This window comes from Chiloscyllium punctatum, chromosome 28, assembly GCF_047496795.1.
Source record: "Chiloscyllium punctatum isolate Juve2018m chromosome 28, sChiPun1.3, whole genome shotgun sequence".
In the NCBI taxonomy this organism is placed as follows: Eukaryota; Metazoa; Chordata; class Chondrichthyes; order Orectolobiformes; family Hemiscylliidae; genus Chiloscyllium; species Chiloscyllium punctatum.
In genome coordinates this window covers 79,583,885-79,655,973 of record NC_092766.1, presented here as the reverse complement: position 1 = coordinate 79,655,973, position 72,089 = coordinate 79,583,885, and the positions used below count along the sequence as shown (strand labels likewise).

Genomic DNA, 72,089 nt, shown 5'->3' with positions numbered 1-72,089 from the left:
TTGTTTAAACACAAAGTGCTGAATTGAACTAGACTTTTTAAATTGCCGTTGCCACGGAGATAATCCTTACAACCAGCCTCCATTCAAAGCCACAAAGCACGTTCACATGGACTTGGCTGTGTGTCAGTACTTTTCCAGTCACACTGAGATTTGAAATATTCACCCACGGACAGAATGCACACCTTTCCTTCCAGATGAAAAGGCCAATGATATTCAGATCGGCTCGGATCAAGTAAATATCAGATCTGAACATGAAGTTCAATTTGAATTTCTCATCTGCAAATCCACCCTTTCCGTACCCTATAACAGAAAAAAACAAGTCAGCATTGTTAATACAGGATGGAACTTTATAAGACAATGATAGTATTAAATTGTAGTTCCCTTGTTCCCCCAAAGCTTTAAATCTCAGTCGCACAATTTCTCTCTCTTGATAACTGAAATCCAAACCAATCTCGTCCCTCCTTTCCTCCACACCCAGTTCTCACAATCTCTCTCCTCGCCTTGAATTCAGTTTCCGAGCTGCTGTCTGCAGACTAAGAACCAAATCAATGAGTTTGACTTGGAGCCTCCAGGGTGTTGGTGAATCCTCCCCCCATCTCCAAGAACCCCCATTCTCTGATGAGAACCATTCTGCACACAATGGCCAAATCATATCTGGTTGAACTAAAATTAACCAAATTAGAACTCTAATTGTAGGCCCATCCTTGTCATTTTCCATAACAATTCTGACTATTCATAAGAGTTCTGACAACGTGCTGCAAAATGATCCCCCATAGATTCTTTGACCATTCGTCAGGACACCAGGCAAAGGGCTATACCCCTGGGTCGGGTTCTCAGAGGAAAGAAGGAAGGGAGTTGAAAATGACAGATTATTCCCACAGCCTCCCTCCCTGGCACTGACCTGCCCTGCACATACGCCAACAACTGGCCAGCACTGCACCCGTGCACCGATCTCCCTTCCTACGGAACATGCTGTCGATCACAAAGGAGCCTGGAGGATTGATATCAGCTGCTGCCCAATAGAGTGGAGGGGGTGGGGCTGGAGGACGGGAAATAATGGGATTGTAAACAATGAATGAATGTGGAGGACACTGGGGGATGGACAGGTCAGTGAGGGACGGGATCAGTGCAGCAGAAGGAGGGGATACTGGACAAACTGAGTAATGGGAGAGTCTGACAGGAGAGAAACCACAGGAAGGTTCTGTTTGGAGACTCAGGCAGGGACTGTTGGGAGACAGTATGGCCTGGTGGCTTGGGCAGGTTTTCTAATCATCCTCTTCAAAGCCGCTGTTACCAAACCCTGAACCCTATCCTCTTGGTCCAGAGGAAAGGACACTACCACCATTTCATGGTGGGCTAGTGGAAAGAAGGGAAGATTTGCTCATCCTCAAAAACATGGAAATTCCATGAGCTCCTCATACTTCCTGTCTACGGTGGGGATGGAGGAGACAGAGCAGGTGGGAGGGGGTAGGGATATAGGGACTGCCTTTCAAAAGGAACTCACCTGTGTTGGTGTTATTAACAAGACTCAATACACAGTCACCAACACAAAGCTGCTGTACGTGAACGTTATCCAGAATATTAACTCCTATAACTGGGCGACACAGACCCCAATGTACAGAGTTAAGTCCTGGATATCAATAACAGCCTTGTGTGTGGGAAATCATGTCTCATCAACAGGACTGAGTTTACTGAAGAAGTAACAAAGCGGATTGATGAGGGCAGAGCGGTGAACATGATCTTCATGGACTTCAGTAAGGTGTTCGACAAGGTTCCTCATGGGAGATTGGTTCGCAAGGTTAGGTCTCATGGAATACTGGGAGACCTAACCAATTGAATATAGAACTGGTTCAAAGGTCGAAGACATAGAGTGGTGGTGGAGTGATGCTTTTTAGGCTGGAGGCCTGTGACCAATGGAATGTCACAAAGATCGGTGCTGAATCCACTACTGTTTGCCATTTATATCAATGTGAACATAAGATGTATTGTTAGCATGTTTGCAGATGACACCAAAATTGGCAGTGTAGTGGACAGTGAAAAAGATTACCTCAGAGTACAACGGGATCTGGATCAGATGGGCGAATGGGCTGAGGCGTTCAGTTTACAAAAATGTGAGATGCTGCATTTTAGGAAAGCAAACCTTAGCAGGACTTTTGCAGTTAATAGTAAGTTCTTGGGGAGTGTTGTGAAACAAAGAGACCTTGGAGTGCAGGTTCATAGTTCCTCGAAAGTAGAGTCACAGGTGGATAGGATAGTGAAGAAGGCAGTTGGTATGCTTTCCTTTATTGGTCAGAGAATGTAGTATAGGTGTTGGGATGTCATATTGTGGCTGTACAGGACATTGATTAGGCAAGTTTTGAAATATTCCAGCAATTCTGGTCTCCTTCCTATCGGAAGGATGTTCTCAAACTTGAAAGGGGTCAGAAATGAATTACAAGGATGTTGCCAGCGTTGGATAGGGTGTTTTCCCTGCAGCGTCGGAGGCTGAGGGATGACCTGATAGAGATTTATAAAATCAGCCGGTCATGTGTAGGGCAAATAGACAAGGTCCTTTCCCTGTGGTTGGAGTATACAAAACTAAGTGAGAGGGAAGGGAGAGTAGGCAGAGAGGGTGAGCTGAGGGTGGGGGGAAAGAGAGGATGTGGGGATTGAGAGTGGTCACACAGGTGAGGACAGGGATGGGGCAGGAGAGGACAGGCAGAGGCAGGGGAGAATCAGAGAACGGGGAGTGGAACAGAGGGGGAGGGAAACAGAGAGGGGGGAACAGAGAGTTATTTTATAGATCTACAACTCAACCCTGTTCCTGTTTTCTCCTCCTCACTTTCAATCCCTCTGAAGAGCTCAGAACTGCATAGTTCCTGGAAAGTCGAGTTTCAGGGAGACTGGGTGCTGAAGGCTGCATTTGGGACGCTGACCTTTATTGGTCTGTGCACTCATCAATAAAGGGACCTGGGTTCGATTCCACTCTGTGCCGTGTTTGCACATTCTCCCTCTGTGTGTTTGCACGGGCATCCTCTGGGCGCTCTGGAATCCAAAGAGGTGCAGGTTAGGTGGATTAACTGTGGGTAATGCTGGGTCACATGGTTCAGGTGGGATGCTATTCCGATGGTCGGTAAGGTCTCATGGGCTGAATGGGCTGCTTCCACACCGTATGGATTCTGTCACTGAGTATAAGAGTTAGGAGGTCACGTTGTGGCTGTACAGGGCATTGGTGAGGCCAGTTTTAGAATACTACATTCAATTCTAGTCTCCCTGATTTCAGGAAGATAAGACTCAGCGCCATAATAACAAGTTCCTGGGAAGTATTGACGAACAAATACACTGTGCAGAGTGGTTTGATAGTTCATTGAAAGTGGCGCTGAAGGTAGACAGGTCCGTGAAGGTGGTGTTTGCTATGCTAGCTGTTATTGGGCAGTGCATTGAGTATAGGAGTTGGGAGATCATGGTTCGGTTGTACAGTTTATCGGCTCAGCCACTTTTGGAATGCCCAGACTGCTTTACATTCTAGTATCCCTGCTATAGGAAAGATGTTGGGAACCCTGAAAAAGTCCAGAAAAGATTTATAAGGGTGCTGCCAGTATTGAAACATGTGAACCATAAGGAGGGGCTGAGGATATTTTGCCTGGAGTCGTGAACGTTGTGGGATGGCATTATACAAGGTCTTCAAAACCGCAATGTTTCCTGCAACTGTCACCATTTCAGATGCTGCCAGACCTGCTGAGGATCTCCAGCAATTATTTTTTTGTTTTTATTGCAGATTTCCACGATTTTGCTGAGGCACGTAGAGTAATAGACATTTGAAAGACTTCATATTTTGTTGACTCTCACCCCTGGGATGGCAGGACTGATGGATGAAGAGGACTCAATCCTCGTTTAATTCTCCTTTCCTTTGTCTTTCTGAGCTGTTGCCTGCATCACGAATACTCTATCTCCCATTCCCTGACCTGAATCTGGCCCATCTAAGCCACTCTTTAGCTCCCAACCCCCTGCCAGACTAGTGACAATCTCACCAATGGAACTAGCAATCACCCCACCAAGAGATTTCTCCCAGACCTGCCCAGGGGTAACCAGTCAGGCTGGTACAAGTCTCACCTCGCCCAGAAACGGTCGCAGTGCCTGGGAAATCTAAACCCTTCTCTAGTACACCATTTCTCCAGCCACACATCCAGCTGATCTATCCTCTTATTCCTGCTCTCACTAGCACATGGCACTGGGTGTAAGTCTGACATTATTACTTTTCACTTTAATATATCTCTGATTTTCCTTTATACATATTTCAGGCCCTCATCCCTTTGTTTCGCGATGTCGTTGGTATCTGTGTGTTCCATAACCATTGGTTATTTACCCTCCAGCTGCAGAACTCACTGTAGCCACTCCATGCTATTACAGATCCTAGCACCAGGGAGGGAACATGCCATCCTTGATTCATGTCTGTGGCCACAGAAGTACCTGCCCTAACTCTCACCATTGATCCCATGTCACGATAGCCCTGCAACTATCTTACCTCCTGTTCTGTGCAGCAGAGCTATCTGTGGTGTCATGACCCTGGTTGTTGCAGATTTCCCCGAGAGGCCACCCCACCCATTCACCCCGAACAGAATTCGAACCAGTATACAATATCTGTTTGAGAAGGGGATGATCACTGGGGATTCCTGCACTGCCTTCCTGAGCCTTTTATTTAGTTTGATGGTCACCCATTCCCTTTGCGCCTGTGTAACCCTCACCTGCAGTGTGACGAACTCACTAAACGTGCTGTCCATAATATTCTCAGTATCATAGATGGTCCACAGTGAGTCCACTCACAGCTCCAGGTCAGAAAAGCAATTTCCCAGTAGCGCAGATGGACACACTTCCTACACAAATAGCTGTCAGGGACACTGGAAACGTCCCTTATTTCCCACATTGTACAAGAGGAGTCCGCCACGGGTCTGAGGGTTCCTGTCTCAATGTCTCTCTAGATTCAGCTGTTTTCTCCCATGAAGAATATTTAAAAGAGCTTTCAACCTTTCTTCACTTCAAACATGTCCATTATAATCAATAGCCCCAATCTTTACTTAAGCTGATATATTATACTTTAAAAAACTGTTAACAAATAGGCTGTTCTCATTGGGACCATGCGAAATTCTGAATGGCCTGAACGAAAACTGAGTTCCAGCTTCACCTTCTCCCCGTCTCACCTCACTATTTACACCCAACTCCAAAACACTCTCATTGAGCCAAGCAGCCCTCACAGTGCAGCCCTTTCATTTTCAATGCCTTCTCACACCTACACTGCCCTCAGCCTCCTGTCCTGTTCCAATGCATCTCAATGGGAGCTCAGGGACAGCATCTCATCTCTCAATTCAGCCATTTGTAACTCCAGCGTCAACATGGCCTTCAGCAATTTCTGGATGAACAGATAATTGTCAGAATCTGGAACATTTCACCTAAAAAGGTATTGGAATTTGAGTCCATAAGAAATTTTAATGGGAAATTTACAGGGAATTGAAAATAAGGAGTTCACAGGTTAAAGTCATGCAGTGGTTGACTGGGTCTAAACATGACAGTTCCTGCAAAGAGTCGAGGTGTAGTTTGGATAAATCAATGTTCCCTCTCAGACCAATATCTCCTTCCCGGGCTGCACGGCCCAGAACAGAGCACATACCCCAAGGGTGATCCAACCATGAATTTGTACATATTTCTGCTATTCGCTTGACAAAAATATGAGAGTCTGGAATAGGGTGGTTCTGGAAAAGCACAGCAGTTCAGGCAGCATCCGAGGAGCAGTAAAATCGACGTTTCGGGCAAAAGCCTTTCATCAGGAATACAGACAGGGTGCCTGCAGGGTGGAGAGATAAATGAGAGGAGGGTGGGGGTGGGGAGAACGTAGGAAAGAGTACAATAGGTGAGTGGGGTGATGATGAAGTTGATGGGTCAGAGAGGAGGGTGGAGTGGATCGGTGGAAAGGAAGACAGGCAGGTAGGACAAGTCATGGGGACAGTGCTGAGCTGAAAGTTTGGAACTGGGGTGAGGTGGGGGAAGGGGAAATGAGGAAACTGGTGAAGTCTACATTGATGCCCTGGGGTTGAAGTGTTCAAAGGCGGAAGATGAGGCGTTCTTCCTCCAGGCGTCGGGTGGTGAGGGAGCGGCGGTGAAGGAGGCCCAGGACCTCCATGTCCTCGACAGAGTGGGAGGGGAGTTGAAATGTTGGGCCACAGGATAATGTTTTTACCTAAAAATATGAGCTACTTTTCGACAGACAGAACAGACAAACCTTTCTCGTTCCACAGTTAAATGCCAATGATATTCAGATCCTGATGACTCCGCTGACTGTAGAAACATGCTTTTGAGATCCCGGTCTCAATTATTCTCAATTAATATCGGATAAAAAAATTCACAAGACAAAGCTCACAGTCAGTGCAAGATGAATATTAAAGACAAATATTTCCTTGGTATGTGTTTGATGTGTAAATGCTCCTCTTCAAATCTCCCCGCCCCCACCCAGGAAGAGGACATGTCCATGCGCCTCGCTGTACCTTGCCCCCAATAAAGATGGTGGCCATAACCCAGGACCTATCATTGCCTGAGGGCCACAGACATTTTCCCATTTGCTGCAAACGTGGGAGCAGGAGTTTCTAATTCAGGACTAGCGACCTGTACAAAGTGTAATTAAACCCCTCCTAGTCTAAACTGATACATTTAATTTGGTTTCCGCTGCCACTCCCCCTTTCCCGTTTCCACCTCCTTCACACACCAAGGGTCATTCCGGTACCTGTGACCCTTCCTTAGATCCGATTGTAGGAATTCTAAATTTTCCCAGCCACCGTGTGGAAACAGGGCCATCGGCCCAACAAGCCTACACCCACCCTCCGATGATTATCCCACCCAAACCCATTCTCCGACCCTATTACTCTATATTTCCCCTGACTAATGCACCAAACTATGCATCCCAGAACACTACGGGAAATGTAGCTTGGCCAATTTAACGAACCTGCATATCTTTGGACTGCAGGAGATAGGGGATAAAGAGTAAATAATAGGTTGAGATGGAGTGCAAAGAGAAACAGAAACATTTGGAAAGACAAAGGAGTGGAGAATGACCTTGCTGGGAGGGTGCATCGCTGTTAACGCAGGGGACAGGAACCTGTGTCTGGCAGCATCTCACTGGCGGTGGTGGAAATGGTGGCTGATGATCTACGTTCTGCTGCAAAAAAGACCCTGAGCTTCCAGTTGCCTGCTCTTTAACACACAAGACTGTTCCCTGGCCACCATCTCTGTTTCAAGCTTACTGCAGTGTTCCAGTGAAACTTGATGCAAGCTGTCAGAACCCTCCAGAACATACCAAATTGCCTCCTCTTTCAAGGACTCACAATTTCCCCTCCCATGTGGTCAACAATGCCCTCGTGTATCTCCTCCACTTCCTGCACCTCTACTCTTGAACCCCACACCTCCAACCGCAACAAGGATAGAACCGCCCAGTCCTCACCTTCCACCCAGATACAACACATCATCCTCTGCCAGTTCCACCACCTTCGATCAGACCGCACCATCAAAGATATATTTCCCTTCCCACCCCTTTCAGCATTCCACAGACCATTTCCTCTGCGACTCCTTCGTTAGATCCATGCTCCCCACGAACCCACCCTCCACTCCAGCTCCTTTGCTTGCCAATTCAAGAGGTGTAAAACCTGTGCCCACACCTTCCCCTCACGTCAATCACGGCACCAAAGGATCCTCCCACATCCAGCAGAGATTTCCCTGCACGTCCAGATACCTCACCTGTTTTATCCTTTGCTCTTGATGTGGTCTCCTCTACACTGGGGAGTCAGGACGCCAACTTGATTCAGAGAACATTTCTGGAACACATGCACCAAACAACTCCACCACCCTGTGGCCGACCACTTCAACGTCCTCTCCCACTCCACCCAGGATATGCAGGTTCTGGGCTGCCTCCATCGCCAAATCCCAGCCACCCGACGCCTGGAGGAATAACACCTTATCTTCCACCTTGGGACCCTTCAACCACACGGCATCAAGGTTTGCTCATCTCTCCTCCCCCACCTTAACTCAGATCCAACCCTCCAACTCGACACTGCCCTCTTGAACTGTCCCACCTGTCCATCTTCCTTCCCAATTATCCACTCCAACCTTTCATCATTACCTCCCATCTACATCTACCTATTGCCTTCCGAGTTCCCATCCCACCAACCCCACACACCCCTCTTATTTACCTCTCAGCCCTCTTACCTTTGGAGAGCTGATGAGTTAAGCAGCCTCCTTTCAGCATTAACAATTCTGTGAACATTTTATTCTGAGCCCACGAAGGAAATATCAGGGCAGGGTTTGTAAAGAGGTCAGATTGAATGAGGGTCTCGGTGAACAAAAGTGAGACACAGATACAGAGAGGTTTTGGGATGGATTGAATCAAATGTTATCAATTTGCACAGCTGCCAAGATTACAGCAGTTACAAATGGGAGTGATCAAGAGAGTGGAATTAGAGCAGCAAATAAATCTTAAACATTTATGCAGCTAAAGGGGATGCTGGGTAAAGATACCACAGTTAGTGCTTATTTCATTCCAGACACACCAGCCAGGGCACACATCCTTGCTGTGTCCACCATATTGATCTCTTTAAGATTTTTGTTCATTTGAAGTGTTTCATGTTTAGATAGTCCAGAGAAGACAGCTTAATTCTCCTCAATCTCTTCTGCCAAGGCAATGTTGCTGTTAGAATTAGGTCACGATGGCGTGTTACTGGCTGCTTCAAGGACATGGAACTGGCAATAGAGACTGAAAGGCAACTGTATAAAATATCTGCAATTGTATCGCCAGATTGCCAGACACATGAGGGGTTTAAGAAACAGAACTTAAATGTTGAGCACTGAGTGTCAGAGTGCCTACTGTTGTGGGGACATTCTGTTCAGATCCAATCTATTGGTAATTGTTAGAATTGACTTATCCTGGCTCCAGAGAAGTGGGCAGAGCGTTATAACGGTCATCGAAGATGGCAACAAATTTCCCAGAGGTTACAAATCGTAAATGACAGAGTAGGCATGAGTTCTGCTGGTAAAGTGTATAAATTTATTCAAAATGGCTCCAATTTACTTTCAGAAACAATTGAGAGGAAAGCACATCACTGAGGTCTTTGCATTAGTCCAAATTTAGAAATTCAGGAGAACTGAAGGGAGAGCTGGTGTTGGGAGTTGTAGTAATGATAGGGAAAAACTTGTTTCACAGAGAGAGAGAGTTTACAGATGGAAAACTCAGCTTTAACATCACATCAACTGCAGAGTCGTCCAATTCTGCAGGTCCTGATCCTTATCAGTAATATAAAAGGGGAAAGCAGCATTCCTAGCTCAGAGAAATCATTCCCATGTTAGGCAGCTGGTCGAATATTTAACCAGTCATGTGATCTGGGAAGACACCAATGTAACGGGACCAGGGCGAAGCTGTGTAAATGTAAAGAAATTTACTTACCCCTCCGAGTGGGACACTCACTGACACAGTCACAATGGGGAGAGGCTGTTCACCTGCCTCACGTATGGGAAGGGATTTACTCGATCTTACAATCTGCTGAGGCACCAGAGGGGGCACAATGGATTTAGATCCTTCACCTGCTCCATGTGTGGGAAAGGATTCACTCAGTCCTCTGATCTGCTGAAACACCAGCGAGCTCACTCTGGAGAATGACCATTCACTCGCTCCCAATGTGGGGAGAGATTCACTCAAATGCACCACCTGCTGAGACCCCAGTGAGCCCACACAGGGGGGGAGAGGCCAATCAGATGGTCAGGGTGGGAGAGGGGATTCAGTGATTCATCCTGACCCCCTGAGATCCCAGTGAGCCCACACAGGGGAGAGGACATTCAGATGGTCAGGGTGGGAGAGGGGATTCAGTGATTCATCCTGCCCCACTGAGACCCCAGTGAGCCCACACAGGGGGAGAGCTCATTCAGATGGTTAGTGTGTGAGAGGGGATTCAATGATTCATCCTGACCCCCTGAGACCCCAGTGAGCCCACACAGGGGGAGAGGCCATTCAGATGGTCAGGGTGTGAGAGGGGATTCAGTGATTCATCCTGACCCCCAAGACCCCAGCGTGTTCACACTGGGTAGGAGCTGTTTCCCTCTCTGTGGGACAAGGGATTTTCTGAGACTTCAACACGACTGAGAGCCCAGTGAGTGCACACAGGGAAGTGGTCATCCCCCTGCTCAGTGTGGTGTAGAGTTCACACATCACTGCAGGACTCTGATTCTGCAGTTACTGTCCATCAGAGTCAGGAGTGGACCGTGTTCATGATGACACTGCTGGAGTATTGATGTTGTTGTTGTTAACCACATTAACTGGGCTGGAGTTGGCTGAATTTATATTGCCACTTTCTGAACCTTAGGATGCCTCTCTGGGCAGTAGGTCACCACAAACAGCAATGTGACAAGGAGCAGGGTTCATCTGTATTGATTTAAATTGTGATCATAGCACTGCTTTCTCACAGCACCAGGTAAAATGTTAGAGTCCAGCCTTGGTCAACGGCCTATGTGGGGTATCCACATTCTCCCCATAATAGTGTGGTACCCTCCATGTGCGCTGGTTTTCTCCCACAAATCAAAGATATGCAGGTTAGGTGGATCGGTCGTCATAAATTGTCCACAGTGTTCAGAATTTGCAGACTAAGTGGATCAGCCATGGGAAATGCAGTGTTACAGGGATGGAGTGCTCTGGGCGGGATGTTCTTCAGATGGTTGGTGGGATTTGATGGACCAACGCTCTCCTTCCACACTGTAGGGATTATATTCTATGATTGAGGATAAAGAATATTCTCAGGGTCTCCTTGGAGGAGGAGCATGTGGTGTGTATCAATGCTCTCTATGGCATTAGATAGAGGTGGGCACCGCAGGGGATACAGTGCATTATCTCCACCGCCACCGCCACCCCCTCATCCCCAACTCTACTTTGATTTAGTCCCTTCCCACTCTTTCACTTGTAATGGTTTGCTTTGCCCATAATGGGCTTTGTTTGTAAATGTTCAACTGATGACACTGGTGTGCTACTGCTGGCGATTATACGTTAGCAAAAAGCAAAATAATGGAATAATGATGTTGTTGCTGGGAAGGTTGCTCAGCTGTGAGAGATAACACTTCTGGGTAAGAGGAATTGGAGAAAAATGCTTCACAGCTCACAGAACGAGAACTGAAAGTAGTTAAATCAAACCAAAGGTTCAGAGAGGGAAGGAATATTTCCCTGGAGTTTGAGTAACTGAAAAGTGATGGGGTCCGGGAGTAGACAGGATTTTGTTTAAGGGGCATTGGAAATTTTAAAAACTGTTATATGCAGATAGTTTCGATTATTTAAGTTTTATTTATTGTGGAATAAACTTGTACTTTATATAACAAAAATTCACAAACCTTGCATTAAAGACAAATGTTAAATAAAATCCATCAAACCATCCCTCACTGAAAACTGAGGTGGAAGTCCACTCTCCTGCAGAATCCCTGCCCTGACTACTTCTTCCTGCCCGGGCTCCATGGATATATATAATATTTATATATACCTGGGAGATAGCAGCAGGAGAAGGCTATTCGGCCTTTGAATCTACCTCCACCATTCAATGAGAAACAGCTGACCATCCAGCTCAGTCTCCTGTTCCTGCTGTGGTCCAATCCGCTTTCATGACTTTACCTTGAAGAACTATATTTCAGTCCTCCTTGGGCTTCACTGCCTTTTGTACCAGTGATGTTGCTGTGTTATTGCGTGGGTGTAGGCAGGGGTAATGTGATGGTGCTCTTCCTGGAGGACACACTCAGCGTCCCTCATCATCCTGCAGTAACATCAACGGGGTTTCAGTAAATAAAGAAAGAAACCGTTTCCAGGATATGGGCATCACTGGCTCAGCCAGCATTTATACCCCATCACTAGGTACCATTGAGAAGATGGTCGTGAGCTGCTGTCTTGAACCATTCACAGTCCATTTGGTGCAGATAGACCGACAATGCTGGGAGGGAGAGTGTTACAGGATTTTGGCCCAGTGATTCTCCATCTTTGGTTCTTCAAACGCTGGTTAATTTAATCACAATCTGCACATGATTTTGAGATTTCAGACTGCAAATCTTCACCATCTAGCACCCTGTATAAAGGAATATGCACAGATTAGAAGTTCAGAACAGACTATTCTAGTTTCTCTGGAATATCTTTTTCCCCTTTCTTCCCCCAAAGCTGTAACCCTCCAGCCCACTTACTCTCTCCTACCATTCTGACTCTGCTGCCTCGAATGTACACCCTCCTCATTCTCATGGAGTTACTGATAAACAGATCCAAGCCACCACTTCCCATCCCTGGTTTGACTCTGCACCCTTTCTGGGTTTACTTCCTTTCCCTTCAGTTGCTGTAAGTCAATCCTGTAACAGCAGAATGAAACAAAAGGAAGCAGAATGGGAGGTGGCAGATCCTGGACAGAAGAGAAACCTTTAATCTGGGAGAATGGATCAGATTCTTCCTTGTTTCCCATTAGTTTATTCCCAGCGTTACAATGAACTGGGGATGTAGAGTGTTCCCACGAGGGTGTAGTGACACTTTGACCCCCCCAACTGATCAATACTACAAGCAGACACGTTCCTCCTCTAGCCAATCACAGTGTGAAATACTTTCCCCTAATTACCCCAAAACATGTGCTCCAAAACCCACCCACATTCTGCACATATGCAGCGCCGGGTTTCCCAATACACCTGTGGTCCCTGCCTTAGGAATTATGGAAGTTACAGTCCCCATGAAGTCACTGGAGCCCTGTCTCTGGAAAGAGAATGAAACGTGTGGGATGGCAGGGTGTTGTGTATAGGATCCCCATTCAGACAGACAGGACATTTGGCTTGTCACTGGGTTTTACTGAGACATCTGGTTAGACAACCCAATTTCTGAAGTAAGGAATATAGATTCAGTCAATTGCGGGGTGGAGGGGTCAATAAGTGGAAGCAGTTTTAGGCAGAGGTGGCTCAGTGGCTAGCACCTCTGCCTCACAGCTTCAGAGACCATGGTTTGATTCAAGCCTTAGGTGACCATGTGGAGTTTACACGTTCTCCAAGTGGCTGTACGGTTTTGATCGGTGTTCCAGTTTCTTCCCAAAGTCCAACGATGTTCGGGTTAGGTGGATTCGCCATGCTAAACCAAAGTGTCCATGCATGTGCAGGTTAAGCCACTAACCATGGGAAATACTGGGAATGGGTGAGTCTGAATTATAGGATTGGTGTGGACTCGATGGATGAATACCCTGCTTCTGCACTCTAGGGATTCTATTCTATTCTCATGAAGAAGAATGCACCTATCTCGATATGTTATGAATCTGTGGAATTCCCTATTCAAAACGCAGTGGATGCCAAGACAATGAGCAAATTTAATGGACAGATACAGATTTTCAATTTGCAATGAGCTGAAGGGTGAGAGAGAGAGAGAGAGAGCAGGCAGGAAAATCCAGCTGAGACCGAGGCGAGCTCAATCATCATAGTATTAAATGGTGGAGCTGGTTCGAAGGGCTGCATTGCCTCTCCTGTGCCCATTGCTTATCTTCTTAAGGTAATAACTGGAAAGCTGAATCCAAAACTCACCACCTTCACCAAAGGAGATTTTCGGAAAATGTAGGATAGTCAAGTGGAATAGTATTCAATACTGAGATAGTGAGGAAGTGTGTCGAAGATAATGATTTTGCAATTTTAAACTGAGGGGTAACAGTGATTTATGATTATAGATTGTGTCGTACATTCACACTGTCCAGAATACTCTGTTGTGAATATCTATTCTGTAATTTATTACAAAGCCAAGGTCAGTGATAATGAAAACCAAAACACCCAGGAAACATCGCCTTACTTCCTAATCTAACAAAAGACGCGTGATAAATCTGGTTGAATTTAGAACACAGATGGAAAGCGGGGAGATTAAATCCAGTCCGAAGATCCTGTGCTTAAACAAAGGAGACTACAATAGGATGAGGCAGGAGTTGGTAATGTAGACTGGGAGCAAAGACTTTACGGTGGGATAGTTTACAGACAGTGGAGGAATATCAAAGCAATTTTTCGAAGTGCTCAGCAGAAGTATACATCAGTGAAAAGGAAGGACTGTCGGAAAAGGGGTAAGCTGCCATGGGTGTCTAAGGAAATAAGGGAGTCTATCAAATTGAAATAGAAGGCATACAAATTGGTAAAGACCTAGGAGAAACTAGGAGATTAGAAAAACATCAAAGGTCAACTGAAAGCTTGATGGGATTGGGTATAAATAGTGATGAGTAGCTATGCCCAGGGACAGAATAGCAGTTTACACTGCTAGAGGGAAACCTATTGTTTGGGGAACATATGGCCTCTGTAATTGTTGAAGCATTTAACAGTTACCGGAGAGATAATCCTGATCAAGTTAAAAATCACAGCACACTCCAAAAGCTTGTACTTCCAAATAAACCTGTCGGACTATAACCTGGTGTTGTGTGGTTTTTAACTTTGTCCACCCCACCCCAACTCCGGCTCCTCCACATCAGAATCCTGATAGAGAGCTCCACGGAAACTGAAGCACCTGTAAGGTACTTGAGGGAGCCACGGGGGTGTGGGGGGAGGGGTGTGTGGTTTAACCACAGAGTTGAACTGAACTAGACTTTTTTTAACTGTTCTTGCCATGGAGATAATCCTGAGAGACAGTCTCTATGCAAAGTCACAAATCACAAAGGTAGAAGAATGGGAGCCGTACATCGGACCTGATGCTGCCTAAAGGCGTTTTGCACGTAAAATACCCAGGTAACTACCATGTCTCATCAATAAAGACTCAAAGAAGACCTCTCAGAGTTCTGTGCCTTGTAATTCCCATCCAGCAGGGTTCAGGAAGATGAGTACACAGATTAGTCTTCACAATGGAGGATACGAAGAACATGCCAGTAATTGATAAGGAGACTGAGGAAGTTGAGGACCTGGATAATAACCATTATCGTGAAAGAGTTAGAGCTGGGCAAGCTAATGGAGTTAAAGGTACACAAGTCTCATTGCCCTGATGGAATACATCCCAGGATACCAACAGAGTTCGTGGGAGAAATAGCAAAGACACTTAGTTATAGCATCCTACAGCAGAGACAGGCCCTTTGGCCCAAAATGGCCCATGCCGATCAGAATGTCCATCCATGCTAACCCTATTTCCCTGCACTTGGCCCATCTGCTTCTGAAACTTTGCTATCCATGTATTTGTCTAAATGCCTTTTACATGTTTTTAGTGTACCCGCCTCAACCACTTCCACTGGCAGCTCATTCCATATACATACCACCCTCTGTGTAAAACAGTTGCCCCTCAGCTTCCCTTTTATTCCTTCTGCTCTAAATCATAAACTGATGCCCTCCAGTCCTTGGTTCCCTGGGAAAAAGACGGAGTGCATTCACCTTACCCATGCATCTCATCGTCTTATACACCTCTATAAAATATTCCCCCGCAGTTTCCTCTGCTCTAAACAAAAAAGCCCTCGCTTGTCCAACCTCTCCCTATAACGCAGACCCCTGAGCCCTGGCATCATCCTTGTAAATTTCTTCAGCACCTTTCCCAGTTTAATAACTGAAACCTACACTGCATTCATCACATTTCCAGTGTTTCCCCACGGCACTGGAACTGACGGTACAACGCCAATGGATTACAATAAATGATCGATCATTTACTCCGTTACAACAATCCCATTTTCATAGCTTCGTCCATGATGCAGGAATCCTTTTGTCTTTCTGGTTTCATGGTTAATTGCCCTCAAACAAAACCAGTGGCTTAATTGTTCCTGGGAAACGTGCCATGATTGTTTAGACTTTCAAAAACCAATGAAATCTCTCTCCACAGACCCCACGCTAACATGGACTTCACTGTCTCAGTACTTTTTTCCCAATCACACTGAGATTTGAAATATTCGTCCACGGGCAGAATGCACACCTTTCCATCCAGATGAAAAGGCCAATGATATTCAGATCGGCACGGATCAAGTAACTATCACATCTGAACATGAAGTTCAATTTGAATTTCTCAACTGCAAATCCCCCCTTTCAGTACTCTACAGCAGAGAAAACAGAAAGTGCTGGAAATCCTCAGCAGGTCTGGCAGCATCTGAAACGCTGACAGATGCAGGAAACATTGCAGCCTTGAAGAAGTGTTCAGATGATCACACCAGGCACGTGCGCTTGATGGCCAGGATGTAGAAGATGGGGGCATTGTGTTCAACAGTTTTATGCCGGAGACTCTGATCTCATTTGATTCCATGTTTCCCTGCGATTCCCTCTTTTTCGGAAGCAGGCAGGAGTGGGAAGCAGTGGAGAATGTAAATGATGGGTGACCTTTCTAGTGAGGGGATTCGTGTACAGTAGCAGGGATCCCTTTCTGGAAGGGCCTTGGTGAGACCACACCTGAAGTACTGTGTATACCTTTGTTCCCCTTTCCCAAGGAAGGCTCTCCTGATTGTTGAGAGAGTAAAGGAGGGTCACCAGCCTGAGTCCTGGGATGTGGAGATAGTCATGGACTGCAGATGCTGGAAGTCAGAGTCCATCCAATGTGGATCTGGGGAAGTGCAGCAGGTCAGGCTGCATTACAGGAGCAGGAAGGTTGATGTTTTAGGTCGGAACCCTTTGTCAGCCCTGATGAATAGTCCTGACCCGAAATGTCACCTTTCCAGCCCCATCGTATTCATGCTGGTCATCAAGCACCTGTTAATTCTAGTCCCACGTTCTGGCACTCAGCGTGTAACCGATATTGTAGTACCTGGTGTGACCATCAGAACACTTCTTCAAGGCTGCAATGTTTCCTGCATCTGTCAGCGTTTCAGATGCTGGCCGACCAGCTGAGGATCTCCAGCACTTTTTGTTTTTATTGTGGATTTCCCCCATTTTGCTCAAGCACTTAGAGTCAGAGAGCTGTACAGCTCCATATTTTGCTGACTATAATTCCTGGGATGGCAGGACTGATGGATGAAGAGAGATTCAATCGTCATTTCATCATCCTTTCCTTTAGCTTTCTGAGCGGCTGACTACATCATTAATATTCTACCTCCCATTCCCTGTCCTGAATCTGACCAATCTAAGCCTGCACTTTTGTTCCCATCCCCCTGTTAGACTAGTTAAAATGACACCAATGGGACTGGCAAAAGCCTCCACCAGGAGATTTCTCCCAGCTCTGCCCAGGGGTAACTGGTCAGGCTGGTACAAGACCCACCCAGAAACGGTCCCAGTGCCTGAAGAATCTAAACCCTTCTCTGGTACACCATTTCGCCAGTAACACGTCCAGCTGATCTATCCTCTTATTCCTGCTCTCACTAGCACATGGCACTGCGAGTCAGTCTGACATTATTTTATTTCAGGAGCTACATTTTAATGTATCCCTGATCTCCCTATATACAGCTTTCAGGACCTCATCCCTTTGTTTAGTGATGTCATTGGTATCGGTGTGTTCCACAACCACTGGCTTTACCCTCCAGCTCCAGAATGTCCTGCAGCTGCTCCATGATAATCGCGGATCCTGGCACCAGGGAGGTAACATACCATCCTGGATTCATGTCTGTGGTCACAGAAGTGCCTGCCTGTACCCCTGACCATTGAATCCCCTGTCACTATAGCCCTGCCACTGTCTTTCCTCCGTTTCTGTACAGCAGAGCTATCTGTGGTATCATGAACCTGGCTGTTGCTGATTTCCCGAGAAGCCACTCCACCGCATTCACCCCAACAGAATTCCAAGCAGGATTCAGTATCTTTTTGAGAAGTGGATGATCACTGGGGATTCCTGCACTGCCTTCCTGAGCCTTTTATTTGGTTTGATGGTCACCCATTCCCTTTCTGCCTTGCAGTGTGACGAACTCATTAAATGTGCTGTCCATAACATTCTCATATGCTCCACAGTGAGTCCACTCATAACTCCAGGTCTGAAAAGCAGTTTCCCAGTAGCTGTTGGTGGGCCCACTTCCTGCACACATAGCCGTCAGGGACACTGAAAGTATCCCTTATTTCCCACATTGTACAAGAGGAGCACACCACGGGTCTGAGGGCTCCTGTCACAACGTCTCTCTGGATTCAGCTAATTGCTCCCATTAAGAGAATTTAAAAGAACGTTCAACTTTCCTCCACTTCAAACATTTCCATTATATGTCAAAAACCCCAATCTTTACTTAAGCTGATACGTTATATTTTAAAAACTTAACAAATACTCTGCAGGTATCACTTATAAATTGGCTGTTCCCATTGGTACCATGTGAACACTCAGTGCAGCCCTGTCATTTTCATTGTCTGGTCACACCTACACTGCCCTCAGCCTCCTGTCCTGTTCCAATGCATCACAATGGGAGCTCAGGGACAGCACCTCATCTTTCAGCTCAGCCCTTTGTAACCCCAGAGTCAACATGGACCTCAGCTGTTTCTGGATGAACAGACAGTTGTCAGAACCTGGAACATTCCACCTGAAAATGTGCTGGAATTTGAGTTCACAAAGAATTTTAATGAGAATTTTGCAGGGAGTTGAAAATTAGGAGTTTACAGGTTAACATCATGAAGTGAGTGATTGGGACTAAATCTGACAGTTCCTGCAAAGAGACGAGGTATAATCTGGATAAATCTGTGCTCCCACTCAGGCCAAATCGCCCATGGGCGATTCAACCACAAATTTGAACATCTTTCTGCATGTTGCTTCACAAAAGTATTGGAGAAATTTTCCCAGAGACAGAACAGACAGCCCTTTCTCCTTCCACAGTAAAATGCTAATGATATCCAGATCCTGATGACTCCGTTGAGTGCAGAAATCTGCTTTTTTGAGATCCTGTCCTCAATTATTCTCATTTAATATCCCATAGAAAGAATTCACAAAACAAATCTCAGCCAGCGCAGGATGAATTGGAAAGAAAAATATTTCTCTGGCATGTGTCTAGTGTTTAAGCGCTCCTCTTTAAATCACCCCTCCCCCACCCAGGAAGAGGACATGTCCATGCACCTTGCTGTACCATGCCCCCAGTAAAAATGGCGGCCATAACCCAGGACCTATCACTGACTGAGGCCCACAGCCGTTTTCCCATTTGCTGTAAACATGGGACCAAGAGTTTCTAATTCAGGACTAACACCCTGTACAGATGGGTAAATAAAACCTCCCAGTCTAAACTGAATCATTTTCTCCCAGTTTCCGCTGCCTCTCCCCCTTCCCAGTTTCCGGCCCCTGCACAAACCAAGGGCCATTCCGGGTCCAGTGACCCTTCCTCAGAACCGATGGCAGCTGGGAAAATTAGACTCCCTACAGTGTGGAAACAGGCCATTCGGTCCAACAAGTCCACAGTGACCCTCCGAAGAGTATCCTATCCAGACCCATTCCGCTACTCTGTTACTCTAAATTTCTCCTGAACAACACACCTCACCTGAACACATCCCTGAACACGACGGGAAATTTAGCTTGGCCAATTCACCTAACCTACACATCTTTGGACTGCAGGAGATAGGGGAAAAGAGTAAATAATAGGTGGGATGGAGCGACCCTTCAACAACATGGCAACATTTACTCATCTCCTCTCCCCGACCTTATCTCAGATCCAACCCTCCAACACAGCACCGCCCTCTAACTGTCCCATCTGTCCATCTTCCTTCCCAATTATCCACTCCACCCTCTCACCATTACCCCCACCTGCATTTTCCTATCGCCTTCCCAACTACCGTCCCACCAGCCCTACACACCCATCCTATTATCTGTCCTCTTCCCCACCCTCACATTCCTGAAGAAGTGCTTAGGCCCAATATGTCAATTCGCCTGCTCCCTGCATACTGCCTGACCTGCTGTGCACATCCAGCGCCACACTTTAACACAAGCTGGAAGAACATCACCTCATCTTCTACCTGGGGACCCTTCAGCCCTCTGGCCTCAATATTGGATTCCATAATTTTAGGTCCTAAGTCTCCTATGTACTAGTGTCCTAGCCACCATCCCATAGACCAGGCCCTGTTATTACATCGCCTGCAATTATACACTACCTATGGTTAGTCACTGACAGTCTCCATAAACAGCTATTCACCCTCCCCCAGCCAGATCGTTATACATTCCTTTGTCCAACTGCTCCCATCGTGTTCTTTGGAACCTATCACCACCTATCATTTACTCCTTAACCCCTACCTTCTGCATATAAACCAACATTGTTTCTCAGGAACAGCAGTTCTGACGAAGGGTCATTGGATCAGAAATGTTAACTTTGACTTCTCTTCACAGATGCTGCCAGACCTGCTGAGCATTTTCAGGATCTTCTGGTTATTGTTTCTGATTTACAGCATCCGCAATTCCTTTTGTTTTCATTTACTGGGTGTTTGCAATTCAGGTCCAGCAGCCAACAGCGTGTGTTTATCAACCCACCCAGTACACAAACTCAATTTCTCTCCCACTCTCTTCACACTCACTGGGTCCCCCCTCACAGTGACATTGCACCTGCACAGCTCATCGTCACGTGTTGGCCTGCTGGTCACACCCCTCATTCACTCCCATTGGCGGGAGGATTACACCAACTCCCCTATTGGTCTGAAGCTGCCATTAATCAGCCAGGTCCCATTGTGACTTGAGTGGTAGGAGGCTGAGGGGTGACCTCAGAGGTTTATAAAATCATGAGGGGCGTGGATGGGATACAGAGGCAAGGTCTTTTCCCTGGGGTTAGGAAGTCCAGAACGAGGGGGCATAGGTTTAAGGTGAGAGGAGAATGATATAAAAGAGACCCAAGGGGCAACATTCTTCATGTGCGTGTATGGAATCTACTGTCAGGGAAGTAGTGTAACTATACAAGCTGTCACCATTTGAAAGGCAGCTGGATGGGTATATGAATAGGAAGGGCGTAGAGTGATATGGGCCAACGTCTGTCATATAGGACTAGATTAGGTTGGGATATCTGGTCGGTGTGGACGAGTTTGACTAAAAGGTCTGTTTCCTTGCTGTACATGACTGTGGCTCTGCCCTGGGATGAGCTTCATCATTCAGTGAATGGGGCAGTATCACAGAGCACAGGGTCTGGGGGTTATTAAGCCCATTGGGGCTGTACTTTCTTCCTCTGGAGATGCTGCCAATCTGCCCTTACTCCACTCCCATTTACCAGTAGCCCTCCACATTTATCCTCAAATAGTTAAATTCCAAATCTGTTTTGACAATAACAAAAGCTGCATCCAGCTGTGATTGAAACTGTTCCAGATGCTCAGAACCTACTGAGTTTTTAACCTGCATTATTTGCCAATTACCTGAAGGTAGTTACCAAAAATTGTGACAATAATTTCTCTCAGTGTCTCTGTAAATTAAATATCCTGGAAACAAATCTGTTTCTGGTTGAAATCACTGCTTAAGCTTCTCAGCTCCAAGGAGACTTGTCAGGTCTTTTGCTAACTTTCCATAAAAGAGAAATGTATCTTAATTTGAATTTATTAGTGTCATAGAGATGCACAGCACAGAAACAGACACTTCGGTCCAACTCGTCAATGCCGCCCAGATATCCTAAATTAATCTCGTCCCATTTGCCAACACTTGGCCCATATCCTTCTAAAAGTTTCCTGAACACGTACCCAATCAGATGCCTTTTAAATGTAATCCTACCAGCCTCCACACTTCCTCTGGCAGCTCATTCCATACACGTACCATATTCAGCTTGAAAACATTGCTCTTTCGATCACATTTAAATCTTTTCCCTCACACCTCACGTCTGTGCTGTCTGGTTTTGGACTCCCCTAACCTGGGAATAAGACCCTGGCTGTTCACCCTAACCATGTCCTTCACGATTTATCAACCTCGAAGGTCACCTCTCAGCATCCGATGCTCCAGTGAAAACAGCCCGAGCCTATTCAGCCTCTCTGTATGGGTCAAACCCTCAACCCTGGAAACATCTTTGCACATCTTTTCTGAATCCTTTCAAGATTTATAATATCATTCCGATAGCAGGGAGACCAGGACTGAAAGCAGAATTCCAGAAATGGCTGAATCAATGTCCTGTACAGCTGCAAAATAATGTCGCAACTCCTATACATAATGCACAGACCAATAAAGGCAAGTGCACCAAACACCTTCTTCACCACCCTGTTTATTCCACTTACAAAGAACTATGAACCTGCACCTCAACGTCTCTTTGTTCAGCAACACTCCCCAGGCCCTTCCCATTAAATGTACAAGTCCTGCCCTGATTTGTTTTTCCAAAATGCAGGACCTCACATTTATTTGAATTCCACTCCATCTGCCACTCCTCAGCCCAGTTGATTGAAGTCTCATTGTATTCTGAGGTAACTTTCTTCCCTGTCCACTGCATCTCCAATTTTGGTGTCTATGTAAAATCACTAACCATAGCTCCTATATTCACATAGAAATGATTTATATAAATGATGAAAAGCAGTGGACCCAACACCAATCCTTACACCATATTGCTCATCACAGGCTTCCAGTCCGAAAAGCAACCCTTCACCACTATCCTCTGTCTCCAATTTTCCAGCCAATTTTGTATAATTTGTTAACCAGTCTGTTATGTTGAACCTGTTGAACATCTTTCTGAAGACCAAGTTAGTGATTTCCATGCACAAATCCATGCTGACTATCCCTAATTATTTCTTGCCTTTCCAATTACGTGCAAATCCTGTCCCTGAGAAGCCCTTCCAACAACTTGCCTGACTTCAGGCTCACCGGTGTATTGTTCCCTGGACTTTCCTCACCACTTTTCTCAAATAATGGCGCCCGTCTTACAGCACCTCACCTGTGGCTATTGGCGATACAAATATCTCAGCGAGGGGCCCGGCAATCACTTCCCTAACTTCCCACAAAGTTCTGGGACACACCTGATCAGGTCCCAGGGATTTATTCAGCTTTATGTATTATAAGATATCCAGTACCTCATTCTCTGTAATATGGACACTTGTCAAGTTATCACTATTTATTTTTCCAAACTGTCTCACTTCCACATCCTCTTTACGTAAAAGCTGACATGTAATCCTCCCACCTCCGATGGTTCCACAGACAGCTTTGCTGATCTTTGAGGGACCCTATTCTCTGCCTGGTTACTCTTTTATCCTAGGTGTATTTGTCGAATCTCTTTGGGTTCTCCGTTAAACCTATTTCCCAAAGCTATCTCATGTCCACTTTTAGCCCTCGTGGTTTCCCCCGACTATACTCCTACTGCCCTTTTACACCTGGACGGATTCACGCAAACCCAGCTGTGTGTACCTGCCATATCCCTCCTTCATTTTCTTGACCAGGCCCTCAATTTCTCTCGACAGGCAGCATTCCTTACACCTACCAGCCTTGGCCTTAACAGTAACATTCTGTCTGTGTACTCTCGTTGTTGCAGGCCTATGGGCGCAATGGCAGATGAGGACAGAGAAGCAATCATTCTCAGTAAAGAGGTGGTGTTGGGAAAGATAACAGCCTAAAGGTAGATGGGTTGACTGGCTGTGATGGAGTGCATCCCAGGGGACTATAACAGATGGCAGAGGCTAAATAGCAAACGCACTCGTGATAATTCACTAAAATGTGCTGGACTCTGGGACGGTTCTGACAGATTAGATAGCTGCAAATGTGATGCCAATATTTTAAAATAGACCTGTTAGCATAACGTCTGTAGTGGGGGAAATGCTCGATCTCTCAAGGAAGAAATAGTGAGCTATCTTGATAGAAATTGTCTCAGAGCAGACACAGCATCGATTCATGAAAGGTAGACAACACTAAGCTGATTGGTAGAGCAATGTGTGCAGAGGCCAATGTAAGTCTGCAGAGGGATACGGAAAGATTACGTGAGTGGGTAATGGTCGAACAGATGGAGGACAATGTTGGAAAATGTGAGGTCATCCATTTTGGTCGGACTAACAGCTAACTGATGAAATGGTGAAAACTTGCAGCACGCTGCTGTACAAAGGGAGCTGGGTTTCCTTGTACATGAATCAGAGGAAGTTGGTTTGCAGGTGCAGCAGGTAAATAAGACAGTGAAGGGAATATTGTCCTTCATTGCTGGAGGGATGGTTATGCTGCAGCTGTACAGGGTGCTGGAGAGGGTACACCTGGAGTACTGAGAACAGGTTTGGTCTCCTCACTTCAGGAAGGATGTACTGGCACTGGAGAGGGTGCAGTGGAGGATCACTAGTTTGAGTCAGGATTTCAGAGGGTTGGCGTATGCGGAGAGATTGAGAAAACTAGTTCTATACTCATTGAAATTTCGAAGTATGGGGGGTTGGATAGGAAAAAAATTAAAATTATTAAGGGAGTAGATAAACTAGAAGCAGCGAGGTTATTTACACTGGGGATGGAACAAACTAGGGAGCAGAGAGTCAAAATAAGGGGATATCAGATTTAGGACTGAGTTCAGGATGACTTCTTCAGATAAATCTGTGAATCTGTGGAATTTGCTGCTGAGTGCAGCAGTTGATGTTATCAACTTGACTATCGTTAGGTCAAAAGGTAGATTTATGAACAGGAAAGGAATTAAGGGTTATGGTGAGAGAACAGGAAAGTGGAGCTGAGGCCATGAAAAGACCAGCCCTGACCTTATTGAATGGCAGAGCAGGCTTGAGGGGCCAGGTAGCCTACTCCTGCTCCTCTTCCTTATGTTCTTATGTTTCCACTTTCCAGCTGTCCCTTTACCTGGGAATAGCAAAGAAATATTGAAAGGTCTCGCCTTGTACCGTTAAAATTCACCTTTGTCCAATTTAGAACACCGTTTAGATCTGGTTTATTACTTTCTGTAACTATTTTAAAACTAGTAGAATTATCAGAGAATCCTGAGAGTGTGGAAGCAGGCCATTCGGCCCATCACATTTACACTGACCCTCAAAGCCTCCTACATTAAACCTGTAACGCTGCATTTCCTATGGCTAATCCACCTAGCTTGCACATCCCTGAACAATATGGGCAATTCAGCCTGGAATATCCACCCAACCTGCATATCTTTAGATAGTGGGAGGAATCCACAGCAAACAGACAAAACCCACGCAGATAATAACAATAAGGTGATCATCCCTTTCTTATTTGCCCGGTCAACCTAAATAACTTCGCTGAACGTAATCTCAGAATATCCTCCATCAGCACAACTGTAATGCTACTCCTAATCAAAAAGGCCACTCCGCCCCCTCTCATATCCCCCTTTCTATCCTTCCTCTTGCATCGATACCCCGGAACATTACGCTGCCAGTCCTACACATCTCTGACCAACGTTTCTGTAAAACTCATGATATCCCAGTGCCACATTCAAAACCATACCCTGAGCCCATCTGCGTTCCCTGTCAGGCCTGTTGCATTGAAGTAAATGCAGTATAACTTGTCAGTTCTACCTGGTTCTGTGCCTTGCCCTTGCCTGCCTTTACTGTCTGACTTCTGAACTGTACCAGCCTCAGACTTACCTCTTTTCTCACCATCTCTTTGAGTTTACCCACACTGCCTCACTGGTTTAATGACCCCTGAGTATTACGAGCAAATATACCTGCCTGGATATCAGAGACCTTCCAATTAATGTACAATCCATCCTTCTTATGCACATCAACTCTACTCAAGAGGAGATTACAATGATCAAAAGATGTGAATCCTTCTGCCCTACACCAGCTCCTTCGCCAATCTTTCATCTCCTCCATCCTGCTATTCCTACTCTCACGAGCATGTAGCACCTGGAGTAATCCACATATTATGACCGAGGACCTGGTTTATTATATTCCAGGCTAATTTGCTACATTCTCTCATCAGGACTTTATCTTTTCCCCTTCCTTTGTCATTGGTACCAATGTACAATGACCTCCCACTGGTCATTCTTTCCTTTGAGAATATTCTGCTACCTGTCCGAAACATCCTTGACCCTGGCACCAGGGAGGTACCACCCCATTCTGATGTCTCACTGTCAGCTGCAGAAAAGGCAGTCTGTGCCCGACTAGAAAGTCCCTTATCATCCTTGAGCATTTGAAATCTGATATACCTCTCATTATAGTGGAGTCAATCTCAGTACCAGTAACTTGGCTGTCAGTATAACATTCCCTGAAAGTCTATGACCACCGACATTATCCAAAACACTATACTTTTTTGAGATGGGGATAGGCACAGGAGACTCATGGCTGAAAAAATGTGTTGCTGGAAAAGCGTAGCAGGTCAGGCAGCATTAAAGGAGCAGGAGAATTGACGTTTCGGGCATAAGCCCTTCTTATGTCCGAAATGTCGATTCCCCTGCTCCTTGGATGCTGCCTGACCTGCTGCGCTTTTCTAGCAACTCATTTTTCAGCTCTGATCTCCAGCATCTGCAGTCCTCACTTTCCCTCTCCTACCTTTCCGAGAGGTAACCCATCTACCTGACTGTATCTGCAGTTTCCAGCCTGAAACTGCCACCTATCACACATCCTGACTCTTGTAAATTCTTCATTACCATTAAGCACTGCTCCATCTGATCCATGTGATCCAAGAGGTTTTGCATCACTTCCTGCAGGCTATCATCAGGATCATTCAAACTCCCCCTACTCCCCTCCAGGAAGTCCACATCATTGTGCGAATGGTCATCTTTGCACCTTAATCTGTAGACCCAGAAAAAGGTAGAGTCTTACAGCTTTACAAAAGACTACTTTCGAATACATTAGAACCTGTATTTTATATTTAAAACATTCAACCAAAAGATCATAACAGAGGCACTTAAACTAGTAAACACTCACCCTACTGAATGTTGCGGATTTTAAAAAGTAAAACAGAGTAAGATTTACCTTTTAAGAGACTGAAACCCACTGAGCTGATCCCCGGCTGCGAGTCACAGGCATACAGCACGGAAACAGACCCTTCAGTCAAACTCGTCCATACCGACCAGATATCCGAACCTAATCTCGTCCCATTTGCCAGCACTTGGTCGATATCCCTCTAAACCCTTCCTATTCATATACCCATCCAGATGCCTAATAAATGTTGCAATTGTGCCAGCCTTCACAACTCCCTCTGGCAGCTCATTCCATAAACGCAACACCGTCGCATGAAAAAGTTGCCCATTAGGCCCCTTTTACATCTTCCCCCTCTCACGCTAAATCTATACCCTCTAGTTCTCGACTCCCTCACTCCAGTGAAAATACCTTATCTATCTATCCGATCCATGCTCATGATTTTATAAACCTCTGAGATCACTCCTTAGCCTCTGACACTCCAGGGAAACAGCCCCAGCCTGTACAGCCTCTCCCTTTATCTCAAACCCTCCAACCCTGGCAATATCCTTATGAATATTTTGTGAACCTTTCAAGTTACACAACATCCTTGTGATAGGTAGAGAACAGAATTGTGCACAATATTGCAAGAGTGGCCAAACCAATGTCCTCAACAGCTGCAACATGACCTCCCAACTCTCTTACTCAATACTCTGACCAATAAAGGAAATCATATCAAACACCTTCACTATCCTATCTACCTGCGCCTCTCCTTTCAAGGAGCTGTGAACCTGCACAGCAAGGTCTCTTTGTTCTGCAACACCCCCCAGGACCTGACCATGATGTGTATCAGTCCTGCTAAGCTTTGCTTTTCCAAAATGCAGCACCTCGCACTTATCTGAATTGAACTCCATCTGCCACTCCTCAGCCCATTTGCCCATCTGATCAAAATCCCATTGAAATCTGAGGTAACCTTCTTCACTGTCCACTACCCCTCCAATTCTGGTGCCATCTACAAACTTACTAACTATACCTCCTGTGTTCACATCCAATTCATTTATATAAATGATGAGAAGTCGTGGACCCAGCACCAATCCTTGTGGCATTCCACTAGTCACAGGCCTCCAGTCTGAAAAATAATCATCCATCACCACCACCCTCTGTCTTCTGCCTTTGAGCCAGTTCTATATCCAGATGGCTACTTCCATGAGATCTAACCTTGCTAACAAGTCTCCCATTGGGAACCTTGTCGAACACCTTACTGAAGTCCATATAGATCACATCTACTACTCTTCTCTCATCAATCCTCTTTGTTACTTCTTAAAAACAAGATCAAGTACGTGACATGATTTGCCACACAGAAAGTTATGCTGACTATCCCTAATCAGTCTGTGCTTTTCCAAATACACGCAAATCCTGCCGTTCAGGGCTCCCTCCAGCACCTAGTCTAGCACATCATCTGTGGTTCCCGGGGCATGTCCAAACCACCTTCGTTAAATAGTAGTACCATATTGAACAACTGGCAGTCTTCTGGCACCTCAGCTATGACTATCAATAATACAAAAATCTTAGCAAGAGGCCCAGAAATCACTTCCCTCGCCTCCTGCAGAATTTGTGGATACACCTGATCAAAGCCTGGGGATTGATTCACCTTTATGCGTTTCCAATATCCAGTACTCTGTATTATGGACAATTTTCAAGATGTCACCATTTATTTCCCCACATTGTACATCTCCCATGTCCTTCTCCACAGTAAATACTGATGCAAAATATTGCATTTTGATAAAACAAACGAGTGCAGGACTTACACTAGTTAAACGTAATGCTTTGAGTAGTGATATGGAAAAAAGAGACCGAGGGGTTCAGGTCATCCTAGTCTGTGTCACATGTAGACAGGGTGGTTAAGAAGGTGGTTAGCACACTTACCTTCATTGCTCAGACCTCTGAGTACCGGAGTTGGGAATTTAGGTTGAGGCTGTACAGGATGTTGGGGAGGCCTCTTCTGGAATACTGTGTCCAGTTCTGGTTGTGCTGTGATAGGAAGGATATTATTAAATTGGAGCGGATTCGGAAGAGACTAACCGGGATGTTGCCATGAATGGAGGGATTGTGTCACAAGGAGAAGCTGAATAGGCTGGGATGCTTTTTCACTAGAGCATAGGAGGTTGAGGGATGACCTTAGAGGTCTATAAAACCATGAATCGTGTAGACAAGGTGAATGGCCGGGGGTGGGGTGGGGGCGGGGGCGGTGGGGAATTCAAGACCTGGGTGCATACAATTTGAAAATAGATGAGAAAGGTTTAAAAAGTAAATTGGGGATTTGTTTTTACTTTTACATGTGTGAAATGAACTCCCAGAAAAAGAGGCAGCTGTGAATAAAATTACAATGTTTAAAAGACATTTAGACAAGTACATAAATAGGAAATGTTTGGATGAATGTGGACCAAGTGGAGGGAGGGGCTTATGTTGGGAATTATGGTCGACACGGACTGCTTTAACCACAGGGTCTGTCTCTGTTCTGTATCACTTTATGACTCTAACTCTCGCTATCTTTGTGAATTCCTCCATGCTCACAATTCCCCAGATCACTGTCACCTCATCCAGACTAAACTCTTCCTTATCTCTAGAAATCCTCTCTAGCCTCACAACCATCACTATCTCTGGTATCACAAACATCTCGATCTCTGTAACATCCTCCAGTCTCCTCCCATCTCATCACCCTCACGATCTCTAATCTTGACAACCCCCACAAATCTGTCCTTCTCCACATTAAACACTGATGCCACACGTTAAGTATCCCCCCGACTACCCCATCTCCTGCGTCTTCACACATAGGCTGCCTTGTTGATCTTTGAGGTGGCCTATTCTCTCTCTAGTGACCCATTTGCTCTTAAATGTATTTCTAAAAACCCTTTCCCTATTCGCCAAAGCGGTCTCCTGTCCCCTTTTTGCCTTACTGATTTAACTCTTAACTATACTCCTCTTGCCTTTATACTTAAAGGATGTTTGTGATTTTTGGATTGGAATAAATGCGAAATATTACATCTTGATAAAACAAACGAAGGCTGGACTTACACTGATTAGAAGTTGGGCCTCGGGTAGTGATATGGAACAAAGAGACCGAGGGGTTCAGGTCTTTGAACTATGTGTCACATGCAGACAGGGTGGTTCAGAAAGGCTTTAGTACATTTGCCTTCATTGCTCAGATCTTTGAATATAGGAGTTAGGACGTTATGTTGAGGTTGTACTGGATGTTGGGGAGGCCTCTTCTTGAATACTGTGTCTAATTCTGGTTGTGCTGTTATCGGAAGGATATTCTTAAATTGGAGCAGGTTCAGAATAGATTTACCAGGATGGTGATGGGAATGGATGGTTTGAGTTATAAGCAGAGTCTTGATAGGCTGGGTCCTTTTTCACTGGAGCACAGGAGGCTGAGGGGTGACCTTATTCGAGGTTGATAAAATCCTGAAGAGTTTCGGTAATGGGAACAGCAGGTGCCCTTTCCAGGAGGGGGCGCGATTCAAGATTGGGGACATACGTTTCTCACGTTAAAAAGTCAGGCTTTAAAAAGAAGTTCCGGGTTTTATTTTTTGTTTTTGCACAAAGAGTGGTTCACATGTGGAATAAACTTTCAGAGGACGTGGTAGATGTGAATGCAATTACAATTTCAGGGTGGCACAGTGGCTCAACGGTTAGCAATGCTACCTCTTAGCGCCAGGGACACAGGCTCAATTCCTGTATTGGGTGACTGTCCATGTGGAGTTTGCATATTCTTCCCCATGACAGCGTGGGTTCCTCCAGGTGCTCCCGTTTCCTCCCACAATCCACACATGTACAGGGTAGGTGAACTGGCCGTGCTCAATTGCCCATAATGTTCAGGGATGATTGGGTTGAGTGAATTAGTCAGGTGTAAATATAGAGCAAAAGGGTAGGAGAATGGGATTCTAATAGGAAAAAACCATTTGGACCCGTATATCAATAGGGAATGCTAGGATGGACTTGAACCAAGTGGAGGCAGGTGCGATTAGTTCAGTTCGAATTTATGGTCGACACGGACTAGTTGGACCACAGGGTCTGTGTCGATGCTGTGTAACTTTATGGCTCGTTATCTCTATAAATTCCTCGATGCTTGGAACTCTCCCTATCAGTGCCACCTCATCCAGCCTTACAAAGCTTCCTCATTTCTATAATTCCTCTCCAGCCTCAAAATCCAAAAACCTCTATCACAAATATCTCTAGCTCTGTAACATCCTCCATCCTCACAATCCTTTCCAACTTGCATCTCCTCCAGCTTCATTATCCTCCCCATGTGGAATCCCCTCCAGTCTCTCAAAGCTCTGCTATATGTGCCTTTCTTTATTTCCAGCTTTCAGGATGCCCAATGTTTATTTTTCACTGGATGATTGCCCTTTACAATTCCTGCGCTGAGCTTCTGAATTTCCTCTTAAGCCTCTGCGTCTCACTTTCCTCCCAAAAACATTGACCAATCACGTGTCATCTATTCCAGTATCACCTTTTCTGACCTGATGTCCAATGGAGCCTGTCATATTCCTATAATAAACATCTCAGCGGTCTACAGAACAGAAAAACGCTCTGGTGGTCCAGCGGGTCTGTGAGAAAGAAAACTACCACCGAACTATCCTCATCTATTTTCCAGTACTTGTGGAAAAGTGTCATCTATCATGGCATAGCAAGTGCACACTAAATACATCTCAAATGTTTTGGGGATTTGTGTCTCCCACCCTCACAGACAGTGAGGTTTAGTGCAACTGTTGCTCGATGATGACATCACCCACAGGAACACAGAGCAGCTGGGTCTGTGCAAACCAGAGATCGCCAAACATTGGGAAGGATGGCAGGGTCCCTGAGAGGGGGCACAGGAGAGTTACCAGGATGGTTCAAGGAATGGGGGATTTTATTTGCAGGGACATGGGTGTTGTTAATACATATCAAGAATATCCATTTTTAATAGATGGACTCTCGTTCTCAACCTCTCCCCTTGCCTGGGCTGTGGTAACCTTCAGGTTAAACCACCACCGGACATCTCTCCCTAATGCGAGAGCAGCCCTATGGTCTGGTAGGACAATGCTGACTTTACCTTTTACACAGTGATGCCATTGTGCATCGGGGGTGGAGAGAGGGAATGTTGAAGGTGGTGGATGGGACACCACTGAGGCACAGTGTTTTGTCCTGGAGGATGTTCACTTTCTTTAATACTGTTGAGGGCTGCACTGATCCAGGCAAGTGGAGAATATTCCAACACGATCCTGATGTGTGCCTTACAGAGAGCAAACAGACATTGGGGAATCAGGGGTTTGGGAAAACTGAGATTGTTCTCCTTGTTGCAAAGGAAATTGAGGGGAGCTGAGAGACAAGTGCTTACAAAACATATACAGTAGGATGTTAAACCTTGCACTCATCAACTCATCATAAATGGATTACTGGACACATATTGAAGATTTCGGGGAGATCTATTGACAGGACGGTTTGATTCAAAGGAGAATTTTTATGCAGAAAATGGAATTGAGCTGGAACAAAACACTCACACACAGTGCAGATATCCAGGTCCTGATGAATGGAGTAATTCAATCAGAGTTTGGCGTTACAATTACTGAGATTCCCATCTGAAATTCAGATTAGATTAGATTATGATTATTAAGTCCACATCGCACCTGCCGAAGCGAAACCCACCCATACCCCTACATCTACCCCTTACCTAACACTACGGGCAATTTAGCATGGCCAATTCACCTCACCAGCACATCTTTGGAGTGTGGGAGGAAACCGGAGCACCCGGAGGAAACCCACGCAGACACGGGGAGAATGTGCACAGTCAGTCGCCTGAGGTGCTCTGGTGCTGTGAGGCAGCAGTGATAACCACTGTGACACCACGCCGGCCACAAAATGTCTTTTGGAAATCTCAGTACACCACAGCTACCGGGTCTCTGCAGTTGGAATGTCGTCTTAGAATTCCAGGAGATTACTTACACGTGGCCTGCCTTTCATGAACCAACACTGCGTCTGCTATTTCTATCAAGATGCATTGCCATTTATTCCTTGATTACAGGTTGAAATATTTTCCCCACTACAGATGATAGGTTAACCGGTCTATAATTCCCCAACTTCTGTCTGTCTCCATTTTTAAACAGTGGTGTCTGATCTCCTGTTTTCCAACATGCAAACTCCACACAGAGAGTCGCCTGAGGCGGGAAATGAACCCGGATCTCTGGTGCTGTGAGGCAGCAGTGCTAACCACTGTGCCACGGTGCCGCCCACTAATATCCACCTGTAGTATCCTGTAATACAAGTTTATAAAATCTGTCACTGTCAGGTCAGGTGAGAAACTCACACCATCCCTTCCTCCTGGTCCAGGATGACTGTACACATTACCCCTTGTGGAGACCAGCAGTCAGTTCAGGGGGAAATCTATGTGGGTTTCTTTGAGTTTCCACCTTGGGACTTCATGTGACTGAACAGGGCAGATCTTTCATAGATGGGACAGAATGATCCAAGGGGCAGTGAGATGTGGAGAGCAGGATGTCCTTCATTTTCTTTCCTTCCGTGTTGCCGCTGTGCCTCATCAATAAGACATGGGGGGGTGAAAGTCTCATGCAGCTCGATGGGCAAGTTGTCTCCATTCTGACCAATGGGCAGCAAGATCCTCCAAGTCACTCCAAACAATCTCTCTGAAAAGACAGCAACTCAGCATGCTTCCCACTGTCCAGTGCTCCCTGGAAAGATTCAGAAGAATGAGGGGGGAATCTCCTAGAAAATGTAGAACAGTAAACTTCCAAAACGATTATAAACAGTTTACAGAGAGGGATTCGGAGAAGTGGACAAGTTGGTAAATGGAGCATAACGTGGGATAATGTGAAGTTGTTCATTTTGGAGGTAATAAAAGAACAGAGGACTATTTAAATGGTGGAAACTGTCGAAACCTGCAACACAAAAGGGACCAGGGGGTAACTGTGCAGGAAACACAGAAAGCTAGCACACAGTTACAACAGGTCATCAGGAAGGGGAATGGAATATTATTCCTGATTTCAGGGTTTTTGCAGTATAAGAGTTTGGAGTATATACCTGAGAGCCACTTTATACAGTGCGAGTGAACCACATTGGAGTAATGAGAGAAGTTTTGGACGCTTTATTTAAGGAAATACATCACTTCATCGGAAGCATTCAGAGAATCTTGACTGGGATGATCCCTGGTTTGCAGGGACTATCTTTTAAGAAAAGGCTGAAGAAGTTGGGACTTGACTCATTGGACTTGGGGGAGAATGAGAGGGAATCTTATGGAAACATATAGGCTTATGAAGGGGTATGACAGGTAAACACTGAGAGGATGTGTCCCATCATGAGGGAACCTAGAACCAGATTCTGGGTCAGTTGCAGAATCAAGGGTTCTGTTTTAGATTTGTCAACTTTAATGCAACACAGACATGGGTAAAGGGTTTCAGTAGCAATGGAGCTGGGGTGAGGTGGAGAAAAGCAAAATTTTAGAGATTGGAATTCCTGGTGTTTGCAATGGTGTAGATGTCTGATCAGGAGGTCACCTTGGGGTCAGAATATGAGAGCAATATTGTGAAGTTGTGCCTCAGGCATTTCCCAGTAAGAGGGAGGGGCTCAGCAGTAAGGGAAAGTAATTTGTAATAGCAACTGAAGGCAATGGGTTTAACCATTGCAGTGTTTCATTGGAGGAAATTGAAGCCAATCGTGTCGTAAGCAGTTTGATGAATGAGTAACAGTGGAGCAATGGAGAGGGATGATAGGGAGAGAGAGCTGTGCATTGTCAGTGTACATATGAAACCAATACGATGTCACCTCCTGGCAGTATGTAGGTGAGATACAGGAAGGAACAAAGATAGATCCTGGATGAACACCACATATGAGGAATTCAGAAAGTAAAGCGAGAGTGGAGATGGAGCAGGATTTTCCAACAACCGTGAGGTCAAATATTAGTTCTTAGCAGAATTGGAGAGAAGGACATAACCAGAAAAGACAGACAGAACAAGGAACAATATTTGTGAATTGGGGAGGGGGAGTGATGAGGAGGAGCCCGACTCCAAAACTGCTATTTCTACATCAGTGACATCACCCAACTCCACCCTAGTCTCAGCTCATTTACTGAAATACTCGTCCATCCCTGTGTTATCTCCAGACTTCATTATCCAAACACAGTCCTGGCCAGCCTCCCACATTCAACTTACATGCAATCTCAAGAATATCTAAAACCCTACTGCCCAAGTGCTCACTTGTACCAAAACTTGTTGATCCATCAAAAGGCTCCTATTAACAAGCAATAATTTAAAATTCTCCCAATTGATGTAATTCCTGGCTGTGAACATCCCTGTCTCCCTGCACCACACAATCTGTGAGACCTCGACAACTCAGTTTCTTTCAGACTCCCAAAGATGCATTTATTCATTGCTTCACCAGTCTGGCTGTTTTGACACGGTCAAGGGAACACTGTCTGGAATTCGCACCCTGACCCTCTCAGACTTGCTTTCCTCCTTTAAGGTATTCCTGAAAACCTGCTTATTTGGCAATACTTTTGATCACCTGACCCAATATCCCCATCAGAATGGGGATATGTCAGAAATTCTTAATTTCTGTAAAATTATAATAATGATAAAAATACAAACCATTGTTGATTTGCACACACATTGTCTACTCTTCACTGTCGCTGAGTATATAATCTATAACATCTCTTACCCAAACACATTGTGGGAGCACCTTCACCACACGAACTGCAGCTGTACAAGGAAGTCAAACATCACCCTCTCCACAGGCAATGGGACTCTGGCATTAATCACTGGTGTCTGTGGAGAGAGAAACACATAGTTGATATTTCAGGGAGTGCTAAATGCATTACAGGAAGTGAGAATGTTGCAGAATTTGATGGTCAGAAATGGAAGGAAAATGCACTCTTTTGTTGAAAAAAAGAAGAATTATTCACTACCCAAGATACTGTGGAAAATTTACTCCGTTGAGAGAGCAGCACATTGTCAGCGGTTGGGCAGCAGAGGAAAATTAACTTACAAAAGGACAAAAGTAACAGTAAAAAACACTAAACAAACCAAACAGCCTGTGACCAAAGACTTTAACTCCCCTTCCCGCTCCACCAAAGATATGCAGGTCCTGGGCCACCTCCACCGCCAAATCCCAGGCATCTGATGCCTGGACAAAGAACGCCTCATCATCTGTGTTCAGATCCTCCAACCACATGGGATCAATGTGGATTTCACCAGTTTCCTAATTTCCACTCCACCCACCTTATCCCAGATCCAGCCTTCCAACTCGGCACTACCTTTTTGACCTGTCCTACGTTTCCATCTTCCTTCCCACCAATCGGCTGCTGCCTGACCTGCTGTGCTTTTCTAGCATCACACTCTTTGACATTGAAAACATCCTGACTCTGACACGTGTAAATCCTGCCCTATCACTCCCTGCCAAGGAAGGCTGCACATGCGTCCCCCTACAGCTTGCCCCTCTCAAAGTTGGCGGCCACACACGTGTCCCGTGGATCACTGCCCCCAATAAAGATGGCGGTGATTATTCACGCCTTTCACCATTTGAAGCATTTTCCCGTTTGCCACAAACACGGGCCTGGGATTTTCAAATTTGTGTTTTCCGATGTGCACTAAGTTCTGTAAAACGTCTCAGCCTGTTCCATTAAAATTTCCTTCTCTTCCTGGTCAATATGCCTTTCCTGAACCATGCCCTACACCTTCACACATTTTCAATGGCTTGGTCACAACATCACAGTGCTGCCAGTGAAGCTTATCACGTGGTATCACTTTATTCCTGATGAAGGGCTTTTGCCCGAAACGTAGATCTCGCTGCTCCTTGGATGCTGCCTGAACTGCTGTGCTCTTCCAGCACCACTAATCCAGAAGCTTATCACGTGGTTGAGTGTAGCCACACGCCTCATTCACTCAGACCAACCGGCACTACCTTGTCTTCCAGCCCCGTCCCCATCCTCTTATTGGTCCTGCACTGAGATCAATCACCAGAGGCCCTTTGTGGGCTTGAGCATGCTCAGTGCTTCCTGCTTTTGCTGCTGTTCATCAGGTAGAAGAGAGCGTTCATTCCTGTTTCTCCTCATGTCGGACATTAAAAACAACGACCTGCATTGTATGGAGCCTTTCACACTGACAAATCTCCTAAGGTGCTTCACGAATGCTGGAATCATTGATTAAAGAGAACAACTTTTAGATACATCTTTGAGGAGTTCAGAGGGGGTTGGGAAGGATATTGAAGAGGTTTTTAGATCAGTCAAACATAAAGAGCAACCCACCCAGACCCATTCCCCTCCATCTAACTCGACGGGCAATTTAACGTGGCCAATTCACCTAACCTGCACTTTTTTGGGCTGTGGGAGGAAACCCACGCAGACACTGGCAGAATGTGCAAACTCGACACAGACAGTTGCCTGAAGTGGGAATAGAACCCGGGTCTCTGGCACTGTGAGGCAGCAGTGCTAACCACTGTGCCACTGTGCTGCCCATCTGCAACTTTGTCCTCTGCAGCTCCAATCATGGAGTGATGTCTGTGGAGAACAGCTTACAACGGAGACAGTTAGTGGCTGACCATAGTTTAGCAACCCCATGTCCTAGCCCCCCTACCCCACACAACAGTCCTTGTTCTCACAGCCTGTCATTACACAATACCTATGGTTAGCCACTAACAGTTTCCATTAACAGCTAGTCGCCCTCCCCCAGCCAGATAGTTGTCCACTCCTTTATTCAACCCTTCTTCTCGCTCTATCCCCACCTATCCTTTACGCCTTACATCCTCCCCTAAACCCTACCTTCTGCATAGAAACAAACATTTTTTCTCTCAGTGTCAGTTCTGAGGAAGGGACACTGGATCTGAAACTTTAACTCTGATTTTTCATCACAGATGCTGCCAGACCTGCTGAGCTTTTCCAGAACCTCCTGGTTGTTGTTTCTGATTTACATCTTCCGCAGTTCTTTTGGTTCTAATTTACCGGGAGTTTGTAATTCAGGTCCAACAGCCTCTGTCCTAGTCTCTGCTGTCTCTCCCAACCCCAAACAGTGACACTGCACCTTCACAGCTCATGGACATGTGTCATCTTGCTGGCCACACACCTCATTCACTCCCATTGGCTGCAGGACCACACAGACTCTCCTCCCATTAGTCTGGAGCTGCCGTCAATCAGCCAGGCCCCATTGTGATGAGAGTGGACGGCTAATCCCTCTCTCTGCCCTGGCATGTGCTTCATCATTCACAGTGAATGGGGCAGTATCACAGAGCACAGGGCCTAGGTTATGACAGTGTTAACAATTCCTGTCTCTCCGCAAATTCAAGACCTTGGAACCAAATCTACACCAGGTCAAAAATACTGCTGCACCTTCTCAGCTCCAAGGAAAATTATCTGTGCTGCAGCTTGCTCTCCACAAAAGAGGAATGCATCTTAGTTTATTAACATCATAGACATATACAGCACAGAAACAGAACTTCGGTCCAATTCATCCATGCCAACCAGGAATCCTAAACTACTGGAGTCCCATTTGCCAACTATTGAACTGTATCCATCAAAACCCTTACAGTTCACGTACCCAATCGGATGCCTTTTAAATGTTGTGATTTTATCAGCCTCCACTACTTCATCTGGCAGCTCATTCCATACACACAACACACTCAGCTTGAAAACGTTGCCCTCAGATTCCTTTTAAATCGTTGCCCTCTCAACCATGTGCTCTAGTTTTGGACCCACCTAACATCAGGCGGCACGGTGGCACAGTGGTTAGCCAGAGATCCGGGTTCAATTCCCGCCTTAGGTGACTAACTGTGTGGAGTTTGCACGTTCTCCCCGTGTCTGCGTGGGTTTCCTCCGGGTGCTCCGGTTTCCTCCCACAGTCCAAATATGTGCAGGTCAGGTGAATTGGCCATGCTAAATTGCCCGTAGTGTTAGGTAAGGCCCGTAGTGTTAGGTTAGGGGTATGGGTGGGTTGCACTCCGGCGGGGCGGTGTGGACTGGTTGGGCCGAAGGGCCTGTTTCCACACTGTAAGTAATCTAATCTAATCAGGAAAGAGAACCCCGGCTGCTCACCGTATCCATGCCCCTCGTGATTTTATAAATCTCCATGAAATCACCTCTCAGTCTTGGACTCTCCAGGGAAATTAACCCCAACCTATTCAGCCTCTCCCTGGAGCCCAAATCCTCCAAACCTGGCAACGTTTTTGTAAATCTTGTCCGAACCTTTTCACGTTTCACAAAATCCTTCCCTGAACAGGAAAATTCAAACTGAAAACAGAATTCGAGAAGGTGCATAATAAATGTCTTTTAATTGTTGTAATTTTACTAGCCTCCACCCCTTCCCTTGGCAGCTCACTCCAAACATGCACTGCCCTCAAACTGTCCAACTCTGGCAAAGTCCTTGCAAACATTTTCTGAAGTGTTTCAAGTTTCACAATATCATTCCTGGAACAGGGAGATTGGAACTGAAAACAGAATTCCAGAAGAGCCTTAATCAATGTCCTGTACAGCCACAACATGACGGAGAGCATAACAAACGCTGCATTCACTCCCTTACCTACCTGTGACTGTACTTTCAAGGAACTATGAACATGCACACCAAGGTCTCTTTGCTCAGCAACACTCCCCAGGATCTTGCCAGTAAGTGTATAAGTCCTGCCCTGATTTGCCTTTCCAAAATCCAACAGCTAACATTTATCTAAATTGAACTCTATTTGCCATTCCTTGCTCCACTGACCCATCTGATCAAGATCCTGTTGTATTCTGAACTAACCTTCTTCACTGTCCACTACACCTCCAATTTTGGTGTCTTGAATAAAGCTACTAACCATACCTCATATTCACATCCAAGTCATTTATTAAAGGACGCAATAATCGATCCTTGTAGCACACTGCTGCTCACAGTCCTCCAGTCCACAAAGCAAATCTCCATCATCACCCTATGTCTCCTACCATCAAGCCAGCTTTGTACCCAAATGGCTTGTTCTCCCTGCATTCCATGTTATATAACCTTGCTAACCAGTCTGCTTTGTGGAACCTTGTTGACTGTCCATATAAACAACGTTCACAGCCTGGTTTAATCAATTTTCTTTGTCACATCAAAACATTCATTCAAGTTAGTGAGACACAATTGTGCACGAACAAAGCCACATTGACAACAGGAGAAAGTGAGGACTGCAGATGCTGGAGATCAGAGCTGAAAATGTGTTGTTGGAAAAGCGCAGGTCAGGCAGCATCCAAGGAACAGGAGAATCGACGTTTTGAGAAGGGCTGATACCCGAAACGTCGATTCTCCTGTTCTTTGGATGCTGACGACCTGCTGCACTTTTCCAGCAACACATTTTCAGCTCCACATTGACAACAGTCATTGAATATTCCTTACTTTTCCAATTAGATGGATATCCTGTCCCTCAGAATCCCTTCCAACAACTTGCCTGCCACTGACTTCAGGCTCACTGTTCTCTTGTTCCACGGCCTCTCCTTACCACCTTTTTAAAATAATGGCACCTCACCTGTCACTATCAATGATACAAATACCTCAGTAGAGGCCCAACAATCACTTCCCTGGATTTCCAGCCAGTTCCGGGATACATTTGATCAGGTCCCAGGGCTTTATCCACCTTGATGCGATTCAAAACATCCAGTAACAACTCCACTGTAACATGGATACTGTTCAAGTTCTCTCTGTTTATTTCCCCGACCTCTCGAGCTTCCATATCTTTCTCCAGTAAAAATGACGTGAAATATTTGCATATCTTTCCCACCCCCTGTGGTTCCATAGACAGCCTCGTTAATCTTTAAGGGGTCCTATTCTCTGGTCCAGTTCATCTTTTGTCTGTGCTTTGTTTGTTTAATCTCTTTGGATTCTACTTAAACCATTTCCTGAAGCTATTTCATGTCAAACAGCATCAGCAGCAATCAACAGTGCTAAACGATCCCACAACCAATGGAACAGATCGGAGCTCTGCAGTTCTGCCACACCCAGTTGTGAATGGTGATGGATAATTAAACAACTCACTGGAGGAAACATCACAGATATCCCCACCCTTACCGATGGAGGGGTCTGGCACACCCACGCACCAGATAAGACAACAGTATTTGCTGCAATCTGCAGCCAGAAGTGCAAAATGGGATGATCCATCTTAGCCTTCTCCGGTGGTTTCCAACATCATAGATGTGAGTTTTAAGCCAGTTTGATTCAGTTTGATTAACATCAAGAAATGGTTAAGTAGTGCAAAGGCTACGGGCCCTGCCAATATTCTGGCAATAATACTGATGGTTTGTGCTCCAGAACTTGCCACCCACCAAGCCAAGTACCGCTCCAGCACTGGCATCTACCGACAATGTGGAACATTGCACAGGAATGTTCAACACAAAAACACAGGGCAATCCAACCTAGCCAATTTCCCTCTATCAGTCCACACTCGATCAGCAGGAAAGTGATGGAAGCTGTCATCAACAGGGCTATCAAGCAGCAGCTGCTCAGCAACAGCCAGCTGAGCGACACTCATTTTAGGCTCCACCAGGGCCACTCAGCGCCCGATTGTGTTATCGCCCTGATTCACAACCTGACAACCAGCGGAATCCCAGAGGTGAGGTGAGTGTAACAGCCCAGTCCCACTACAAGACCACTATTTCTAGCTGTGTCTACCCTTGTATCAGCTCATATACTCTCATCCACCTTGTGTTATCTCCAGACTTCAGTATCCAAACACACTCCTGGCCAGCTTCCCACATTCAATCTCCCTGTAATCTTAAGAAAAACTAAATTTCTGCTGCCCAAGTCCTCCCTTGTACCAAAACTTGTTGATCCATCAAAAGGCTCCTATTCATAATCAACAACATAGAGCCACAGAGACGTACAGCATGGAAACAGACCCGTCAATCCAACCCATCCATGCTGACCAGATATTCCAACCCAATCTAGTCTCACCTGCCAGCATCCGGCCCACATCGCTCAATTTAAAATTCTCACTCTTGATTTAATTCCTGGCTGTGATCATCCCTAGCTCGCCACATCCTTGAATACCTCGACAACCCATTCTGTTCGAGATTCCCAATGATCTGTTAATTCATTACTTCACCTGTGTGGCTGCTTTTACAGTTGCCAAAGCAACATTTTAAATTCGCAGCCAAAACCTCACAGGTCTGCTTTTCCCCTTTAAGACATTCCTCAAAGCCTGCTTATTTGGCAATGGTTTTGGTCACCTGACCTAATATCATCAGTCTCTGACCTTATGTCTAAAGTTCCCAATAATGTTTTTGTGAAATTATAAGCATGATGATAAAACTACAAAGTGTTCTTGATTTGGACATTACCTTCAAATCATCACTGTTGCTGTAAAGAATACTCTGTAATGTCTCTTACCCAATCACATTGTGGGAGTACCTTCACCACATAAACTGCAGCTGTACAAGAAAGTCAAACATCACCCTCTCCACGGGCAACAGGGCTTTAGTATTAATCACTGGTATCTGTGGAAGGAGAAACACAGTTGATGTTTCAGGGAGAGCGAAACAGATTACAGGGAATGAAAATGGTGCAGAATTTGATAGTCAGAAATGGAAGGAAAATACACTTGCTGATTGGAAAAAAGAATTCTTGACTGTCAAAGATTTTGCAGAAAAAATTTATAAGCAGCACATGGTCAGGGGCTGGGCAGCAGAGAAAAAATAACTTACAAAAATGTCTGTAAAAGTAATCGTAAAATACTAAACAGACCAAAAATACACCCATTGTTCGATTCTGAGCAAGCTAGATATTGACAAAGTGCTCATAAGGGAGCCCAGAGATGAAGCACAGCTGTATAAGCTGTTATGATCCTACAGTCATAGAGACGTATAGCACCGACACAGACCCTTCGGTTTAACTCATCCATGCCAACCCGGTATCCGAACCTCATCTATTCCCATTTGCCAGCACTTGGCCCATATCCTTGTAAACACTTCCAAATCGTATAATGTGTCTAGCTAGATGCCTTCAAGAAGTTTTAATTGTTCTAGCCTCCACCACTTCCTCTGGCAGCTCATTCCACCCACTGCATGAAAGAGTTGCCCTTTAGGCCCCTTTGAATTTTTGCCCCGTTCACCCTAAAGCAATGTCCTCTACTTTTGGACACCACTACTCCAGGGAAAACACCTTGTTCATTTACCCTGTTCATACTCCTCATGATTGTATAAACCTCCATAACATCACCGCTCAGCCTATGGCACTCCAGGGAAAACAGCCCCAGCCTTTTATGCCTCATCCTGTAGCTCAAATCCTCCAACCCTAACAACATCCTTGTAAGTCTTTTTTGAAACCTTTCAAATTTCACAGCACCCTTCTGATAGAAGGCAGGCCAGAATTATACACAATATTCCAAAAGTGGCCTAACGAATGTCCTGTACAGCAACATGACCTCCCACATCCTATATTCAATGCTCTAACCAATAAAGGAAAATACACTGAACACATTCTTCATCATCCTATCTACCTGCAACTTGACTCGCAAGGACTATGAATCTGCAGTCCAAGGTCTCTTTGTTCCGCAAGCATCTCCAGGGCCTTGCCATTCAGTGTATAACTCCTGGGCTGAAAAGCGTGTTGCTGGAAAAGCACAGCAGGTAAGGCAGCATACAAAGATCAGGAGAATCGACGTTTCGGACATGAGCCCTTGATGCTGCTTGACCTGCTGTGATTTTCCAGCAACACATTTTTCAGCTCTGAACTCCAGTATCTGCAGTCTTCACTTTTCCCTAGTGTAGAGGTCCTGCCCTGACTTGCTTTTCCAAAATGCAGCACCTCACATTTATCTAAATTAATCTGTATCTGATCAATATCTCACTGGAACCTGAGGTAACCTTCTTCACTATGCACAATTCCTCCAATTTTGAATGACCTGCAAACTTAGTTACGATAGCAAGTCATTTAAATGAATGACGAAACACATCCAGAAATAAACATCCATTTCTCTGAGTTTGAATGTGCTCTGTGTGAATTCTGCCCAATGACTCTGTACCAGAGAAAGGCTGCACATGCGCCTGGCTGCACCTTGCTCCCTACAAAGATGGCGGCCGCCCACGTGACTAGTGAATCGTTGCCCCGAATAAAGATGGCGGCACTCACTCAGGCCTGCAGCCGCGCTGAGGCAATTCCCCGTTTACTCCAAACACGGGACGGGGACGTTCAAATTTGTGTTTTCCGACGTTCACAACATGTTTGTAAAACCTCTCCGCTCATAGCAACACAGTTTTTCTCCAGGTTCCCTCTGTTTATTTATTTATTTCCTTACCGTATCCTTTCGCTCCATAACTTCCTGACCATTCATTACAGCAACTCTCCTCCGCGCGCGAGGGTGATCACGTGGTTTAGTCGAGTTCTGCGCCTAGTTCACTTTGATTGGTTGGAGCACCAAGCTTCCGCCAGGTCCTCCATATCCGCCCACTGTCCTTTCATTGGTCCGGAGCTGACATCAATTACCCGGGGACCCTTTGTTGGAGAGAGCATGCGTAGTGCGTCCTGCTTTTGCTGATATGTTGGGTAATGTGATGGGAGAGTTGACTGAGGGAAAGGATCCCTTTGTGTGAGCTCTGCAGTAGATTTCCTTTATTCATCGAGGGAATTCCCTTCCTACTCAGACTGCATAACTGTGATTGATGAACCAATGCCATCTGAACCAGTACATAAACACACCATTTTCACAACATCTGAGATCTTCAGCACATTGTATCACACTCTTCTTTGGAGATAAAAAAAAAGCATGAAATGGAGCCTCAAGGAATCAGAGCAGGAGTAGGGCATTCACTCCCTCCAGCTTGTTCCCCCATTCTATCAGATCATGGCTGGGCCAACCCAGATCTCAACACCACTTTTATGCTTGATCTGCATAGCCCTCAACTGCTCAATATTTCAAAAATCTATCTGCCCTCTTTTAGAATAATTTGAGACAGAATCATAAATTCCCTACTGTGTGGAAACAGGCCCTTCAGCCCAACAAGCCACACTGACCCTCTGATGACTAACCCAACCAGATCAATTACCCTTCCACATTTATCTTTCACAATTTTTTGGGCTAGAAAATTCCAGCCATGCATGAGAGAAAAAAATTCTTTACATTTTTTACAAAATGAATGTTCCCTTATGTAATGCTTAGTTTGAGACTTCATTGGTGCTAGAAGATCGAGTCAACATCTACCCTGTCAAGCTCCTCAGAATCTTGTTTCCATAAGATCACCCCTTATATTATGTGGGTGGCACAGTGGTTAGCACTGATATCTCACAGTGCCAAAGACCTGGTTTTAATTCCTGCCTCAGGTGACTCTCTGTGTGGAGTTTGCACGTTGTCTGCGTGGGTTTCCTCCGGGTGCTCCGGTATCCTCCCACAATCCAAAAAAAAAGTGCAGGTTAGGTGAATTGGCAATGGTAAATTGCCTGTAGTGTTAGTTGAAGGGGTAAATGTAGGGGAATGGATCTGGGTGGGTTGTGCTTCGTCAGATCAGTGTGGACTTGTTGGGCCAAAGTGCCTGTTTCCACACTGTATGTAATCTGTTTGTCGAGATTCTATTGAATAATGACCTAACCTGTTTAGCTATTCTTGATAGGTCAACCTTTCCATCCTTGAAGCAGCTAGCTGAATCTTTTTTTGAATGGTCTCCAATACTGGTTTATCCCTTATTAAATAAGAGAGCTAACATTGTATACAGTACTCCAAGTGAGGTCTCAGCAACAGCCAGTGTGGTTAACCAATCCTCACTCCATGCAAATACATTACCCCTGACACAGTGAGGTCCTGTATTATGCAATTAACTTTTCTATAGCACCTTATCATATGCATCTTTTAAAATCCAAATACAGAACATCATTGGATTGCCCTTTATCAGCCCTGCTTGTTATCTCCTCAATGAACTGTTGCAAATTTGTTATAGTGTCTCTTTCACAAAACCCAGTCTACAATGTTAAATGATAAGCTTTTCTAAATGTCCTGCTATTTATTACTTTAATATTCGACTCTGCCATTTTACAAACACAGATATTAAACTAACTAGTCTATAGTTTCCTGATTTCTGTCTCCCTTCCCTTCTTGAACAGGTGCATCAATCCACTGGATTTTTCCTGTATCCCCTGATTCTGGAATATTCCAATTGATGCCTTGAATATCTCTGCAGTCAGTTGCCCTAAAAGTGTTTGATCCAGGCCAAAAGGTCCTGTCTGCCATTAGTCCTATTAGTTGGTCAATACTTTGTCGCCTGTGACAAAACTGTTATAACATTTTTCTACTCGTGATAAACTTGCTTATTTGCTCCCTTTAGGATGATAACGGTATCCCCCTTCATGAAGATCAATGTAAAATATCGGTTTAAATGATCCGCTGTTTCCTTGTACCCATGATCAATTCCACAGTCAGAACCTCCAAGGGTTCGATGCTGACTTTCGATACTCAATTTTTATATACCTGTACAACTCTTGACATTCATTTTTGTTTCTTGTCAATTTAATTACATGATCAGTTTTCTCCCTTTTTGGTCATCCGCGGCTATGTCATTCTTTTCCTTGTGGGTACTGCTCTTGACTGCCTTTGTTACCCACGGGCGGTTCACCTTTCTCTTCGCGTTCTCCTTTTTGCTTCAAATTAACTTTTGCTAAGAATTATGTAAAACAAAACTCATCATATTACAGTGACTGAGCATGTGATTTTTTTTAAACATTGGATGCCTTAATGTTCTCATTGGGTTTTGCTGTTTCAAAGAAGATCTGAGATCAGCTGCAAAGGAGGTGTCAGCTGATTCACTGTTAATTTCCAAAATTAATTTAAATACTTGCAAAAAGAAATTGTTTGTATTACTGTGAGAGCAGGGATCTAGCCAAATACCTATTTTAAAAAGGTAGCACAGTTATGATGGGTGAAAGAGGGGCCTCTGATTCCAAAAGCACAGTGTGATCCAAGTTGTCTTCTAATCTGTGCTGTACTAATTCTTTCTGATCGAGATGACTGGGTTGCCATGTGCGCAGGTTGTAGCAGGATCTCTGACTGCCACAAACCGATCTGGGGGAACAGCTCCTGTGTCAGTGACAGTGCTGTTGGACTAATAAAGGCAACAACATTCAGACTTCACGAAGCAACTGCGAACCAGGGCTGCAAACCCACAATCCGAAGAACTGCAGGTTAGGTGAATTGGTCATGCTAAATTGCCATAGTGTCCAGCGATGCACAGTTTCAGTGCATTAATCAGGAGTAAACATTGAGGAATAGGTTTGGTTGGGATACTCTTTGCAGGGTTGGTGTGGATTTGTTGGGCTGAAGGGCCTGTTTCCACAACGCAGGGATTCCTTGCTATGAGTAATTCTGGGGATGTAACAGAATCCTGGTATTCAGAGGGTTCTCTGTTAGTTAAAATAGTATTGCACACTCAGCTTATGTTACCTTCTGAAGCAATTTGAGGTAGACTGCTCTGTGCAATTCCACAGAACAGATGCTCTGGAACCAATCATGGAACAGCTATTTTAGACCTGATAATATGATTGATTAATGAGCTCAATGTAAAAGACCGTTTTGGTAAGATGCAATGCAGCATGATAGAATCTAGCTTTAGGGTGAGGAATTTGGTTCTTCAACTCGTATCTAAACTTAAAGGCAGTCACAAGGGGATAAGGTAGTAGTTCGCTAAACTGGAATGGGACTATAGATAGAATGTTAAAGCAGAAGAATATATTCAGTTATTTTATAATTCTCAACAATATATATTAACTTGTAAAAGAAATGCACGATGAACAGCGGTGCATAGCTGAGGGAATTATGAGGGACATCAAATTGAAAGAAAAGATGTACAAAACTGCAAAGATGATGGTAGACAAGAAAGTTTAAAAATTTCAAACTATCGAAGGATGAACAAAACAACAGATGGAAGATATTTTGTCCCTTGTCAGAGAGACTGTTCTAACATCTTTGCTCCCATTAATACCTTGCTTATTTCCCAGCATTAGGATGGTAACAGTAACTTCCGGATTAGTAAGATAATTGGGCAAATTAACCCACCAGTTACTCAGCCTAAAACACAGTGCTCTTGTGATGCTGTGGTAGTGTTTCCAACTTTGAGCCAGAAGGCCTGGAACTGTCCCACCTGCTCCAGAGGTGTCATAATGCATTGAAATAGGTTCATTGGGAAAGCAATACTGAGACAAACTTCAGTAATTGAATGGACAATCGTGATGGTCTCTGGAAATTCCAAACTTGACTGATTTGTATCCTCACCTGAGGCCTGATCTCAATTAATCTGCCTCATTTAAATGAGATTGCCTTTTCTTGTGTGGAAATGTCAAAGATAATGATTGGAGATGAAATGAAATTGGTGGAGATGAGGTTAACGAACAAGAATGTCCAAGGTTGCAGATCAGTTGGAAAGATGTTCAGAGAAATGGCAAATTGAGTTTAATCTGGGCAAGTGTGAGGTCATGTCAGATTCAAGCGGAAATTTAGGATACTGAGGGAAGTTGATAAACAGAAAGATCTTGGTGCAAGACATTAACTCCCTGAAAATGGCAATAGAAGTGTATCAGACAGGAAATAAAATAAAAAGAACACTGGCCTTCATCGGTCACAACGTTGGGTATCTTGTTTTGCATCTGATGTTGTAATTGTATGAAACTTCTGCTTGGCCACATTTGCAGTCCTGTGTGCAGTTCTCATCTCCACACAATAGGAAGGATGTGAAGACTTTGGAGAGGGTACAAAAGAGGTTTATCTGCACGTTGCCTGCGTTAGGTTTTTCATAATGAGTTCGGTGTAAGAGGAAATTAAACAAAGTTGGATTGTTTTGCGAGAGTATCAGAGGCTGACAGGAGACCAGGTACAAGAATATAACATACGGAGAGGGATAGATAATGTGGATAGTCGGAATCTCTTTTCCAATGTGGAAGTTTCAAATACATAGGTTAAAGGTGAGAAAGAGGACATTTAAACGAGATGCGTGTGACAAGACTTTTTTTAATATACAGAGTGGAGGTTTCCGAGGGAGGTCGTAGCAATAGAATGTGAATAAAGTTTCAAAGTGGTATTTAGACAGAAGCATGAACAGGGATACGGGATATGGACCATGTGCAGGCAGATGATATGAGGTAGAACAGCATCTTGCACAGCACAGCCATGGTGGGCCGAAGGGCCGTTGCTGTGCTCCTCTGTTCTATTTTCTAACTTCACAGCATTTGCCCGATCAGAGCCCCTCAGAATCTTGGATGGTTCATTCCATTTCTCTCTCATTATCTAAACTTCAATGGGTTCAACCTCAATCTATTCCACCTCTTCTCACTAGAATATCCCTCCATTCCCAGGATCAGCTGAGTGACCCTTCTCTGACCTGCCTCCAATGCGACAGTATCTTTCCTTCGGGCACTTAAACTGTTCATAATATTCTAGGTGTGGTCTGACTTGAACCTTGCCTAATTTTAGCTAGATCTGCAAACCTTTAGACTCCATTCCCTTTGTAATAATTGCCAGCATTTGATTTGACTTCTCTATTACCTGCTGAACTTGGAAGCTAACCTTTTTAGATTGATGAACAAGAACTCCCATGACCCTTTCTCCTGCCAGTCAGAAACCAAATAGTGTTAGCCTGACATTAAGTAGGGAGCATACTAAAATTGTTAGAAAATTTGTTTTTCAGCCTGTTGGATTTAATTTGTTTGTGTGAATATAAATGGCTGATTTGAGTGGGTATAGAAGGTGTGTAGTGGTACGGGGGATATTGTGTCTTTGAATTATCAGATGCCTTTACACAAATTTCAATAAGGGCTAATGAGTAACTTGGTAGAGAATAGGGCCTCTGAAATATGAATAAGTTCGCCTATGTGTGGAACCAGAGGAGGTAGGTGAGATATTAGACAAAATAGTGTTGTCAGTATTTACTGTGGAGAAAGACATGGAAGCTCGGGAAAATGGGGAAGTAAATAGTGATGTCTTAGAAAGAATCCTCAACAGAGAAGAGAAAGTCCTGGAATCTTAAAACAAATAAAGTTAGATACATCCTCAGTAGCTCATTAGGTGTATCCTAGAATATTGTGGAAATCTAGTGAAGAGATTGCACTGCCCCTAGCAGAAATATTTATATTATCAACAGATGCAGTGTGGTGCCGGAAGACTGGAGGGAGGATAATGCTGTTCCATCACTTAAGAGCTGCAGGGAAAAGCCAGGAAATTACAGCCCAGTGAGCCCAGTGGTGGGGAAGTTGTTGGAAGAGATTATGAGAAAAAGGTACCACATATATTAACAAAGGCAAGGGCTGATTAGAGACAGTCAGCATGGCTTTGTGAGTGGGAAACAGTATTTCACAAACAGGATTGACTCTTCGAGGAGTTGGCGAAGAGAGAGATGAAGGCAGACCAGTGAACATTGTCCACATGGACAGCAAAGCATTTTACAATGTTTGAAGGGATTTCGAACATCTAGTCAAGAGGAAGAAGGAAGCTTATTTAATGTTGAGGAAGCAAGGGTCAGAAAGCTTTTTCGAGGGTAACATAGAGCAGAACGGTGGCTCAGCACTGCTTCCTCATAGCACCACGGACTCCATTTTGATTCCAGCCTCAGGCGACTGACTGTGTGGAGTTTGCACATTCTTCACGTGGCTGCGTGGGTTTCCTCCAGGTGCTCCGGTTTCCCACCACATCCCAAGGATGTGCATGTCAGGTGACACAGCCAAGATAAATTACCCATAGTGTTCACGGATGTGTAGGTGTGGCGCATTAGTCAGGGCAATTGGGGAGTAATAGGGTGGGGGAATGAGTCTGGGTGGGATACTGTTTCCAGGGTTGATATGGAGGTGTTGGGCCAAATGGCCTGTTTCTATACTGTAGGGATTCTCGAACGTACCAGGAAGGAACTTAGGAGTGGGCTTAGGACAGCTAGAAGGAGACATGAAAAATCATTGTTGGGAAAGATTAAGGAAAACCGGAAGGCAGTCTCCACTTAAGTGAGGAACAAGAGGATGGTCAGAGTGACAGTAGGGCCTGTCAGGGATAATGGAGGGAACTAGTGCCTGAAGTCGGAGGAGGTAGGGAAGGACCTCAATGAATCCTATGCCTCAGTATTCACTGCTGAGAGGGACATTTGTGAGGACAGCCTGAAACAGGCTGATATACGTGAACAGATTGATGTTAAGAATGAGGATATGCTGAGTATTTTGTAAAAGATAAGGATAGATAAGTCCGCTGAACCAGATTGGATGTGCCCAAAGTTACTGCACGAAGCGACGGAAGTGATTGTTGCACTTTGGCGATGACCTATGCACCCTCACTGTCCACTGGCGTCGGACCAGATGATTGGAGAGTTGCAAATTTTATTCCCTTGTTGAGGAAATGGAATCCTGGGATTTACAGACCTGTCAGTCTTATGTCTGTGGTGTGCAGATTATTGGAGAGGACTCTGAGACAGGATTTATGATTCCTTGGCAAACCATAGTTTGATTACTGATAGTCAGCATGGATTTGTAAGGGGCTGATCATGCCTTATAAATCTTATTGAAACTTTTGAGAATGTGACAAAATACCTTTTAGGCTCAATTCAGAAAGTACAGAGACATGGGTTGCCGGGAAACCTCTCTGTCTGGACATGGAATTAATGGCCCCCAGAAGACAGAGGGTGATTACAGATGAATAGCATTCATCCTCGAGCTCGTTGACCAGTGTTTTTCTGCAGGGAGAGGTGCGAGGACCTCTGCTCCTTGTGAGTTTATGAATGACTTGGATGTGTGAGTGGAAGAGTGGGTTAGTAAGTTTGCCAATGACACAAGCGTTGGTAGAGTGGTGAATTGTGTGGAGGACTGTTGTTGTTTGCAACGGGGCAATGACAGGATGCAGAGCTGGGCTGACAAGTGGCAGATGGAAGTCAATCTGGAAAAGTGTGAAGTATTTCATTTTGAAAGATTGAATTTGAATACAGAATGCAATGTTAAAGGCAGGATCTTTGGCACTGTGGAGGAACAGAAGGATCTTGGGTAACAGGTCCAGAGATCCTTCAAAGTTTGCCACCCAAGATGATAGTCTTGTTAAGAAGGAACATATTGTGTTGGATTTCATTTGCTGGGAGATCGAGTTTTAAAGCCGCGAGGTTATGCTGTCGCTCTATAGAGTCCTGTCTGGACCCCACTGGTAATATTGTGTTCAGTTCTGGTCTCTTCATTACAGGATGGATGTGGAAGCTTTAGAGAGGGTAAAGAGGAGATTTACCAGGATGCTGCCTGTACTGGAGGGCATGTCTTATGAAGAAAGGTTGAGGGAGCTAAGGCTTTTCTCATTGGAGTGAAGACGTGTGAGGATGACTTGGCAGAGGTGAACCAGATGATTAGAGGCACAGAAAGAGTGAATAGTGAGAGACATTTTTTTTTACCCTGACATAAATAGCTATTACAAGGGGGTGTAATTTTAAGGTGATTAGCGAGTGGTTAAGGGGAGATTTCAGAGGAAGGTTCATTACATACAGAGTAGTGGGCGAGTGGAATGCACTGCCAGAGGTGGCAGTAAAGTTAGATGCATTCGGGACATTAAATATATTTCTGGATAGGCACATGGATAATAAAATGAAGGGTGTGTAGGTTAGTTTGATCTTACGTTTGGATAATATATTGGCATGGCATCATGACCGAAGGGTCTGGTGCTGCACTGTCCTGTGTTCTTTGTTCCGTATGGTAAAGTGGGTAATGAGCTCAGATCAATGTAAAAGGATATGGCATTCAGGAGGAGTGAGGGAACTGGAACAAAACTGGGCTTGATGATAGGAGACAGAGGGTGATGAGAGACATATTGTTTTTCTGACTGGATGCATGTGACCAGCGGTGCAGTGGGTCCCCTGTTGTTTGTCATTTGGACTAATGGTTTGGATGGGAATATTGGTATCCTGGAAAGTCAGATTTTGTTTTTGAGTTAAACTGAAATTGGTGGTAAAGTGGACAGTGAAGAAGGTTATCTGTGATTCTACAGGATGAACAGTACTGCTGGGATAGTGGACTGAAGAATAGCAGATGGAGTTTAATTAGATAAATGTGAAGTGTGCAATTTTGGTAAAACAAGTCAGGGTGGGACTTGTACAGTTCATGCTTGGGCCCTGGGTGGTGTGGTCAATCAGAGACCCAGGGATGTAGGTACACAGTTCTTTGAAAGTAGTGTCACAGGTAGACAGGCTGGTGAAGCAGGCGTTTGGGATGGTTACTCTCATTGGTTAGAGCATTGAGAGTCGGAGTTGGGATGTCATGTTGAATCTGTACAAAATATCGGTGAGGCCTCCATAAAACCATTGTTGATCAGTAGGAAGAACTCACCTGGTTCACTTACCTGCTTTAGGGAAGGCCACCTGACATTCTAACCTGGTCTGGCCTACATGTGACTCCAGACCCACAGCAATATGGCTGACTCTGAACTGCCCTCTGGGTAATTACCAGTGGGGGCAAAGAATGTAGTCCAGGCAGTGACACGCACATCCCATGAATAAATAACTAAAAATACACATGGCGCTCCCTACCTCTGCAAACCCCTCCAGCTGCAGCAATCCGTACTGACTTTGTAACAACGTTCAGGCCCTGACCACTCTCTGTAACACTCTCACCACCTCCATCCCCTTCATCTCTCCCTGTTCCTTTTGTGACAATAAACCCTGACAATTGTACCCCTTCCATCTGACCTCCTCCTGCTAGCATACACTTTGTAATTCCTTTAAAACGTACTCCTAAACACTCCCTTACTGCATAATTTTAAGTAATATTTGGTGATCTTCTCAGCCTGATAATCTAATATGATCCATTCTGTCCTGAGTGAGGGACCAGTAGGAATTTCTTGCTGAGGTTTTGTCTGTTTCAATGGAATGTCCTTTTGTTGAGTGTTTTACACTGTTCTTCAAATGTTTTCCACTGTTCATTTACAGACACATATTTCAGTCTGTTTAGCCTGTTTACCTTGGTCACTTGTCTGCTCAAACTCAAGTAATTGGCTATTTTCATTTCTAGTTGTAACTTGTCCTTTCTGTGAGTCTCTTTACAACATTATAATCCTTAAAACTGCACTTAGCACAATTTCCTAGAGGATCTCTTAAGGTGATATGACTCATTCACTATGTTTCATCACACAATGGTCAATCTGAGATAGTTACGTTCCTAGCCAGTTGCTCAATGTGTTGTTCAAAGCAACACTGAAAAAATATTCTTAGAACTCCTCTTCCAATATAACAGTTGTCCATCTGACTGTCCCAGGTTATGCGAAAATTGAAGTTTCCCAAAATTATCACATTGCCTTAGTTAAAAATTTCATTGAGTTCCTGTTCAATGCAGTGATGAGCAATGAAATACTGTTCGGTGGCTAAAAACTGTTCTGCTGCTTGTGTCCTTGACAAGTAGTAGCCAGAATTTACATTCGCACTGACTCTACTTCATGATCTGCGGCCAAATGCTTTCTCTGTAATGCCTTTGTTATCCATTATTGTTAGCGTTACTGATTTTGCCTGAGTTTCCACAAGATTGTGAACCATTGAATATTTATGTTTCACCTTTTGTTCGCCCTGTAACCACGTCTCCCTGGTGACTAAATCTCTTCTTATCACTGCATCACAAATCCATCTACCTTATTGATGAGAATTCGTCCATTCCAAAAAAAAGTCATATTTTACTCTTTCCCACAATTTCCTGTCACAAACCGATTCCCTGATGTACAGTTTTAGTTAAACTCTGTCCCTTCCTGTTCCTTTCTGATTGCCTTCAGACACATTCCCATGCTGTTCCGATGCTTCACCTTTTCTTTTTGGATTTGGAAAGCTCCTTTCACCTGAACCCTGTCCCTGCGTCTTCTCTGTCAGTTTAAAGTCCTGTCCATAACCCTACTGACATGATTGGCCAGGATACTGCTCCCAGTGCAGTTCCAGTGGGACCATCCTAATGGACTATTTATTAAATCAGTTATGGGATGTGGGTGTCTCTGGCTGACCAGCCTTTCTTGCCCAGCCCGAGCTGCCCTTGAGCTGAGTAACTTGCTCGGCCATTTCAAAGTGTAATTGAGAGGCAAACACTTTGCTGTGGATATGTCGTGCCGACCACGTGAGGATGGACAGATGTCCTTATCTAAAGGACAAGTGTTTGGGTTTTTTGTACATCAGCAATGGTTTCATACTTACTTAGGGATTCTTACTTACTATTTTTGAAATTATTCATTTGAAATTCCACTATTTCTGTGGTGGGATTCAAGTCTGTCACCCCTGAACATTAGCTGTGGTTTGGGATACATGCTCTAGCAATAATACCACTAGGGCATCGCTTCACCTGCTCACTGGTTGCTCATCCCTGAAACCAGTGCATCATGAAGCTAAACCCATGATTCTGTGATCCCAACACCTTCCAGCACTTTAGTGATATCACTCAGTATCTCTCCATGTGGTATCCCTCACTGTGTGGGTATAATTGCAGTCTCTGTCAGTGCTTCCCGCTCTTGCAGTTAGTCTAGATCCTGGGTCAACAGATTTCTACCTCCAGAAAGACACAGCAACACAGAGCAGGATGGATTTTCCAGATCTCTGTGGGACTTAGTACCATTCTTCTTGTGTAACCCTCACTGCATTAGTCTAATGTCCCATTCTGTGTAATGTCCCATTCTGTCTATTTCCCTGTCTCCTGTAGGTACTTGGGAAGTTCCTGGCTCAAAGAACTTCCCAACTGCTTGGTGTCTCGTCTGACACCACATTGAAGATGTTTGGTCAGCCAAAGAGACAAAGGGAAGAGAGATCTAAAGCCTTCAATAAATCCTGCAGTGAGGTGAGATCACTCACAGTGCACAGAGCAGGGAGCAATGAGTGGGCTCCAAACACCGGCAAACAAGACATGACACAGATGCAGTGCTGGAGGGGGAGCATTGTACAGACACACCCCAGGCTCAATCACCACATCTACTTTAACGTACGTTGTGAGACAGCATCGGGAGTTCAGAGATATCTTTCCAGGCCTCTGCTGTCTTAGTGAGCATCAGTACAAAAGAGGTTAAAGCAGGCCTCCCACAAGACGTTTGGAATGCTGCATGGGATCTTTCTCTTCTGTGTTCTCCCTCCAACACTGCACTAAGACTCAGTACCTGTAACACTGTGTCTACTGCATGGCTTGTGCACCAGTGTCTTCAATAATGTGTAACTCCTATAACAGTTCCTGTCCCTGTAACCACCTCCCTTCCCTGTACTCCCTCCACATATTTGAAAGGTACTGCATTCTAGATTACCATCTCTATTGCTGTAAATTGCTTCAGTGTCTATAACATGCTTTATTTCGGTACTCTAATCCTCATTAACTGGATACTGAGTCATACAGCACGGAAACAGAACCTGTGGTCCAACTCCTCAATGCTGCCCGGCTTTCCGATACCGAACGAGTCTCATTTGCCTGCATTTGGCTCTTTTCTATTCTAACCTTCTCCTCTCCATGTACCTCTCCATGTTCCTGCCCAAATGTCTTTTCCATGTTGTAATTATTCTTGTTTCTCCCATGTGCCTCTGGCAGTCCATTCCGTCTATGCACCATTCTCTGTGGATAATGTTGCCCCTCAGCTCCCTCTTTAAATCTTTGCTCTCTCACCTCCCGTTTATAGCGTCTAGTTTTCGACTCACTTCCCCTTGGCTATTCACCATTCTTAGGAACTGTATGGTTTTGTAAAACTTTATAAAATCACTCCGTAGCCTCCTCTGCCCAAGAGAACTATTTAGGACAATGTTACAAATATCTCCAACGTATCTAACAAAGCGCTGGACAATGACGGCAAGTGTCCTAAATGCCACTTTCGCCACCCTGCCCATCTGTAACTGTACCCCTTGGTCTCTCACTGTTCGACAACACTGGCCAGGGCCCTCCCATTAACTGTGTCATTCATCCCTCGTTTGTCTTAACAAAATCCAAAACCTGAATTAAACTCCATCTTTCATTCCGTGGTCCACTGGCCCATTGGTCAGTGTATTCACTGTATACGATAACTGTACTCACTGCCCACTACACCATTAATTTGATCATCTACAAACTTACTAACAATGACTCCTATATTCTCAACCAAATTGTTTGTGTCAGTGATGTATATCAGTGGACCCAGCCCTGAACCTTCCGGCACACCGCTGGTCACAGGACTCAAGTCTGAACAACAACCCTTTGCCACCGCCCTCTGTCTCCTATTGTCAAGCCAATTTTGTATCCAGTTGGCTAGTTCCCCCTGATCCCATGTGAACTAATCTTACGAAACAGTATATCTTGATAAATCCTGTCAAAGACCCTGCTGACTTTAGTGTAGACAATGTATGGTCACCACTTCAACAAAAGTATCAAGTTAATGAGACCTGACCTTGTATGCACAAAGCCGTGCTGACTATCTTTCATCAATCCTTGCCTTTTCCAAATGAATGTGACTCCTGTCTGGCAGAATCACTTCTACAACTTACCCACCATTAGGCTAATTGGTCTTTAGTTCCCTGGTTTTCTTTTGCAGCCTTTCTTAAATAATGGAATTAACCCACATTCTTTTCATAGAGTCATAAAGAAGGGAAACTGACCCTTCACTTGATACCCATCATAATCTCAAACTAAACTCATCCCAGCTGCCTGTTGCTGGCCCAAATCCCTCCAAAACATTCCTGTTCATATACTCATGCAAATGTCTTTTAAACGTTGTAATTGTACCCACATGCACCCCTTCCTCAGGAAGTTCATTCCACACTCAAACCACCCTCTGTGTAACAATTTTCCCCCATGTATTTTTTTTTAAATCTCTCTCTTCCATCATTAAAAATGTGATCTCTCCTCTTGAGAATCCCCCATCCTGAGGAAAAGGCACCTACCATTAAATTGGTCTATATGTCTCATTTTTATCGTAAAAAGGACTCAGCCTATCCAGCCATTTTTCAATCTCAAGCCTTCCATACCCAGCAACATCCTGGTTAATCTCGTCTGAACCCGTGCAGCTTAATAATATCCTCCCTATAACTGGGCGGTCACAACTGGATGGAGTATTGCAGAAGAGACCTCACCAGTGTCCATACAATCTCAACATGTTGTCCCAAATCCTACACTCAATGGACTGAACAATAGTCAAACATGCCAACACTGTCTTATCCATCCTGTGATACAAACTTCAAGAAATATGTAACTGAACCTGGAGGTCTCTCTGCATTAAAACACTAACTGAGGCCCGAACATTAATTGTATAAGTTCTACCCTTGTTTGTTGTACGAAATGTATTCGTTGCATTTATTCAGATTGAAAACCATCTACGGTTTTTCAGCCCATTCACCCATATTATTTTTGTAATCTGAGTAAACCTCCTTCACTGTCCACTATGCCACCCTCCAGCCTTCCAGCACCTCACACTTGGCTGTCAATGGTACAAAAACCTTTGCTAGGGGCTCCACCATTTTTCCCTAGCATCCCAAAATGTCCTGTGATACACTTAATGAGGTCCTAGGGCTTTCCATTCCTTTGTGTTTTAAAACCTGCAGCACTACCTCTTCCATAAATGCACTCTTTTCAAGTCACAGAGATGGATACCATGGAAACAGAGCCTTCGGTCCAACGTATCTATGCTGACCAGGAGATCTAACACATCCCTCCCATTTATCAGCATTTGGCCCATGTACCTCAAAACCCATGTTATTCATGTTCCCATCCAGATACCTTATAAATGTTGTCATAATATCAGTCTCTGTTACTTTCTCTCTCAGCTCATCCCATACACACACATCACCATGTGCATGAAAAAGCTGTCACTTCAGTCCCTTTTAAACCTTTCCCCTCTAACCTTAAACCTATGCCCTCTAGTTTTGGACTCCCCAACCCCTGGGAAAAGACCTTGAATGTTTACCCAATCCATGTCCGTCATGTTTATATAAACCTCTGTCAGGTTACCCCTCAGTCTCCGATGCTCCACTGAAAATAACCACAGCTTATTCAGCAGCAACCCGGGCAACATCTTGTAAATCTTTTATGAGCTCTTTTTAGTTTCACAACATCATTCCTATAGCAGGGAGACTGGAATTGCAGAGAACTCCAATTGTGGTCTAACCTATTACTCTTGTTCCCTGAGTTCCCCAGTCTTTGTCCACAATAAGTTCTGGAGTGAAAAATGTGTTTAGGGTCTTGGGAAATATCCTGCAGTTCCACACATGAATTGCCTCATTGATATTTAAGGGCCCCAATTTTGGCCTGAGGTACTCGTTTACTTTTAATATTTTATACAATCAGTTTTGGATTCTCCTTATCCTTCTCTGCCGAGGCATTTTCATGTATCTTTTCTGCATTACTGATTTCTACCCAAAGTGTATTCCTACAGTCCCTATGATTCTCAAGGATTCCCTTGATCCAGCTGGCTACACCTGACATTCGCCCCCTTTTCTGTGACCAGACCCGCAATAGACAGCCAGCATTTCCAAATGCTGTCAGCATTGACCTACACAAAAAACAGGAACATGTTGGCGCTGAACGCTCAAATTATCTCACTTTTAAAATATTCTCACTTGCCAATCTTCCCTTTCCCTCCAAATACACTCCCCTGTCACCTTTTGAAAGTTCCTGGCTAATGCTATCAAGATTGGGCTGGCCCCGTTTTATAAACTGAACTTGTGGATCAGGCCTGTCCTTTTCCAGAGCTATTTGTAAACTAGTAGAACTGTGGTCACTTTCGCAAAATGCCTTCCCACTAACACCTCAGTCCCTTTCCTGATCTTGTTTCCCAAGGAGTTGGTCAGGTTTTGTCCCTTTCTCTTTTTAGGCCGTTTACATATTGATTGGGAGTTTTCTGGACCGCAATTGCCAAATTCCGCCCTTGCAAACGCTGAACACTGGCAGTCCCAGTCTAAATTTGGAAAGTTTAAAAAAAATCCCTAAAATTACAGACCTATTATTCTGATTGATATTTGAGATCTCCCGACATACTTGTTCCTCAATCTGCCACTGGTTATTCGGGGTTAGTAGGACAATTGTATCAAAGTGATGACACGTTCTTATTTCTGAGTTCCACATAGCTTCACTGGGCGATCCCACAGGAATATCCTCTCTGTGTACTGCTTTGATGATTCATGCAATCAAAACCCACCACCACACGTCCTCTCTTGCCTCCCCTTCCTGTAGCATCTCCACCTTGAAACAATGAACTGCCAGTCCTGCCCCTCCCTCAGCTTTGTTTCTGTAATAACTATAATATCCCAGTCCCATGTTCCAATCCATGCCCTGAGTTCATCTTCCTTAGCTGTCAGACCCCCTGCATTGAAATAAATGCAGTTTAATCATCAGTTTCCCCCATTCCCTGTTATGTTCTTGCCTGCCTTGTCTTTTGAAATCACTCTCTTTAACTTGTGTACCAGCCTCAATCTTCGTTGTGACCTTACAACTGTTTAAGGTCCAATACCCTGCCAGACTAGTTTATATCCTCTCAAGCAGCTCTAGTAATTTACCCCATCAAGATATGTGTCTCGTTCCAGCTACCAGTTCAGGTGTCTTCCCCACCCTGTCTACCTGTGCTGACCCCTTCAGGGATCAATGGATTTATCCACCAAGGTCCCCGTGTTCCTCAGTACGCCGCAAGGACTGACCATTCATTGTGTCTGTCCGTTGCTTATCATACCTCCCACAAGTTATTACCTCACATTGATCAGAAATAAGCTCTGCTCAGATTATCATCTGATTGACATCGGACTGCAGCCTGAGACCATCCCCCTCAATGTGGACAACACCCTCACCTTTCATGGCATCTGCAAACCGACTAATGACACCATCCACTTTCACATCCAAGTCATTAATGTACATCATAAACAACAGTGGTTCCTTGCACATATCCCTGTGGTACACCCGCTGGTGAAAGAATTTCAAACACAAAGACGTCTATCCGCTAATTTTACATCTAATTTGCCAACCTGCCTTGGATCCCAATGGCTCTTTACCTTTGGATCAGCCTTCCATGACGGACCTTGTCAAAGGCCTTATTCAAGTCCATGTAACCCACATCATCTGCACTGCCCTCATCAATATTCTTAGACACCACTTCACAATCTGAATTCCTCAGACAATGTCTTCCTCTACTCAATCCGTGATGACTAAACTGAGTTGATCACTGCCTTTTCAAGTGTTGATTCATCCTCAGAATTGTTTCCAATTATGTCACTCCCCCTGCTGTCAGACTCCCTGTTCCGTAATTACCTGGCCTACCCCTGTTGCCCTTCCTGAATAAAGGTGAAAATGCGTTGCTGTAAAAGCGCAGCAGGTCAGGCAGCATCAAAGGAGCAGGAGAATCGACGTTTCGGGCATCAGCCCTTCTTCCAGCATCTGCAGTCCTCACTTTCTCCTCCTTCCTGAATAAAGGAACCACATTAGCGATCCTCCAGTCATTCGGCACTTGACCTGCGGCCAGCAAAGTATTAAATATATCCACTAGGGCCCCAGCAACCTCCTCTCTTACCTCCCATAGCAGCCTTGGATACATTTCATTGGGCACTGGGAATTATCTCCAACTTTAAGCCAAATAAAACATTTAATATCTCCTCGTTATTGATCGTACCATGTTACAGAACCTCACCATCCAAAGTAAAGTCCGCAGCTACAATGTCTTTCTCCTGTGTGAATACAGATGGGAAGTATTCATTGAAGACCTCAACTACTTCCTCTGGCTCCATGCACAGATTGTCAGTTTGGTTTCTAACAGGCCCCACTCTTTAGCTGGGAATCCTCTTCCTCGAACTACACTCATAAAATACCTTGTGACCTTTCCTTAACAGTATTTTAATGAGGATATTTCATGGCCATTCTTTGCTACACATTTTTAAGGACCCCCTTGCACATTTGATACTTCTGAAGAGCTTCGCCTGTTTCCATCGTTCCATACCTCCTTTATCCAGCTGACAGTATTGCTTGACCAGTATTTGCTATTCAGGGACCACACCGGCCCTGAATTCTCACTGTATCACTTTAACATACTTCCTCTTTCCGAATGTGAACGTAACTGCAAATAGTTCCTCCGTGTCTGTGTTTGCCAGACCCTGTCTCCTGATAGTGAGAATGCCCAGCGACAGTGAGATTAGAACGATTACGGGGCTTCCCCAAATTTGGCCTCTTCACTTCGGCACTATTCTTTTTTCCAAAATGACTTTGAAACCTAGTGTTATGACCACCATCGCCAAAACATTACAAAAATCCTTATGTTTGCCATCTTGTCCAGCACCTACAGCCCACTCTGTCTGTAACATCCAGCCCTTACTGACCTCCCCATCTGTGTACCTTCCACCACCCTCTCCAGCACATGATGTCACTCTAACCTTCTCCAGTCCCCACAGCACTCCTCCATCCTGTCCTACAGCATCCCATTACCTATAACCTTCCACCATCCATTTCACCTCCCTGTCTGTACAGAGTCCTTCAGTTCTGTCCCGTTTCCTGCCAACCCTCCCTTTGTCTAACGTTCTGAAGCCACTTGAATCGTCCCAATATCTGTAACCTTGCCCTCTCTTTCCATGCCTCTCTGTCTCTGTAACAAACTCCCTTCTCTACAATGTTCCTTCCCTCTGACCACCTCCATTCAGTACTTGCCTTTCTAGCTCTCGAACATCCTGCAGCCACTAAAACCATTCATGTGTCTGATACCTCCTCTCAATTGTTGTAACAACTTTCATTCACACAACTGCCTCTGTCTATAACCTCAGCCAGTCCATAGAATCTTTGCTAACTCTGGAACCTCACCCAGTGTGTACATCTCTGAGTAGAACTAACTTCATTGAGTCTCCCCAACCGTCCCTACGTCTTATTGCCTGGAGATTCCACAGCCCTCCCTATTGCGTTAACCTCCTCCAGTCCCTCTCATGGACACCATCTGTGAAACCTTATCTTATTCCTGACTATATATTCCTCCTTTTCCAATAAACCCTTGTGAACTTTGGAACCTGGTCTAATGTATGCAGCGCTCTGTATAATTAGACACAGGGATGGCTCAGTGGTTAACACTGCAGCCTCACTGCGCCTGGGACCTGGCTTCGATTCCAGCCTTGGGCGACTGTCTGTGTGGACTTTGCATGTTCTCCCTCCGACAGTGTGGGTTTTCCCGGGCGCTTTGGTTTCATCCCACAATCCAAACGTTGCACGGTCGGTGGATTGACGATCACAAAGTGTGGTTTAGATGAGTTAACCATTAAAAATCCATGGTTTAATGGATAGGTAGCGGGGTGAGTCTGGGTCAGATGCTCTTCAGACGTTTGGAATGGACTGGTTGGGCCGAATGGCCTGGTTCCAGGTTGTGGAGATTCTATTCAGATTTTTGTCCAGTCCTGCCAACCATCCCTGTCTCTTGAACCTTGCCTCATCCCCAGTATTCTTCTTAACACTGTAATCTCCTCCAGTCTCTAAGACACTCCTTTCCAATGTAAGCTTCTCCAGTCCTTACAAAGGTCGATATTTCTGTCACCTCTTCCTGTTCTTCGAACCCTACCTATAACTATTGCCATTTGTTACACCACTCCCAATCACTGTTCCCTCCTGAAACTCCCATGAACATTCAGATCTCTGAAACTCATTTGGACTGTCTCAACTTCCCTTTGACAGTTATGTGCTGAGACTTGCTCTATATCAGTGAAGTAATTAAGTCTTGGTCTCTCTCATTACTGTAACCTCCCTCCAGCCTTACAACACTGAGGGTCTGTAGAAGCTCTTTTCAACTGGACAGTCATCTCTGTGTCTGCAATCTCCTCCACTCCCCATAATACATTCTCTCTGAGCTCCTCTGTAGTCCATGAAACACTCACTAACACTTTCTTTATCAGTGTAAACTTCACCAAAACACAACCTTCTCTATCTGTGTAAATCCCTACACCAGTCCCTATCCCTCTCAGCTCTGTCTAACAATATAACCCTCCATGTCTGTGTGTTCACCTTCAGTCTCTACTCACCTCCCTATCTGTGTAACCTTCTCCATGCATTTTTGCATCACTCTCTTCAACGGTTCCTTTCAGTGTAATCTCTTCAAGACCTGAAAACTCTCCCTCTCTTTCACTTTCTCAGGCCACACAACCCTCACTATCTGTGACCTACTCCTATCTGAGAAACCTCCCTCTGCAAATTGCTCCAACTCTTCAACTCTCCATAAGCTCCTGCAGCTCTTACATCCCTCCCTATCGACCAAATCTCTTCCAGTCCCGAAACACCAACAGTCTGGGGACACCCGACCACCATCCCTATCAGTGTAATCCTCTCAGGTCTCTGCAGTAATCCTGATCTGTCGAACTCACTCCATGCCTGAGACTCTCCCAATCAGGTTTCTACAAAACTCACTATCTATTTAACACCTTCCTGTCACTATCACCCCCCGTCAATATTAGCTCCTCCACTGTCTCCACCATTTACCCATCTCCATAACCTTGTCCAACTGTTCTACCCCCATCTGTGTAAACATCACCCTCCTCTACAACCTCCTCCTGTTAGTGCTGTGCTCCCTTATCTGTGAAACTGTCTCCAACCAAACTTCCTGTACCAATCTTTGAAAAATATTCCAGATTCCACATCCTCCATGTCTAATCAACCTGCAGACCCTAAGCCTTTCTATATCTATAACCATCTTCAGTCATGACTACCCTGCATATCTCTGTTTGTTCGTCCAGTCGATACAAATATCTTTATCTCTGTAATCTGCTCAGCTCCCTAAAACACTCCCTGTCTGTGATCCAGCCCTGTCCTACAAACATCCTTATCCCTGTAAACGTCTCCACCCTCCCAAATTTCCAAACTTCATGAACCCCTGTCATCCCTGTAGCCCTCCACATTTCTGTAACCTCCTGTGGCTCAAAGGTCCTCCCACCCTGTGAAACCACCTCCCCTACCCACATCCCTCCCAGTCTGGGTCCTCTGCTCCAGATCAGACCATTGATATCTCTGTAAACACCTCCACTCCTGACAACTCTTCCCATTTGTGTAACCTCGTTCAGACCCCATACTCTCCAGCTTCCTGCATCCTCTCCCTGCCATTGCAACCAAAACCACATGTTTATGTAATATCTACCAGTGCTTACACCTTCCCCCACTCAGTAACCACTTGCAGCCCTAACAAAACACCTAAACTGTGAAACCTCCTAATTCACTACAATCCTCCCTCCCTCCATCCTCAAATGCCTTCATCACCATGAAACCTCACAATTACTGAAGCCTCCTTTTGAAACTGCAAACCTCCTAATGTCTGCAAAATCCTCCTGTTCTGATATTCGTCCCTATCTCTGGGGAACATGGCAGAGGAGGGAAGATTTCTGGAGTCCTGGCCATGTTAAGGAGGTAGAATCCCGTGAATTGCAGATTTGGTCTAGTGTTTGTGATGTGCAGAGTATTGGAGAGGACTCTAAAGACAGGATTTATGACTACTTGGAAAACCATAGTTAAATTAGAGACAGTCAGCATGGATTTGTGAGGGGCAGGTCATGCCTCAAAATGAATCCTTTGAGGATATGGCAGAATATGTTGATGGCTCATTCAGAAAATGAGGAGGCATGGGAAACAGGGAAATCTATCATCTGGATACAGGCTTGGATGGCCCAGAGAAGGCAGAGTATGGCAGCAGATGGACAGTATTGATCCTGAAGCTCAGTGACCAGTGATGTTCTGTAACAATCGGCTCTGGGACCCTGCTCTTTGTGATTCTTTATAAATGACGTGCATGTGGATGTTTGAGAGTGGGTTAGTAAGTTTGTCAATGAAGGTTGGTGAAGTGGTGAGTAATGTAGAGGGCTGTTGTAGGTTGCAATGGAATATTGACAGAAGGAAGAGCTGGGCTGGAAGTGGCACATGGTGTTCAATCTGGAAAAGTGTGAAGTGATTCATTCTGGAAGGTTGCATTTGAATGCAGAATACAAGGTGAAAGGCAGAATACATGGTAGTGTGGAAGAACAGAGAGATAATGGGGTCCATGTGCATAGATCCTTCAAAGTTGCCATGCACATTGATAGAGTTGTTTAAAAGGCATATGTTGTGTTGGCTTTCCTGAGCAAGGGGATTGATTTTAAGAGCCATGAGGTTTTACTGTATCTTTATAGCAGCCTGGTGAGACCACACTTGGACTATTGTGTTCAGTTCTGGTCCCCTCTTTACAGGAAGGATGTGCAAGTTTTAGAGAGCGTACACAGGAGATTTACCAGGATGCTGCCTGGAATGGAGGGCATTTCTTACGAAGAAAGGTTGAGGGAAGGTTTGTGAGGCATTGCTCTTTTGAGTGAAGAAGGGTGCGGGGGCGACTTAGTAGAGGTGAACAAGATGATGAGAGGCACAGAAAGTGAAGAGTGCGAGACTTGTTCTCCTGTTGCATAAATGGCTGTTACAAGAGGGTATAATTTTAAGGCCAATGGAGGATGGATAAAAGGATGGAGAATGGTAGGATAGAGAAAGGATAGAATGGTATGTCGTTGGAATGCATTGACAACGGTGGTAGTAAAATTAGATACTTTCGGGACATTTAATAGACTCTTGGGTAGGCACATGAATGATAGTAAAATGATCGGTATGTCGATTAGTTTGATCTTACAGTTGGAAAAAAGGTTGGCATGGCCTCATGGCCGAAGGGTCCAGTGCTGTACTGTTTTGTGTTCTACGTTCTGTATGGTAAAGTGGGTAATAAGCTCAGATCAATGTAAAAGAATATGGCATTCGGGAGGAGCTAGTCACCTGGATACAAAATTGGGCTTGATGGTAGGAGACAGAGGATGATGGGAGAAATGTTGTTTTTCTGACTGGACGCACGTGAACAGTGGTGTAGTGCGTCCACTGTTGTTGGTTATTTGGATAAATGGTTTGGATGGGAATATTGGTTTCCTGGTAAGTAAGCTTCTTGGGTGACACTGAAATTGGTGGCAAAGTGGACAGTGATGAAGGTTATCTGTGATACAACAAGATGAACAGTACTGCTGGGATAGTGGGCTGAAGAATAGCAGATGGAGTTTAATTAGATAAATGTGAAGTGTTCCATTTTGGTGAAACAAACCAGGTGGGTTTGTACAGTTAATGTTCGGGCCCTGGGTAGTGTTGTCATTCAGTGACGTAGGGACGCAGGTACACAGTTCTTTGAAAGTTGCATCACAAGCAAACAGGCTGGTGTTTGGGATGCTGACCTTCATTGGGAAGAGCATTGAGAGTAAGAGTTGGGATGTCATGTTATATGTGTACAAGACATTGGTGAGGCCACCATAAAAGTATTGCTGATCAGTAGGAAGAACTCATATGGTTAACTTACCTGTTTTAGGCAAAGACATCAAATATTCTAACATGGTCTGGCCAACACTTGACTCCAGACCCACAGCAATATGGCTGACTCTGAGCTAACCTCTGGGTAATTAGCAGTGGGGTAAAAGAATGCTAGTCCAGGCAGTGACAACCACATCTCATGAATAAATAAATAAAAATACATATGTCCCTCCCGACCTCTGCAAACCCCTCCAACTGCAGCAATCCGTACTGGCTTTGTACCACTGTTCAGACCCTGACCACTCTCTGTAACACTCTCACCACCTCCAGCACCTTCACCTTCCCTGTTCCTGACGTGTCATTAAACCCTGACAATGTTGCCCTTTCCACTGCCCTCCCCCACTCCTGTTAGCAAAGCCTTTGCAATCCCTTTAACTCTTACTCCTAAAACCCTCTCTCTGTTCCGGATTTTAAATACTTTTTGGTGATTTTCTCAACTTCATACTCGATTTTGTCCTGAGTGAGGGACAGGTGTGGGTTTCTCGTTGAGGTTTTGTCTGTTTCAATGGAGTGTCCTTTTCTTGAGTGTTTTACACAGTTCCTTCAAATGCTTTCCACTGTTCATTTACACACACGTTTCAGTCCTTTTAGCCTATTTACCTTGGTCAGTTCTCCTCTTAATCTCATGTAATTGGCTATTTTTGTTTATAATTGTAGCTTGTCCTTTCTGTGATTCACTTTAACATTTTATATTGCTTTAAACTGCACTTTATCACAATTTCCCGGAGGATCTCTTCAGGTGACATTTCTCATTCACTAAATTTCATCACACAACGGTCGATCTGACATTGTGCAACTGGCTAGGGCTGTAACTATGTTATTCAAAGAAACACTGAAAACAATTGTCCGAACTCCCCTTCCAATATCAATGTTGTCAGTGGGATTGTCCCAGATTATATGAATTTTGAAGTTTCACTAAATTGTCATTATGACTTCATTAAAAATTCCAATGAGTTCCTGTTTAATGCAGCGATGAGCAATGAAATGCTGTTCGGTGGCTAAAACTGTTCTGCTGCTTGTGACCTTGGCAAGTAATAGCCTGAATCTACATTCAGACTGACTCTACTTCATGATCTGCGGCCAAATGCTTTCTCTGTAATGTCTTTGGTATCCATTATTGATAGCGATGTCCACTTTTGCCTGAATTCCTGCAAGGTTGCAAATCATTGAATATTTATGCCCACCTTTTCTTCACCCTGTAACCACGTCACCCTGATGTCTAACTCTCTTTTATCTCTGTCACAAATCCATCTACCTTATTGCAGAGACTTTGTCCATTCCAAAAAAAACATACATTTCCTACAATTTCCTGTCACAAACCGATTCCCTGATGTAGAGTTTTAGTTAAACTCTGTCCCTTCCTGTTGCTTTCTGCTTGTCTTCAGCCACATCCCCATGTTTTTCCGATGCTTCACCTTTTCGTTTTGGATTTGGAAAGCTCCTTTCACCTGAATCCTGTCCCTGCACCCTGTCTGTCAGATTAAAGCCCTGTCCATAAGTCTACGAACATGATTGGCCCGGACACCGGTTCCAGCCCAGTTCCAGTGGGACCATCCTAATGGATTATATTTTAAATCAGGTATAGGGTGTGGGTTTCTCTGGCTGACCAGCCTTTCTTGCCCAGCCCTAGCTGCCCTTGAGCTGAGTAACTTGCTCGGCCATTTCAGATGGTAATCGAAAGGCAATCACTTTGCTGTGAGTATGTCGTGCAGATCACGTGAGGATGGGCAGATGTCCCCAAGTGTCTTTTTGATGAACCAATGTTATTTTGGACGTCAGTAATAGTTTCATACTTATTAATGGATTGTTAATTGCAATTTTTAAAAAAGTATTGACTGCAAATTCCAGCACTTCCGATGGTGGGATTCAAACCTGTCTCCAGTGAACATTGGGTGATGTTTTGGATACATGCTCTAACAATAATACCACTAGGCCATTACTTCACCTGCTCAAAGGTTGCCCATTGCTGAGCACTGATACCAGTGCATCAGGAACCTAAACCTGTTCTTCCGACATAATTGTTTCATTATGAAATCTTCCAGCACTCTGCTGATATCACTCAGTCTCTCTCCATGTGGTATCCCTCACTGTGAGGGTCTAATTGCTGCCTCTGTCAGCGTCTCTCGCTTTTGCAGCTACTTCAGATCCTGAGCTAACAGAATCCTCCAATCCAGAGAGACGCAACAGCACAGGCCAGGGATGGAGACTGGGATTTTCCAGATCTCTCTGGGACTCGGTGCTATTCTCCCTGTGTAACCCTCACTGCATCAGTTTAATTTCCCATTCTGTCTATTTCTCTGCCTCCTGTCGGTACTCAGGAATTTCCTGACTCAGTAGACTTCCCAACTACTGGGTGTCTCGCCCATCACCACATTGAATATCGTTGGTAAGCCAGAGAGACAAAGGGCAGGGAGACCTGGAGTCTTCAATCAATCCTGCAGTGAGGTAAGATCACTCACAGTGAACAGAGAAGAGAGGAATGAGAGAGCTTCAAACATCGGCTCACAAAAGATGACATAGATACAGTGCTGGAGGGGGAATATAGTACAGGCACACCCCAGGCTCAGTCACTGCCCCTACCGTCAATTCTGTTGTTCTGAGACTCACTAATCCGCAACATTATATCAGTGGCAAGACCTGCGCACCAGCGTCTTCAATATTTTTTTAACTCCAAGAACATTTCCTGTCCCTGTAACCTCCTCCTTTCCCGATAGTCCCTCCACATATTTGAAACGTACTGCATTCCAGAATAAAATCCCTGTATCTGTAACTTTCTTCAGTGTCTATAACATGACAATAAGTGGAGGTAGAGCCATGCTGCACAGAAACGGTTCTTTGGTCCAACTAGTCCACGCTGTCCAGAGTCCCTGAATGAGTCGCATTTCCCTGCAATTGATCCATATCCCTTCAAACCTTCTCCTCTCCATGTACCTGCCCAAATGTCTTTCCCAAGTTCTTATTGTACTTTTCTCTACCACGTCCCCTGGAAGCTCATTCTGTAACTGCTCCATCCTCTGTTTGGAAATTTTTTTCCTCCAAACCCTTTTAAGTTTTTTCTCTCCCATCTCATAATTATGCCCTCTAGAAAACAGAACATAGAACATGGCAGCATGGTACAGGCCCTTCGGCTCTCAATGTTGCGCCAACCCGTGGAACCAATCTGAAGTCCATCTAACCTTCCCTAATCCATTCTCAACCACATGCCTATCCAACGACCATTTAAATGCCCTTAAGGTTGGTGAGTCTACTACTGTTGCAGGCAATGCATTCCATTCCGTGACTATTCTGAGTACCACTGGCATCTTTCCCATATCTATTAATTAATAATAATATTAATATCTACCTCAATTTAAAGCTATCTCCCCTCGTGCTAGGCATCGCCTTCCAAGGGAAAAGGCTCTCACTGTCCAACCCATCTCACCCTCTGATTATCTTGTATGTCTCAATCAATTGGCCTCACATGTCTTCTCTCGAACAAAAACAGATTCAAGTCCCTCAGCCTTCCTCATAAATGGAGGTTATGAACTCCTTCCCTCCGTACCAGGTAACATCCTAGTAAATCTCCTTGGAACCCTTTCCAAATCTTTCACATCTTTCATCTAATGTGGTGATCTGAACCAGAGGCAACTCTCCAGTTGTGGCTGCACCAGAGTTTTGTACAACTGCAGTATTATCTCATGGTTCTGAAACTCCATCCCTGTACCAATAAACGCTCACATGCTGAATGCCTTCTTAACAACTCTATCAACCTGGGTGGCAACTGTCAAGGATATATGTGCATGGACACAGTGATCTCTCTGCTCATCTGCACTGCCAAGATCTGCTTTACCCACATCCACCTGTTTGGTCACCTCAAAGAAGTCAATAAGGTTTGTGAGGCATGACCGACCCTTCACAAAAGCGTGTTGACTATCCCTCATCAACTTATTCATCGCCAGATGGTTATAAATGCTAGCTTTTACACACCTTCCCAACACTTTACCCAGAATCAAAGTACGGCTCACAGGTCTATAATTACCAGTGTTGTCTCTATTCCCTTTCTTGGACAAGGTGACAACATTGGTTGTCCTCCAGGCTTCTGGCACTATTCCCGTAGACAACGATGACACAAAGAATAAAGCCAAAGTCTCAGCAATCTCCTTCCTGGCTTCCCAGAGAATCCAAGGATAAATCCCATCTGGCCCAGTGGACTTACCGATTTTTACAATTTCCAGAATTGCTAACACCTTCTCTTTCTGCAGTTCAATCCCATCTAGTTATGGACTCCACTACCCTGGGGTAAAGACGTTGGCTAATCAACTTACCTGTAACGCTTATGGTTTTCTAAACCTTGATAAGGTCACCCCTCAGCCACCTACACCCAATGGAAATGCGAAAGACAATGATATAAATATTTCTGCTCGTGTCCCTGTCACTACTTTGCCACAATGTTCTGGGATACATTTGTTCAGGATCTAGGGATTTCTCTCCCTTAATGTTCTAAGACCTACATCGCCACCTCTTCTGTAATGGGGACTCTTTCCAAACCATCACTGTTTCTTCCCTTTGTTTCCTAGTCTTTGTCCACAGTACGTTCTGACATGAAATGCTCATTTAGGCCCTCGCCCATTTCCTCTGTGTCTACACTTGGATGACCTCACTGATCTTTGAGGAGCCCTAGTGTCTGTCCAGTTGTTTTTGTGTAGTTGTATGCTGTAGAAAATTATTTGCATTTTCCTTAGCCTTTTCTGCCAAATCTATCTCATCACCCCATGTTGCTTTCCAGCATATCCAGCCTCTCCGATTCTGTCAAACCCTCCAGTATCAGTAACATCTTCTTCAATATTTGCTCCATTTACAGTTTCAGGAAATGCTTCTTGAATCCGGATGATCAGAATTCTATGCAGTACACCAAAGCTGTGCTGACTATCCGTAATCAATCCTTGCCGTTGCAAATGCATGTAACTCCTGTACCGCAGAATCATATCCAACAATGTACGTGCCACTGACATTAAGCTAATTGGTGTTTATCTCCCTGGCTTTCCCTCGCAGCCTTTCCTAAACACTGGCACAACATTAGGCCCTCCAGGCTCCCTGCTCATCACCCGTGGCTGTCAGTGATAGAAAAATCTCTTTATGGGACACACAATTTCTTCCTGAGCTTCGCACAATATCCTGGGATGTGCTTGATTAATTCCCATGGAATTGTCTCCCTTATGTGCATTTAAAAACCTCCAGTACCTCCTGTTATGTGGGGTCTTGTGAAGACCTCACTATTTATTTCCCTGACATCCCCTGTCCTTCTCCACAGTAAGG

The 72,089-nt window shown here is 44.8% G+C and overlaps 1 long non-coding RNA gene across 2 annotated transcripts; it reads right to left on the bottom strand.

Moving 5' to 3' along the window:
- Nucleotides 1–12,076: 12,076 nt before the first annotated feature.
- LOC140453861 (uncharacterized) lies at nucleotides 12,077–32,184 on the bottom strand. 2 transcript variants are annotated; one of them, XR_011952519.1, is made up of 3 exons: nucleotides 32,121–32,184; nucleotides 28,501–28,605; nucleotides 12,077–12,101 (listed from the first exon to the last, which is right to left on the bottom strand). It is a non-coding gene; the product is annotated as an uncharacterized lncRNA (long non-coding RNA). The 2 variants fall into 2 exon arrangements; XR_011952518.1 differs by lacking the exon at nucleotides 12,077–12,101 and adding an exon at nucleotides 13,856–13,924.
- Between the last annotated feature and the right edge of the window lie 39,905 nt (nucleotides 32,185–72,089).